The sequence below is a fragment of the Myotis myotis genome, unplaced genomic scaffold, assembly GCF_014108235.1.
Source record: "Myotis myotis isolate mMyoMyo1 unplaced genomic scaffold, mMyoMyo1.p scaffold_m19_p_7, whole genome shotgun sequence".
Classification (NCBI taxonomy): domain Eukaryota; kingdom Metazoa; phylum Chordata; class Mammalia; order Chiroptera; family Vespertilionidae; genus Myotis; species Myotis myotis.
The window spans coordinates 50,439,190-50,511,278 of record NW_023416379.1 but is presented as its reverse complement, the minus strand read 5'-3'; the positions used below and the strand labels follow the sequence as shown (position 1 = coordinate 50,511,278).

Here is a 72,089-nt window from a genome sequence, read left to right as displayed (position 1 = left end):
GCACTTAATTGAAATGAAGTCAGAGGTACGCAGCAGAGGCTACATTTACAGTAAGCCATATTCACAATTCCAGAGCCTCCATGGTTTTACGTCAGCTTTTCATTCTTTTTCTTAGTTTTAACTGTATAAATATCACATAAGATTGAATTTCCATATTTTTATTTCTAGAGGATTCTATAATAATTATAATCCTTCCAAAAATTATTTTAAAAAGTAAAATATCCAAAGTGTGAAATGATGTTAAACTATACAGAACAGACACTTAGATAGATTGCTTATGAGGAAGTGGAATGTTCTGATTAATTGGTTTTCTGATGGATTGAATGATTATTAATCATATCTTTAGAGGAAAGTCACTGTGCCTAGCATTATTAAGCATAAAGCAGGAGCTCAATGTGCATAATATTTATTAGGAAAAATTAAAAATCAATTTTGTTTCCATTCTCAATGTCAAACATTTCCCCCCCAAATGCTTGAGAATGATTTCTTGCCTAAGTGGAAACATTTATTTCTGCACCATTATTTAAACTTTTAAAGTGTCTCTTGGTGACCATTTTGAGGACCAATCCACATTTGAGCTGCTGAAATTCAGTTCAGTGACCACGTTGAGCCCTTCCAAGTCAGGCGGGATACCCAGCATTGAAGCTTCAAAGATGATAAGACTGTCTGTCTTACAGGAGTCCATAGGCTGGTGAGCCACAAAGTCTCCTTAAAGAAACTTTTACACGGAACCCTTACCTGCATGGGTCTGATTTGCCTCATTACCTCGGGCATTCTCCAGCTCAGAATTCTTCCCAGTAAAAAACAAATACTTTAGAGTAATATTCAAGACATTTCATATCTGTTGTGAAGTTTAAAAAAGAAAAAAAATTTTGGGGTGACAACAGAAAGTTAACATCAACAACAGTCAGGTATGTGAAATAGTTCTCAGAATAGGTCCAAAGAATGTATTGTTAGATATACCCCTAGAGAAATAGGGGACAGTGTTGGGAATAGAAGAAGATTCATAGAGTTAGTTCTTTTATCATGATAAATACATGTCCCAAATATCATCACTCTATACAAAATAATGCAACAAACATCACAGATGCTAATGCTTTAAAAACTCTGTCAATGGCACCTTATAAATTAATAAAAAGTCGCACACTTTTATACATATTAACTACTTTTGAAATACACAAATACTATAATATATGTTGAATTTTACTTTTAAAAATCAGACTTTGCTTGTGAAAGTGACCAACAAAAGAATAATATCTTGTAAATTATTGTTAGATTGTAGTGTGAGGGTTCTCAGCAATGGGTCAAAATTTGTAAAACCAGATGTAGATGAAGTTGGCTTATAGTACACATGGTAAACTGAGGTAGCTGGCAGTTATTTGAGGTGTGTGTGTGTGTGTGTGTGTGTGTGTGTGTGTGTTAATTTTGTGTCTCCCTATGTAGCTCATTCACTGGGATCAGTTTTCTGCGTTCCCCTGGTGGCTCTGGAAAAGGAAATTGCACATCAACAAATGTGAAATTTGCATTATGTTGAAACTGTTCCCTAATATACCAATCACATTGAAAAAAATTCTGTCCTTAAATCAAGTATTGCAGCAGAACTGACTGTATTTTGTAATTTTAACAACTCTGCGAGCCACCTGCTCATGAATTTATAACATTTATTTTACAATTAGGGATAAAAGGCTCAAGATTCTAAGGCTGGATTAGGAGCACACTTGAAATCCTTTCATGTAAAGGGCAATAAGTTGATCAATTCAAAAGTGTCCTAACAGGCATTAAATCTGTGAACTGAAAGTAGGAAATGGGAGGGGGGGCACTACATTCTTAAAGCAGAAGATGGCAGAATGCAGCCATTAAGAAGCTGTGGCAGCAAAAGTGGGATCTAGCTAAAGAGCATAGCATGTTCTGCCATCTTAATTGTGCCTAGACTTATTGTCAACTAAGCAGAAATAGATGCAAGCTGTTCTCAGAGGTATTTTTGTCATCAACAGCTGCAAATAAATGCAGCTGTTTTGCAGAATATAAAAGTGTTATTTCTGTGTTTTAACATCAACCTAATTACAAAAGTGGTGTTGACCCCTCAAACCAAGAGGATATATTAATTGAAGTGTACAGGACGGGGTCTGCAAAACTGCTTGAAAACAGTCTTCATAGTTGCAGCCAGAAAATCGTGACCTTGGTTGTCAGGAAAGAGCAAAAATTCCAGGATCTGTGACAATGTATTTTAAACTACTTAATCCCTTCACATATAGCTAATATCTGGCTCACTGTGATCATATGTGTGCTTTAAATGCTTGTAATAATTATATTTTCTAAAATATCTTTAAAATATGAATAGAAACCAAGAAAATTAATATTAATTAATATTATCAGAGATAGGATTCAGTTGTACAAATTAAAAAAAAAAAAAAAAGGTAAGAATACAGGTAAATGCCCTAATATCAAGTAAACTAGGTTTTACTCTAGTAGCAATGAGATTTCCACATTATGTAAAGATGAATATAACATACATAAAAATGTCATCAAATGAGAGTCTTAACAATTTAGTCTTAATATATAAAATTAGTTTGGCACACTTACAAATTCATATTACAAGGCTGACATTACCCTGATATCAACCACAGCAAACACACTACAAAAAAAAAAAAAAGAAATTAAAATATCCCTAATGAACATAGATGCAAACATCTTCAACACAATATTGGCAAACTGAATTCAGTAGCACATTAAAAGGATCATTCTCTATGATCGAGTGAGATTTGACCAGGGATACAAGGATGGTTCAATATCCTCATATAAATTAATGTGATAATCATATTAACAATACAAAAGATAAAAATCATGATTAGCTCCATACATGTAAAGAAAGCATTTGACAAAACTATTATCAATTATTGATAGCACTCTTAACAAACTGAGCATAGAAAAAAATTGCCTCAACATAATAAAGGGCACATATGAGAAACCCACAGTTAACATCATACTCAATGGTGAAAGCAAAAAGCTTTTCCTCTAAGATCAGGAACAGGACAAGGATTCCCTCTCTATACATTTTTGTTCAGGGAAAGCCCTATACATAACAATTTGGCAAGAAAAAATAAAAGGCATCCAAATTTGAAAGAAATAAGTATCACTCAATATTTGCAGATTAAATGATCTTACAGGGTGGGGCAAAAGTAGTTTTACAGTTGTGAGTACACAAAACACATTTTATTCTTGTATTATTATTCACTAATTATTGTATAATTTTCCATATGATCAACTATAAACCTAGTTTTGCCTTCCTTGTATATATAGAAAACACCAATGACTCAACCATAAAACCATTAGACTAACAAATAAATTTAGTAAAGAATATAAAATTAATAAACAGAAGTCTGTTTCACTTCAAAGAGCAATAATGAATTATCAGAAAGATAAATAATGAAAACAATCTAATTTACAACTGCACCAAAAAGAACAAAATACCTAAAAATAAATTTAACCAAGGAGATGATAGACCTGTACTCTTAAATCAGAAGACATTGATGAAATAAATTAAAAATGACACAAATAAATTGAAAGATACACTATGCTCATGGATGGGAAGAAGGAATATTACTAAAATATCCATACAACCAAAACAATCTATAAATTCAATGCATTTCATATTAGAATTCAAAGGCATTTTTTCATAGAACTAGAACAAATAACCCTATAATTTATATGGAACCATGAAAGACTCTGAACAACCAAACCAATCTCAAAAAAGAACAAAGCAGGAGATATCATGCTCTATGATTTCAACCTATATTATAAGGTTACTAGAGGCCCAATGCATGAAAATTCATGCAAGGGTAGGCCTTCCTTTCCCCCAGATGTGGGCACTGGCTTCCCTCTGGCACCCAGGACCCAGGCTTCCCACTGGCCCTGGTTTTGTCTGGAAGGACATCTGGAATGATGCCTGGAAGGATGTCCAGTCTAATTAGCATATTACCTTTTACTATTATAGACTAGAGGCCTGGTGCACAAAAATTGGTGCACTGGGGGGGCGGGGTCCCTCAGCCCGGCCTGCCCCCTCTTACATCCCCTCGGGGTTGTCCTACTGATGGCTTAGGCCCACTCCCTCTGAGGGAAGCAGGCCTAAGCTGCAGTCTGGCCTCCTTCTGCGGGAAGCGACTGGGCTGATCAGGGGAAGGCAGCTGTGAGCCCCATCACCCCACTGCTGCTGCCACTGCCAGCCACGGTGAAAGCGAGGCCTGCGCCCCAGGCTGTGCAGCTGCCTGAGCCCATGGCTGCCTGAGCCCACAGATGCCGCGAGCCCCTGGCTGCTGTGAGCCCATGGCTGCTGTGAACCCTGGGCCTCACAGCCACCAGGGCTCAAGGCTGCCTGAGCCCATGGCTGCCTGAGCCCTGGGCCTTGCAGCTGCTGTGGCTTTGTCCAGATGGATGCCTGGATGGACATCTGGAAGACATCCACCCTAATTAGCATATTACCCTTTTATTAGTATAGATAGTACTAGCCCCAAAACAGATATATGAATTAATGGAACATAACAGAGAGCCCAGAAATAAGCCAACACCTATATATATGACTAAGGAGGCAAAAATATAGAATATAGAAAAACAGTCTTTTTAATATATGGTGTTGGGAAAATGGACAGCTACATGCAAAGAATGAAACTGGACCACTTTCTTACACCATAAAAGGAAAACTCAAAATGTATTAAACACTTAAATGTAAATTGTGAAACCATAAAATGCCTAGAAGAAAGCAAAAGCAGTAAGCTTTTTGACATCAGTCTTAGCAAATATCTTTTTGAATATATCTCCTTGGGTAAGGGCAAAAAAAAAACAAAAATAAACACAGGGGACTACATCAAACTAAAAAACTTTTTCACAGCAAAGAATACCATCAATAAAATAAAAAATCAACCTACTGGGGATAAAGTATTTTAAAACAATATATCTGATTAGTAGTTGATATATCCGAAATATATAAAGAACTCATTCAACACATAGAAATACATCTCAAATTATTCTAAACCTTAAATGTAGCTAAATATCTACGTGGGAAGTGAATGCATTATGGGAGTGTTGCAAGAGGATATTTTCTCTCTTGTAATCTAAGCCATCATGTAGGCTTTCTGAGATCAAAATGGGATCCAGAAGCACAAGATTCCTTCCATCAAGCAAATAAAAGGGTTTTTAGTTAGTAAAACCTATCATTGCCTATCATTTCAGGGAGAGAAAAAAATGGGGTGTCGTGCACATGGATTTTTAAAAACATTTTCAAAGATCTATACAAGCAACTAAGTGGATGGGAGAGAGAGAGAAAGTTGAGAGAGAGAGAGAGAGAGAGAGAGAGAGAGAGAGAGAGAGATCAATTGGCTGCCCTCCACATGAGCCCCAACTGGGGATGGAACCTGCAATCTTTTGGTGTACTGGATGATGCTCCAAACAACTGAGCCACACCAGCCAGGGCCAGCCTCTCACTTAAGTCATACTCAGAACAGTTATGGTGAAAAAACAAAGCCTACATTGATTGATTGCAATCGCTAGTTGATTGAAATAATCCCAGCCTGAGAGATTTAGGAAGATAAATACAACAGACCCATATACACAGACATAAACACATGTACCAACACAAACGCCATTAACTCTTATGTAAAATAGTAATTATTTTGAATTCAGCATTCTGACTGTGATGGGATGGTTGCTGAGTAACAGACACAGAGATCAGAAGGCATAAGAAGGATTCACACATCTGAAAAGTCAATGTGTTAAATAAACGGACAAAAATAAAAACTCAAAAAACTGCTGGTGGTGATTGTAAATGATTTCCAATTGCATTTGAAGCCTTTTTTTTTTTGGTTTTTGTTTTTGTTTTCTAGAATAAGGGAATTCTGAATCTCAAGTCCAAGCTCCTTGGTGAGTAGATGTGGACACTAAGTTTAAATGCCTTGTTTTAAAATACACAATGATTAATTATAGAACTGGGATTAGAACACAGAAACCATACAATTCCCTAGTTTATTGAGTATGCTAAACTCAATTTACCAGTGTAGTCAGAGCAGTTGTGAAGGTTAACATTACATTGAATATCAACCAAGAGATGTCTAAAAACCTCACAGGGAGTCGTGATCAGCTTACGAAAACACACTCGCTCTCTCTGCATTTATGCCTCATATACTCACAAAAAAGGGGCAAAAATATTAATGTTGTGAAATATTTGGGATTACAATAATAGGAAGAAAACGCACTGAAATATATGTGTCACCTCTTACATATAGAGTTCAAACTGTTCTCATCTGTCTTTTGCTGGCAGAGGAAGCTGGGATTCGGTCAAATAGAAGTAGCTCACAGCAGGGTCTAGCAGCATATACAACTGAGCTGCTAAACTAAACACAAACAAAATACTGTTCCTACTTCACTGGCCTCCTTCTTACTGGACTGTGGAACATTTAACTAAAGGGAGATTGGGTCTTTCTCAAAAGTAGAAGTCTCCTTTGATTTGCTTCTTGGATGTCAGAGAATCCAGTGTATCTGTAGCAGTCTGTAGAGGTTTGGCTTCTGAGCAGTGAAGTAGGGAGCCAGGAATACACAGCTTTAAGGAAGGCTGCATGTCATCTCTTCCAGAGGCATGATTCTACCATGTGTTTGCACATGCTGTGTTCACCAACTGAAATATTGATCTCCCTACATACTACCTGCCACCACCATACTCCCCACCATCACCAAACTTCCCAAACTGCCTGGCTTGTGTCCTAGTCTCTGTGAAACCTCCCTTAACTGCTTTGGGAAAAAGTAATTGATCGTCCATTTGTGATACCTTAGGAGTTTATTATCACTTCTAGTATAGAATCTATCTTTACACATTGTTGTCAACCCTTCCAAGCCAGATGTTTGGGGCCATGTCTTCTACATATTTCAAATTCCAGTGCCTAGAATTGCACTTGGCTTACACCAGGTATTAACATAGCTGTGCTGATGATATGATTGAAGTACTGAAGGTTCACACCAGTTTCTATATGCTTAGCTCTTATGTACGTGGTCATATTCCCTTCATTTTAGAATCTTTTTAAATCCCATAAAATATTTTTGCTGAGTCATAATGCAATTATTCTATCAACCAACATATGCTAATAAGGCACTTAGTATATGCCAGGAACTCTCCTAGAAACTGGGAGTACCAGCAATTCAAAACAAACAACCAGACAAACAACAACCATGCTCTCTTGAAACACATAAAAATGTACAAATAGTCACATAAATATATTGTATTTCAACCAATGATAGGTGCTGTCAAAAATAAAGGAATAAAGGAATAAAGCACTGTACAGGAGTAGAGGAGTAAAGTGTTATCTCATGTAAAAGGTCAGAGCAGAACTCATTACAAAGATGACAGCTGAGCAGAAACTGAAAGTGAGAGCCAGAGTTAGATGGGTATATTGAGAAAGAACATACTGAAAAGTGGAAACAAGTGTAAATGCCCCAAAATAGGAAGTGATTGATGCATTGGAAGTAAAGCAAGGAGAACAGTCTGACTGGAGAAAGCTGGTTTTGGAGGATAGTGGTAGCAGATGACATCAGAGTAGAAATAATGGAGAGAATGTTATTCTAGAACAGGAGCATGTGAGGAGCTACGGGAGGGTATTTAATAACAGAGCGATATGATTGCACTGATATTTTAGAAAAGACTTGTTTCTAGCTGCCACATGGGAGAATAGACCATAGCAGAGGCTGGAAAGCAGGAAGACCATTAAATATATGCATTAGTTTGCTAGGGCTGTTGTAACAAGTACCCCACTATGAGTGGCTTAAAACGGAAATTTATTATCTCCAAGTTCTGGAGGCTAGAAGTTTGTGATCAAGGTTTTTGCAGGGTAGTTTTCTTCCACTGGTTATAGAGGAGAAATGACCACCCCCCCCACCCTAGCTTATGGTTATTTTTTTTGTTTTTGCAATATTTTGGTGTTCTCTGGCTGGTAGATACAACCCCAAGATCTTTACCTCCATATTCATGTGGCCTTCTCCCTCTGAGCGTGTCTGACTCTGTATCTAAATTTCTCCTTTTATAGGGATACTAGTCATATTAGATTAGGGCCCACCTTCATGACCTCATCTAAATTCAACATTTACAAAGACTCACTTTCCAAATAAGGTCACATTCTGAGGTTCTGGGGTTGAGATGTCAACATCTGCTTTTAGGGAAACAATGCAACTCATACCAGTGGAAATAGTTCAGGCTAGAGATGATAGTGGTTCAAAGCAGCACATAAACACCAGAGAGAAGTGGTCAACTTAAAAATTATTTTGAAGATAGGACCAACAGATTTTTCTGGTTAATTGGGTGTGGGGTATGAAGAATAGAAGGCAGAAAGGAAGACTAAGATTTTTGACCTAACAAATTTCTACATTCTGACATTTAATAGTAGAAGTCTGAGTGAGAAGCAGATGTGTGGAGGCAATTTAAAAGTTTGTTTTTTGACATGTTAACATGTTACCTTTGAGATCTGATTAGATTTCTAAGCCAATATATTGACAAAGCACTTGGATATGAGGGTTTGGCTTATGAAAATTTATAGCTGCAAAGTATTTAATCATCTTAGTCCAATCAATACTTATTACAGATGAGAAAGTCAGTATTTTTTAGAAGCTTTGTTTAAAATATAAAATAAAATGCTTTGCTTTTAAGAACACTGAAATAAGCAATGGCAGCAACAACATAAACAAAAACCAAAAAATACCAAACTCAGTTCTTTTGACTCCTAATTCAATACTTTTTCATTATAATACTAGACTTTCTTCAGGTTTTTGTTTGTTTGTTTGTTTTGTTTTCTCCACAAGCAGTTAGTAAAACAGCAATAGGTAGCCTAATGCAACAAAAATGTAAATAACTACACTTCTGGGTCTAGAAGTGGGTGACAAAGATTTCAGCTTGAGGTCTTTGTTTGTTCATTATTTTATCACAGAATTTATAAACATGACGAGCTGGTCAAAAATATCGCTCTCTATAGAATAATTTGGGAAGTTGTATTGGTCCCCCGCCCAACACTGTTTGAGAGCTCTAATAAAAGGTCTAATGTTGAGACTTTGCTACCTTGAAGCACAGACACTGAATCTGGCTCTCACCTCCTCCTGCTCACCTATCACCTGACAGCTGACTCAATCCTTGCTGAGTCCAAAAGAATGTTTTGTCCATTTGAAGATTGGTTGAGATCAGCTACCTATACTTAGCACTGTGACTAAATTTACACTTCAAGTGGTGTTGAAGAACATGATCGGTGTGCTGGTCTTCCACTAGCTTTGAACATGTTTTGATTTTTTAAAGTTAAAGGTCCTTGTACTTTTCCTCACATTAGTTTCATTTTTCAATAGAATATTTGTCAAAAATGACCACAGAGAATAAAGTAAAGCATGTATATATTTACATATGATAACACACATATGACTACAGAAATATGGAGTCATTTTGCTAGCCTCTTTAAAACTATTTTTAAATACTGTGGATGGATAATTTATTGTGACTCCTATGGCATTTTATTAGTCACCATTGTAGCAGTTGATTAGCTGCAACCTATAAGAAGTAATAGAGTAACTTCAGAAAACTGAAGATGTTCCATCTTGCAGGAAGCTTATGCTCCTAGGGAATTGCAATTATAAGCTCACTGGATGGTTGTTGGGGGCAATGGTGATTTCATTCTTCGACCATAGTCAGGAGAAAACCAAGCAGCCACAACAAATTTATGTCATAGAAGAGACAGAATATATTTGTCATGTAAAGGTATATTTTAAAAATTCAAGGGGGTAGAGATCAACCAGGGAACTTATATGCATACTAGAGGCCCAGTGCACGAATTCATGTACCAGTGGGGTCCCTCGGCTTGGCCTGGGGGATCGGGTCGAAACCAGCTCTCCAACATCCCCCAAGAAGTCCCAGTTATGAGAGGGTGCAGGCCAGGCCGAGGGACCTCACCAGTTCACTATCAGGACTAGGGAGGGACGCGGGAGGTTGGCCAGTCCGGGAGGGACTGCAGGAGGGCTCCAGGGCATGTCTGGCCTGTCTTGCTCAGTCCGATAGGCCAGACCCCAGCAGCAAGCTAACCTACCAGTTGGAGCGTCTGCCCGTGGTCAGTGCACATCATAGCAACTGATTGACCAGTTGACTGTCTGCCCCCTGGTGGTCAGAGTGTGTCATAGTGAGCAGTTGTGCGGCCTTAGCATATCATTAACATATTACACTTTGACTGGTTGAGCAGATGACCAGACAACCGAACACTTAGCATATTAGGCTTTTATTATGTAGGAATATGCATAATCCATGGACACAGACAATAGTGTGGTAAAGGCCTGGGAAGGGTGGTTACGGGGTGGAGAGGGGTCAATGGAAAAAAAAAAAGGGGGGGGGGGACATCTGTAATACTTTAAACAATAAAGATAAATTTTTAAAAATTCATAGGCATTTAATATCCAGGGTGTCAAAGCTCAATCAAAAGCAGCACTTAAATGTACCAACTTTCATTCCTTTTAATGCTTCCAATTAACTTCTACTGCTAACCAACAAGGAAAGGAAGAGCAGGGAGAGCACATAGCTTCCCTTGAGACGGAATATTTTACTCACTTGGAGATCAGTCGCACACAACAAAACATCAAAAGGTTGCATTATAGACAAATGCTAAATATTGATAGATACTAAATTCTGGTATAATAATAAATAATAACATATCCCTCACATTAAAATGTAACAGAAAGAATTCCATTAGAAGGCAACATGATCTCTTTACTTGTGAGAGTATTCTCTTCCAGGTATTTTCTAGAAAAGAACATTTAAGAAACAGAAACAATATGTCATCTCCATTGTGCATATGCACCCATTTCTATGGCCAGAAAAGAAACGATGAAGATAAATACACTTGTATTTTTTATGTGGCCCTGATAAATTCCACCGGGCTGAGGGAACGTCCCATCTTTTGTCTTTAAGAGATAAAGATAGTGTTACGGATTACTGTACCCTGAAGGCCCTTGTGACAGGTGCAGTGATTTAAGTCACCTAAACGTTTACTAAGGCAACCGAGGTATGAGGTAAAAAGACCAAGCAAGAGTAGTTTTTAGCCATTTTGCTTTTCTAACAGTCTTGAAAAACAGAAAAAGATTTTCATCTCTCAGGTGACTTGGATATGACCCCAGGAGAAAGCAGGGATGGAATTTTCAAATTTCTTCCCTTTTAGTTTATGAATCAGAAATAAAATCAGGCTACTGTGAAGTGCAGAGATACATATTCATCAGCTTTAGTCTCCAGTAGAGGGTACTGGGAAGGCAGGACTGCTATTCTCAATTATGAAAAACAAAACAAAACAAAACAAAACAAAACAAAACAAAAAACAAAACACATGGAGAAATACTTTCTTCAAAGTTCAAAATATTCTTCAAAGTTTGACATTTTTTTCTTCAAATGCAATGTGAACTTGGCATCACTGTTGTGTTCAAATATTAACTTAAAATTAAGATTGCTAGTCACAATGTCTCTTCACAATAGCCGGTACAGACAGTCAAGTTCCTGTAACATAATTGTAATCTCTAGTTTACCTTGTTTCCCATTCAGAGGGGAGCAAAGATCATATGATTTCTGTTCTTCAATGTTATCTTCTATATTTAAACACTAAAACCAGAAATCCAAGTCTAGGGGGCTTTATTCTCTAAGAGTGATAATATTTATGAGTATTCTCAAGTTCAGAGCATTATTCAAATACCCCTGCTAAGAGCCTGTTTATGTTTCAAGGTAACATAATTTCTATGTTATAAGTAAATATAACCCAAATATTGTCACAAATGGAAAATTTCTTTGTCCTTTAAGTTTATAAACTTTATAAGGATATATGGAAAAAACTATGGTGGCACAGTTGAGAAAATGTTCTGGATGCCACTGAAATTCAGAACCTTACGAAAGAAATTTAAAAGATGGCCATACTTGTGGCAGGGTAATTTACATAAATGAAGACATATATAATCCAAAAAAGGGGGACACATTTTATGATATTTAATGCTACTAACATCTTTCTTGGGACAAAGTTTCTAAGCTAATGACAACTAGCATTTATCTGGTACTGAAATTTCCCTTTCGGTGAATAAGAGTACCACACACAATGCTCTTCAAACCCTTTGTACAGCCACTTGGTCTTGGACTTACATCAAAGTGTACCCTAAGGACAACAAATAGCCCTGGCTGGGGTAGCTCAGTTGGTTGGGTGTCCTCTGTGCACCTGAAAGGTTGCTGGTTTGACTCCCTGAATGCTTCACTCACACATCAATCTTTTTCTCTCCCTCTCTCTCCTCTCTTTCTAAAAATCAATTTTAAAAAAAACTAACAGAAAAGGCAAAAAATAAAAAACCAAATAAGTATATATATTGTGAATTATATTAGTAAAAATGATGCTGGAAATTCTGAATTTCAACATTCCTGCAGTTTTGCATTAAAGGCCATTTTGGCTTGGGCTTTGGTGGACATTAACATTTCTTAACATTTTGTGGCATTCACATCTGCTACTCCTTGGAAAGGTAGAAAACAAAGACCAGGAAGGCTTTTTGGCTTCTACGCACATCTCATGGAAGAGCTCAATCTTTTTTTGTTTGTTTGTTTGCTATTTCATCCACATCCACACCCTCATGGAATGCTCCTAGTAGAGGAGCTGCATGTGTTAACCAGCTGCCGTGGTAATCTGTCCCCTCTGCGTGGCGGTGCCACGTGGTCAGAAGGAAAAGCCGGAGCCACAGAGCCGTACCGTGTACCTTTCTCTCCCTCGCACTGTTCTGCAACATGATTAGTCACCACCACCGGGGCTGCTTGGTTTCGCTCAGCCTTGTTTGGAAGCTGCCAAGATGTAGTCAGATGCAAACACCGCGATTCAGGAGCATTTAAACTCTGCAGACAGACATCATGGCAGCAGCCACCGAGCCTTTTTATCTCGAGCCCTAGATAGCAAGGCAGCAGAACAGAGCAGCTTAACGCAGGGGGATGGCAATGAAAAGTGTGGCAGCACATGAGAGCACATGCTGTAACAGGCTGACAGACAACATTTGGCTTGTATCAGGACACGGACTCAAAAGCAATGGAAAGACAGAAAATCAGCTTTTAATTTCCTTCCTAGAAAATAGGTCCAGCTTCTGACTACTGTTCTGTGTTGGTTGGGGTTTTCAATACATAAAAACAGACAGGCTTTAATTCATATCTGATAATGGATTTTTTCTTTCTTTCTTTCTTTCTTTCTTTCTCTCTCTCTCTCTCTCTCTCTCTCTCTCTCTCTCTCTCTCTTCTTCTTCTTCTTCTTTCTTTCTTTCTTTCTTTCTTTCTTTCTTTCTACTTCTTCAATGTGAATTTATCAGTCTTGTGTGAAAAAAAAATGTATTTTTCAAATGACCAGTGTCATGACTCATATATACTCCTTCATTCATTCACTGATATGTTCATTTTTTCAAAAGTACCTTTGATAGATCAAGGACATGTCAGTGAGAAAAGCAGACAGAATTTCCTGCCATCCTGGAGCTGACACACCAAAATGTGGTGACTGAAAATAAGTGTTCACCAAATAGCTCATGGGCCAGATGGCGGGCAGGTCATGTAACACAGTAAAGCCTGAGATAAAACAGGAAACGCCAATATGGGTCTTGGGGAAAGTTGTACTTTTAACTAAAATGATAAAGGAAAATAAACTTGTAGTAGGTGAGGAAACAAGACCAAGTATGTGCAAAGGGGGGCGTGTATCAGATAAAAGGAAGGGCAATGTCAAGGACGCTAAGCTGATCCATCTGGCCCAGATCTCTCCCAAATAGGATGGGCGTGAAGGAAGGAGACACAATGGCAAGGGGCCATGAAGCTGGCTACTGATGTGGGAGCTGCTCAGAGGGGCTCTTCTGCATCACACTCCCGGTAAGCATCGTGAGGCAGTGTGTATCCATAGAGTCCTGATGGCAGTAGCAAAGCAGAGATGCCGGTGCTTTTTTCTCCATTTGGCAATGAATATCAAGTGGACCTCTATTTTTTTTAAGTCTTAGTTCTGTGAATTTTTAAAAATAATTTGTAGTATAGGGAAAAGCCCTTAGAGAGTGATGACGAACTCCCTAAGAATGTGACTGGTGGAAAAATAACCAGTTTAATTACTTTTAGGGAAGTAAAGGAATTTTATGCTAATTATACCCCATAATATGTGAAAACGTTTGTACCTGACTCTGATAATACATTCCAAAGTAGATGACTCCAGCTTCAACTATGTTATCAACAAAGAACAGTCAGCATCACCTTTTGTGTGTAGAGATCATAAGCTGATAGCCCTGTAGGCTGTATTAGGCTATAGAGGTTGTTTTGGTTTTGGTGTGGCAATCTAATTGGAGAATTTATAAAATTAATTTTCAATATTTGATAATATTGACATTGTATATTAAATGAATATTTAAAAGAGAAGGGTATCTTTCTAGTCTGAGCCTCGCTAACGGCAATCAGCAGGGCATTTCCTTCGAATCATGCCTGGACTGCTGAGTTTGCAGACTGCACCTTCACCTTAAAGGACCAAGTGAGGTTTAGGGAGGTAGAGAGATTTCAGAAGTCAATATTTTGCCGCATACATCTTCCCAGGTGTGGACCATATTATAAAAGGGTGTTCAGATGGAATGCATGTACCAGTAAGTGGAGAAAAACCCCAGAAGTATTGTACGCTTCATAAAAGATGGAGTAGATAGGGAAGAAATACTGAGAGTTTGTCCTATTCTTCTATGAATCGAGCCACTATATATCTGAATCAAGGTGAGGGGTGGAACTCATCAGTAGTGATGGGTGAGGAGGAACTTAAAGCATGAAGGTAGGACCCTAATAAGGAAACTTCAAAACGGTGTAATGCATTCAGCTAGACCGAGAAGCATCTTTTCAGACCTATCAAGTCAGTCTATTCAGCTTATTCATCCCACTCTACTTTTTTCTCTATGGCTAATGTCCCAGCTCAACATCATGGCTGTCACATCACAGCCAATTATTGGAGGTGAAAAGGGCATGTCCCACTATCTGGTCATCGAGACGAAAAAAATACACAGTTCCACTGCCAGGGCAAATAGTGCCCTGGCTTCCTTGGAGAATTGAAGACTCTGAATTAATTTTTACACAGACATGTTAACAAACATGGCGATTAGGTTCTCGGCAGCATTGATAAAATATTCAACTTGAGGACACTGTGAGCTTAACAGTTTTATGGGAACAACGTGGTGATCTAACACTTTTTTGCAGGTTGTTTCTATGGAAAAATTTGCTCTGGTTTTGGAACAATTTACCGAGTTACAGACTTTCTAGTGGGTTTTAAGAAAAGATCAAAATAGCACCCGTATTTCTGTATATGATCTCAGGGGCTTAAAGGTAATTCAATATTTCACTGATATTTATAGTTGATGATAGGTTGACTTGTTTTAAGTGCATATAAGAATTAAGATAAGTGAAAAAAAATATTTTTTTATTTCATTATCTCATAACTTTATGAATCCTTTATATAAGTAGTCCCAGAGTGTGGATTGGTGAACGGTATAAAGGACAAAATGACATTATCTTTATGTTCCAGTCCTAATAATATCACTCAGATTTAATGCAATTTAAGATTATTTACCTTTCTGAAAAAAAAGATATTAAGTGGTTTTGTTTTTAGAAATAGATTGTGCTCTCACTTCACTCTTTCATAAAAGATCAGAGTTTTCTAGGAGATATATGATAATTCCAGATAGGTGGGGAATTGACATGAAGAAAAAAATATATGGAGCAGCGATCTCTCTGTAAGGGATATCATTTGTTTTTAATATCCTCAAAAATATCCTATACAATAGATATGAAACTCCACTTAAAGTTTTTCACTAGCAAAGCAAAAAGACTGGAAATTTAGCATGAGCTAATTGATCAAAACCTAATTTAAAGTCCTATATATTGCATAATGTATTGTTAGTACCTAAAAAGAAATAACCCACTAAGGTACAGCAGACATGCTATCGGATTCTATCTCTCAATAAGGCATAAAACTTGGTTAGGGTTGTCAATCACACAAATAAAGTAAAGGTTTAAATAGTATATTGAACATTTGACCTCACTGCCACTATTCAATTGTTAATAAAATAAGCATAAATGGTATAATAATATCGTTAAGACTAACTTTAAATTTCTCTACATTTTAAGATATAGAATTTTCCAGGTATCTCTATATGTTATCAACTCCTGTAATCTACAGAGGAGTTTTTGCTACAGGCAGATTCAGTAAATTAATGTTTTATTTAGCCTATGGAATCATAGGCTACAGGAGTTGAGTTCCAGAGATTGACAATATGGTGGTATGTACTGGAATTATATCCATTGCTGGCCAAGAATAAGGCTGATGCTTTTGGAGAGGGACCTGTGGGGTGGTACATACAGGTAAGAGTTCTCCTCAGAACAGAGGTGGGCCTTGAAGTTAGGAGGTTATGCAAGAAGAAGGAAGCTTGAAGAGAGACCTCTCTATCCTAGGAATATGTAGTATCAAAAGATGTATTATAGTTTAGTAGGCTTCACATTTTCTGGTCTTCATACAGAATGCTATTAATAAATGTTCATATTGTTTTGATCTATCTCAAGGAAGGTAGTGTCATACATCTGAATAGTAGTCCATTGTTAAATTGTCTATATATCCCATTTTCAAAAAAGTAAGAACTGAGCCTTCTGTTAGAAGACTTAAGTGCATATGTTTAAAAACAAGGAATGAGAAGTAACAGAAATATAAATCAACTTCCTTAGTTTGAATTCAAGTTAAATACAAAATTTTCTCCCATGGGGAAAAAAGTAGATATTGTTTACTGTGTTTGCCCTGATCTTAGAAAACAGAGTCACAGTGGCAATTAATGACAAAAAACTAGGCTTTGTATAATATAAGTTACTTACAGATATATTTGCAACTTGGAGGCAATGTAAAGACTATTGCAGAGTTGTATATTTCTCTCCAAAGTCAGGAAGCTCTAAATTTTCCTAAAGTTCCATTATATCGACTAGAATTAGCCCCCATATTTTCTGGACTCTGTGAACCTGCTGGCTTCAGAACTAAGACCTTGATCCAGGGATCTGAAATCCATCATGAGAAACTATAACCTGATTATTATAAAATGTCCAGGTTAGTTTTAAAAGTGTGAAGGATCTGAGGCTACCCCACTAAAAATCCAACAAGTTTGCTTCTTATACACATGTGTTGACAGAAGAACACAAGAGCCTACCCCTGAGACTCAGATGGTTTGTTACTCCCAATGAAAGCAGTAGCCAGAGCAATAGTGGATCTCAACCTCCCAAGCCCTAGAGGGCAACATGTTGAAGGAAAAATGTTTTCTTCAACATGCAATGTGTTCACATCATAGCCAAGGAACCCCCAAATTAGAAGACTTTAATCTTTTATGGCTATTGGCACATCTGCTTACCCTTCTGTCCAGACAGAGATTGGTTACTCACCCTGGAAAGCCAGGAAATGTCTCCAGCAAAGATAAGGAGACTTCAGTTGACATATAAAGTTAACAATCACACTTCACTGTCCTAAAATGTCTCTGAGTGAATCTATTTTTAGGAAGATACTCTCTTTAGTTCCCAAGAAATGTTTGATGCTCAAACATACCCATTGCTCAGCAGATCTCACTGGACAGGAACACAAATATCCATGAATCATCATTTCATTGCATTCTATTGAGAAAGTTAGGGTCAGGTGCTGACACAAGCCACTATATATCTGATCACATGAGGAAAGTTAACTGACAAGATATCATTATTGCAGAGGGAGTTCTTCACAACTTAACTCTTCAAGTAACTGTGATTGATTCTTTATAGTCCAGGTTGTCGATCTTCTGTCTACAATTGGCTGAGTTTACTCAGACTTAAAGACATTTTGCACACTTAACCGAGTGGACAGCAGCTTTATTTGACTTTTTATTCTCACCATTCCTCTCTATATGCAAGCAAAATGACTTTTGTTTTTCTAACTTATAAGTTTCTATTTTTGATGTGTAATCTATATGCAGTGAAATGAACAGATCTTAAGTGTACATACAGTTTCGCTAGTTTTGACAAATGCATACAGCTATATGTACCAACTTATAGAGCATTTCCATTACCAGAGGAACTTCCCTTGCATCTTTTCTAGTCAAACAAATCTTGCCCCCACCAGAGGCAATGAATAGTCTGTGATTAGTAACTTCCCTGAATCTTCACTCTCATCTCTGAAGGTTACCTTCACCTCCCTGAGTACATCATTCTCAAACGGAAACTTTTTTTTTTCTTCCTTACTCCACACATCTCAAAGCCTGGAGCAGGATGAATGCCCCATTTCATTAAATAGCCAGTCTAGCTACTTAGTTTCTTAGGTCTACAACAGAGGACTTACCCTTGATTTTTCTCATATTCTGTTCATTTCAGGTCTAATCCTCATTGTGTCCACTGTAACAACTTTGGACCTAATCACCATCTCATTTCTTACCTGGGTTTGTTTAGCAATATCCTAAGAGGTCTTCTTGCCTCTTCTCTTGTCTTTAGAGTCCACATTTTCAGCAACATAGATCATGCCCTCCCCCAACAAGAAACTCTTTATTGTTTACCATTTTAATCAGAAGGCAATCCAAATTCCTTAGTATGATCTCTAAGATCATACCTATTTGAGTCCTGTTAACTTTTCTCATTTTATGCCCATTACTCTCTAACCTGTGTACTACATTTCACTCAAGCTCAGCATTCTGTGCCTCTGTGATAACTTCTTTTTTTCTCTCAGTATAAAGAAACACCACCATCATCTGATGTCAGTTTAACACATTTGAATATAGGTTTACATTGACAATGCAGAAATTTGAAATAAGACATAATATGCCAAATCAACTCCACCACCTTATTCACCCTCAGACTTGAAAAAGCCCCTGAAGCTTGAATTAAAAAGAGACCAAATGAGGGAAAGGAACAGTGAGAAGTGGTAAGAAATTCCCACTCCCCCAGGAGAATGTGAGGAGGAAGAGCCAGCAGGGACTGACCTGTGTTCCCTTGGACATTCTGCACTGGGTGTGACGAAATGACAGTGTACTTCTTTTCTGTCATTTAGATGTCCAAGAGTTGGCAGCTAGGTTGAAATAACAGCATAGCACTTCTACATTTGCAGGGGAGCAGGATGACGAGACATACAGAAATATGAGGAAGAAAACGTTTATATTAGTAAAAGAGAGGAGAGAAAAAACAAGCTATAAAAATTCAAGAGTGTGCTTCCCAGGTTCTATTATATTTTGAGTGGGCAGTATTGATTAGAAAAGTAGATCAGAGAATAAATTAGAAAGGCAGCAGAATATAGGAAAAAGAGAATACTATAAGTTGAAAATTCAGAAGAAATTGTATCAGTCAGAAAAACCTTATGGAAAAAAATAAAACAGAATAAAAATGGAGAAACTGCAAAACTAGTGTGGTTCTGTGGCCAACAACACATAGCAGCTAAGCCAAGTAGACTATTGCTTTTAGAGAAAGGACTGCAATGAACAAACAGCTCCAGTGTGGCCTGCAAAGAGGACCCTTCCTCCTTCTGATTCTATTGAAATAAGAAATTCATAGGAAAAATTAAGTAAAAGTATTCAGGAGCATAATTTCTGGGGGTCTGATTTGCATCTTCTACTGCAGAAAGATGCTTAGAAGAGCTACATGCCCGAGTTGTGGGCTCAACCCCCAGTGGGGGGTGTGCAGAAGGCAGACAATCAATGCTTCTCTCTCATTATTGATGTTTCTCTCTCCCTCTCTCTTTCTCTCTAAAATTAATAAAAAATATATATTTTAAAAAAGGAAGTAAGAGAATTATTAATAAAAATTCTAACTCGAGCCCATGTACTTAAAAAAAAAAAAAACTTGTACACTTGGCACATTTGTCCTTTTTTCCCCCTTTGCTTTGTTTAGTTTTAATAAGGATAATAACCTGGTCATTGCATTTACATTTTGTCTCTCCTGTTTAGTTCATTGACATGACTGCTTGGGATGTTCTTTTGACTGTGTTATGACTGACATTGGTTACTGGGTTTTGAATTGAAGCAATTGGAATAGTGATTTCTCTACTCCTTGATCAGGTGTAGGAAGAATGGGCCTGCTCAGATTGAGTAGTGTAATTGTAACAAGTAGTCAACATTATCTATAATGCAATCCTTTAAATGAATTACTGAACATGCATTTTCCAATGAATAAGTCACTTTTAGTGCATGATATTTCAGATCTCTGTGACAGAGTCTGAAGATGGCAGGAAGAATAGGAAAACCAACTTCGTTTGTTTGCTTTTTTGTTTGTGGGTTAAACATGTAGCAAAAAAAATTTGCATAAATTAAGGTAAGTGTGTAGTTGAGGATACTCATTCTGGCCCCAATGCTGAGGAATGCATTGTCATCATCACAGCTGGAATTTATTGAATCAGGCGATAGCCACTGCTCTATACATACCCTATATCTTAACTCATGCAATTCTTACAATAAACTGAAATGTAGGTTGCTATTGTTACAGAAATTTACATTACCACAAGGAATTCCTTCATGTCTTTCTCTAGTCAAACAAATCTTACCAGTAAAAGATTTGAGGCCAAATAGTTAAAGAGCATGCCTCAGTTCACACAGTTAACAAGTGGCACAGCCTGATTTAAACTTAGACAGTCTGGCTCTTTTTTAAAAATATATATATATTTTATTGATTTTTTTACAGAGAGGAAGGGAGAGGGATAGAGAGTTAGAAACATCGATCAGCTGCCTCCTGCACATTCCCTACTGGGGATGTGCCCCCAACCAAGGTACATGCCCTTGACCGGAATCGAACCTGGAACCCTTCAGACCGCAGGCCGACGCTCTCCACTGAGCCAAACCAGTTATGGTGACAGTCTGGCTCTTGAATCCAAGGTCTGTAAAGTTGCCAGAGGTACACTTAACCCCAAAATTGCTAGGACATGAGGAATCTACTTCAGGGTGACTGTAGTTGAATTCTCGTATTGTACCAGGATTGTCCCAAACAGAGAGGCCTCCTCAGCTCAGTTCCTCTACTTCTCTGGGCTTGAAAATTTGGAAGAGACTCCTCCGGAACATATTCTAACCTTTATGGAGATTGCACTAACCTGCTTCAACTGTCTTAATTATTACTTATTCTGATCTCTGAAATTCTTTGGCTGACTCTTTTATAAGCACTAATTTAGTTCAATCTAAGAATATAGAAGTATAAAAAAATTGAATTTTTAAAAACATCATGATGAAAGATATTTTAGCTAAGGGTTTAGAATTTCCTACCTGCTAGTTTTAACATATAACAATGATAAATTTCATGTATTTTTATTTTTATTCCTGACATACTTTTACATCTGTTACCTCATTCCTATCACCATTCTGAGATGAGGCAGGTCAGGTATAGTTAATCTTATTTTTGTGATGGGTAAATAGCCTAGAAAATAAAATATTAGGAAGACATGAGAGCTATTTTTAGCTATGTCAAAAGTTGTCATAGACAAGAAGGATTAGATAATTTTGTGTAGATCCAGAGGGCAGATTTGGAACTAGTGGAGAGAAACTGTAGGGAAACAAATTAAGCTTAATAAATAAAATAGTTGGAGCAATTTCCAATATAGAATGAGATGCCTTAGTAGGTAGTGCATTTCTCATAACTACATACTTTCCAGCAGAAACCTATGTCTTGGGAGGTCATACAGTCAGGTGCAACAAACATTATGTGAGGTGCCCCCAAATGTATGTCTACAATCTATGAATTGGGAACATAAATATACTTAGTGATAGTTTTCTACTAGTCTGATAGAGAGCCTACATATTAGTTGATACTCTCTAATGTAGCCTAGTACTAGTTCCATTGGTAACCTGTAATCTTTCAGACCCAAGTCTTCTTTTAATAATAATAGAAAGGTGAGAAACCAAGATGGTGACATAGGTTAACGCCGGAGATTGCTGCCTTGAACAACCACTTCAAAAAACAACTAAAAGACGAAATGGACATCATCCAGAACCACAGGAAGGCTGGCTGAGTGGAAATTCTACAACTAGGAGGAAAGAGAATATCATACCCAGACTCAGAGGAGGCGCAGTGCTGAAGTGAAATACTCAGGTGCGGAGTGCGCGCGGACCAGGCTGGAGGCGGAGGGCGCGGTTGTTGTTTTCAATCGGGAGGGAGTTTCAGACTCTGAGCTCCAGATCCGGGCGAGTCTCTAGGGACCCAGACTCAAATGGGAGAAGAGGGACTGTCTGGCTTCGGTCGGAACTCGAAGGCAGCTTTCTCTCAGAGGTCTGCAGCGGTTGCTGTGACTCTGTGAGGCAGAGCCCCTAGGGACGGAACTGAGAGCAGCCATAACTGCCCGCTCCGCCCACCCGCCCTGTAGCCCTGTAGATCCCCAGGGACCCGCCCCGCCCAAGCCCTGCACAGAGCCATTTGCCAGATAGCCTCAGGCAAACGCTAGATTAGAGATCCAGCACAGAAGCTCTCCCACTGCAGACACAGCTGACTCTCATAGCCAGTTAGCCTGGAGGTCAAATAACCCCCGGTATTGCCGACAACAATCAAGGCTTAACTACAACAAGACTCCGCACAAAGACCACTAGGGGGTGCACCAAGAAAGCATAAAAAATGCGGAGACAAAGAAACAGGACAAAACTGTCAATGGAGGATATTGAGTTCAGAACCACACTTTTAAGGTCTCTTAAGAACTGTCTAGAAACTGCCAATAAATGTAGTGAGATCCTCAAGAAATCTAATGAGACCCTCAATGTTATGATAAAGAACCAACTAGAAATTAAGCATACATGGACTGAAATAACGAATACTATACAGACTCCCAACAGCAGACCAGAGGAGCGCAAGAATCAAGTCAAAGATTTGAAATGCGAAGAAGCAAAAAACACCCAACTGGAAAAGCAAAATGAAAAAAGAATCCGAAAATATGAAGATAGTGTAAGGAGCCTCTGGGACAGCTTCAAGCGTACCAACATCAGAATTATAGGGGTGCCAGAAGATGAGAGACAACAAGATATTGAAAACCTATTTGAAGAAATAATGACAGAAAACTTCCCCCACCTGGTGAAAGAAATAGACTTACAGGTCCAGGAAGTGCAGAGAACCCCAAACAAAAGGAATCCAAAGAGGACCACACCAAGACACATCATAATTAAAATGCCAAGAGCAAAAGACAAAGAGAGAATCTTAAAAGCAGCAAGAGAAAGAAACTCAGTTACCTACAAGGGAATACCCATACAACTGTCAGCTGATTTCTCAACAGAAACTTTGCAGGCCAGAAGGGAGTGGCAAGAAATATTCAAAGTGATGAATACCAAGAACCTACAACCAAGATTACTTTATCCAGCAAAGCTATCATTCAGAACTGAAGGTCAGATAAAGAGCTTCACAGATAAGGAAAAGCTGAAGGAGTTCATCACCACCAAACCAGTATTATATGAAATGCTGAAAGGTATCTTTTAAGAAGAGGAAGAAGAAGAAAAAGGTAAAGATACAAATTATGAACAACAAACATGCATCTATCAACAAGTGAATCTAAGAATCAAGTGAATAAATAATCTGGTGATCATAATAGAATCAGGGACATAGAAAGGGAATGGACTGACTATTCGTGGTGGGGGGAAAGGGGTGTGGGAGATGCGGGAAGAGACTGGACAAAAATCGTGCACCTATGGATGAGGACAGTGGGTGGGGAGTGAGGGCGGAGGGTGGGGTGGGAACTGGGAGGAGGGGAGTTATGGGGGGAAAAAAGAGGAACAAATGTAATAATCTGAACAATAAAGATTTAATTTTTTTAAAAAAAAGAAAAAAATAATAGAAAGGTAAGACTGTGTCCAGATGCTGATATTATCCTCCCATTGAGAAATATCTGAATCATGGAACATAAATTTTTTCTTCATTTTCATCACTAGTAAGCCAGAAAATTTAGTTGCCCATTATTTCCTGTAAATTGCATTATGAAACAATGACCCTCATGTTATATTGCTATATGCATAGAAATATTATCATTTGAATGTGCCTTTTCAAAGTTCACAGAGTGTCCCAGGCCCTGCTTCATCTTCTTCGCTTTTTCACTTGTCTTTCTCTCTCATTGGCTGAAAAGTTAGTTTCATAGGATGCATTGCTTCCCAAAATATAAGTCTAAATTAAGTTTGGTTCACAGTATGGGTTTAGTACTGAAAACCTTACACTGTCCAGTTCAATGGCAAAACTAACTGGTGTCATAATGACATAAAAGAAATGAGATTTATGCAGCTCCATAGGCCAGAATGCAATAAGTGCCCTGTTAGCATAATCAGGAGTTGAGATTTAATCAAAGTGATAACATATGAGACCTCATCTATGTTCTTAAAGATCCCTGGAGTTTACTTCAGTTATTAAAGCAAAATAAATGTTACAAACCATAAAGGTTATGTTTACAGTAGGAATGTTAAGAATACATGCATATGCAGAGCCAGTAACTCCTATGAGAGATTATAGAAACAAATAAAAAAAATGGCCATCAGTGCTAAATCCTGCTCTCTATAATATTATAATGTATAAAGAAGTTATCTCACATGGCAATAATTTTGAAATTAGACGTAAAATTACTACTAATTATAAATTACTACTAATTATTTTTTTTTAAAAAAATACAAGTTTACAAAGTTCATGTATTAGGTTCTTTCATGAATTCACAAAAAGTGAAGTGCTTAGAGAAGTAAATACAATCTGATTGTTATCTCCAAAGCTTGAGAGTCTCTTGGGTCCCTATTTACTAGACTAGCTATGTTTTAATGTTGGAGATTTTTATTCCCTATTGACTAGAAGGCAAAATAATTTCTTTGCAAAAGCATATGCCAAAATACATAAAGGATACCAGCATTTCAAACAAAAATTCAGAGAAACACATACACAACCTTACATACACACGGATTGTAAATGTCCATTTCTATCGGGTCTACCTAGACATCTAAAAGTTTGCATTCCAACTAAAAAGAGATCAAGTTACTGGTAAGTTTTACTAGATATTAACTCTGGAGCTATGGATATTAACAATGGAAAGTATCTTTCTCCATACTTTATTTTGAAACTTGAAAAAAACCTGAACTCCACTATATTATTTTAATCTGATCATTTTCAGTTCAGTGAGAATTTCTTGTTAAATTTATTATTTTATTTACAGTATAAATTTTCAAGTATCAGTTCCTTTTTCTCTCTGCAGCACTTAGTACTAGGTTAGTTTCCATACATTATTCTACATATGATTCCTGCTTACTAGAAGTGTACATGATTATATTAATCATAGCAAAATTATAATATCAAAAGAGTGACACTTGAGAAATTATTTGCAATTGAATTTGTAATTAAGTGGGTCATTTTAAATTTAAAGTGGCAAGTTATCTTTTGCTTTCTAAGAGAAATATTTAAAATCTCATTTAAATAAGCTTTTGATTTGCTTCATTGTAAACTGATTATTCTTTTTGCACTCTATATTAAGGTTAAGCTGGATAAGTGGATGTTTATTGTGTAAGATTCAGTTGAAGTTCAGTTCTGGAGATAATGACCTTTTCTTTGACTCTAGGAGGTGAAGTTATTCAATGTTTATAATTTCATTTTAGATTCTTGTAGAAATGTATTACACAGAAGAAAATTGTAATTACTCTTAGTTGCCCTTTATCTGACATCTAGCTAAAGTATGTTCTTATAACTTGTTTAGTTCATTTGTCAATATCTAGCATATTGTCATATGAGACACCTTGAGAAAGATGTTTTCTCACTGTAAAATTGAGATGCAAGTAGGCCTATTAAATATGTAGTGTAAAAACAAAGAGTGAAAATAGTCTTAGGGTCTTTTATTCACCATCACTGTCACATAAATATTCTTAGTGCGGTCATCATCATCATCACCATCGTCATCATCATTAAGAAGTACTTATTAAATACCCGTTTACTCAATCCAATCTGTTGTAATTGCTGGATCCCATGGATTCCATCTGATATAATTGCTGGTGGACACCTTCCCAATTAGATGGATACACATATTTCCTGCAAGGCAGCTGCGGGAAATAAACAAAGGGAACATCAAGCTGTAATGTATTAGTTGTTTTTTTACCATCACAGCTAAATATTTTCCAGCTTGTTCTCTCCAGGATAACTGGAAGATGAGATATTATTTCCTCAATGAACTCAATATGAACTTGATGAAATCATATTTTTACTTTGCCAATTAAGAATTGGCGACAGCCCTAACTGGTTTGGCTCAGTGGATTGAGCGTCAGCCTGCGGACTGAAAGGTCCCAGGTTTGATTCTGGTCAAGGGCACGTACCTTGGTTGCGGGCACATCCCCAGTGGGGAGTGTGCAGGAGGCAGCTGATCAATATTTCTCCCTCATCGATGTTTCTAACTCTCTATCCCTCTCCCTTCCTCTCTGTAAAAAACCAATAAAATATTTAAAAAAAAGAATTGGCGACATACCTAAAATAGATATGCAAAAAATTGCCTTATTTTTCAGTAGCAGGTGACCACAATTTATTCTCCCCAGAAAAGAATTTATGCTTGCAATATGTTTAGCACAGTGACTGGCAGAGAATAGGCAGTCCAAAAAAATGGTAACCATTATATTACATTTGATTTGAAATGAAATAACTTCATAAGTACGTAAACAGCTCCCAGATAGAGCCCCATATTTTGTAATCTAGGCCTTCTTGGAATTCTCTTAACTTTATGTAATTATTAATGATGTCTTTAAAAAGATACTTCACGCCCTAACTGGTTTGGCTCAGTGGATAGAGCATTGGCCTATGGACTGAAGGGTCTCAGGTTCGATTCCGGTCAAGAGCATGTACCTTTGTTGCGCGCACATCCCTAGTAGGGTGTGTGCAGGAGGCAGCTGATCGATATTTCTCTCTCACCGATGTTTCTAATTCTCTATCCCTCTCCCTTCCTCTCTGTAAAAAAATCGATAAAATATATTTTTTTAAAAAAGATATTTCACATTTATTTTTGAAAATCTTCTCTTTTGATAATGGTCTCTGACAAATTATGGAAAATTAATATTTTCCTGATACACATTTATATTAATGTGATTATATGATGATTTTATACTTTTGGTATTTTGAATAATGCTTTAAAATTATAATGTTTGACATTCAACTATGCTAACTGCTACATGCTCTTGTATGATCACAAAAGGTACACTCAACTATTTAAAGGATTAAAATACATCATGCTATTTTTATTTTCTTTCTATTTGAATATCCTAGTGTCATCAGTAAAACAAATTCATTTTTGTTGGCTGACAAAAGTCTTAAAAATGTATCCTATCTATAATACTCTAATGACACATCAATCTATAATAGAAAATATTAATATACTTCCAACACTATTTTGAAAAGTAAAATATATATATACATACACACACACACACACACACACACACACACACACACACACACACTTTACCCTAAATAGCCTTCTCACAGGACCTATTGGTTCTATACAGATTATTCTTTACACAGTAGCCAGAGGGATCCTTTTAAGGTTAGAATACAATCTCAGTTCGTTAAGGCCTGTGATTTTTTTTTTTATCATCTGGCTTCCAGTTTCCACTCCAAATTCATCTTCCACAATTCAGTCTCCTCTTCATTCAACTCTTAGTTGTTCAGGCATCCTTGCACTTAGGTGAACATGACAAGTAGGCTCATATTTCCAAGTGTTATCGCCTGATATATACTGTACCCAATCCACTCTTCCCACATCTGTATAGCTCTTTCTCTCTCTTCATTCAAGTATAAGGAGGTTGCCTTTGACCAAGTGACAGCCTCTCTAAGCAGCAGATACTAGTATTCCCCTACCATTAACTCCTCATTCTAGCACTTATCATTGCCTACCCTCTCTCTTTCACACACACATTTAGGGATCTATTTGTTCACTGATAGCTTTCTCTGATAAAATGCAAGCTCTGAAAAAAATGGGATTTGTTTTGTTCTCCTCTCAGTGGCTCTGAAAAAGGGGTGCCTAGCCCAATATCTAGTGGGCATTTGGTACAATTTTATAGAGGAAAGATGGAGGAAAAGAACAAACAAAAGAAAAAATCTGTTATTAGTACTCCATAGTGATATTTCAAATGTTCTCCAACCTTTCCATTACATTGGCATGATGATACATATTCAACAATCAAAATTCACCTCAAAAGAAATCTCTATACCAGAATTTCATAAATGCTCATTCTATTACTCTATTTTGTGTTCATCATTTAACCTGTTACTTATTGATGAATTGATAACTCTTTATCTCAAATCTGTTCTCATACTGCAGTCATATTTTTTAAAAATCCCAACTCAATTTTTAACTGATTCAGCAGGTCCATTTTCTATGCATATTTTATAAAATATTTTAGGTAGTAGTATTTGTATAACACTTTAAATTAATATTTCAACTTCATATACATTATAATTTTAAAATATATTTTAATTCATTTCAGAGAGGAAGGGAGAGGTAGCAAGAGGTAGAAAAATCAATGATGAGAGAGAATCACTGATCAGCTGCCTCCTGCATGTCCCACACTGGGGATCGAGCCCGCAACACACGCATGTGCCCTGACAGGGAATCGAACCATGACCTCCTGGTTCATAGGTTGATGCTCAACCACTGAGCAACACTGGCTGGGCCATATACATTACTTCAGCTAATAATGTATGTTATTGCACTAGATAGTGTCTTTATTTCACAAATAACAGAAACAAATTATACTAAAATAAGATTTATGAGGCAGAAAAGGGACTTACATGCTTTCTTCCTTACTGGGAATGTCACACAGAATAAGCCAGTTAGGTCCTTGATCTGAGGAGAGTTGTACACTAACAGAAAAAGCAAGACCATAAGCATGTTTAAAACAACAACATTCAAAAATAAGGGCTCCCAAACACCATGTTAGTATATCATGACCCATCTGCGGTCACAACTGGTTGAACCTGGAACAGAACTTTTCATGTGTTGCCAAACCAGATTCTCCTTCCCAAATGTTTGCAAATGAGACTCAGAGAACCACTTTAGATTCAGTGTGGCTCTTTGAGCAGAAAAAAGCAGATACGAGAGGTTGTTTAATCTAAGAGCAATAAAAGAGTAGCTTCCTGTGAGTCATTCTATATTCCCAGTGGCAATACTGTAACTTGACATTAAGAGAAAAAAATACCTTTACTTGGGCTAGAAAGGATTATATCCCTTGCAACAAAACGATCCTTAGCTAAGGAGTACATAATTCCACCAGAGATAACTAAAATTTAAAAATTTATTAATTAACATTTTATAATTCACATTTGTCCCCTAAAATATAATATCTTTTTATGACAATAATAATTTTTAAATCATTTTGGGGGTTCAAATGTGCTCCAGTCTATGGAAATAATCATAATGTATTTAAACCTATAATGGTAGATATCTTTTTTCTATTAAAAATAACTTTAGAATTTCTGCTTCTACTGAAGATGAAGAAAGTAACAACGTAATGTCATTCCCATTTTAGCAACAAAGACATGAATAATTTATAAAAGTAAAGTGTTTTGTTTTGTTTTTTAATTCATCAGACAGGAGAGAACACAAAGAAATAAAAATGATTACAAAATGGAAAGTGACAAGATACATCTTGGAGTAAAGCGATCTATAGTGGCCTTCATTTCTTATTGAAAAGCAGGGCAAGGAAGCAACCATTGGTGAGCAAGAAGAAATTGGCTAAACATATTTTATGAATTTTATAGGCGAAGCCTTAACTGGTAAAGTGGTTTTTAAAACTGAGGATCCACAGCCACCAAGAGATTCTGCACCCACCTACTACTCTTTCGCATAGATTCTCAGTGAATATTCACATGATGAACTTGGAGTAGAGAGAAGATCCCTGAGGTAAAGGTATATAAGACATGTTAAAGACAGACCACAAACAGGAAAAATTTAAGAGACACCCCTCTGAACCACCTCAGGATTCACTGCTGTTGCTTATTAAGAGAGGGGTAGGGGACCTGAGGTAAAACCTCTATAGAGGATCTGGACCTTTACTGTACACATTGCCAAAGCCTTGCACCTCTGCTTGCAGGAAAGCAGGAGAGAGAGACAGCCCCTGGGTAACAGAGAACTAGGAACAATAGTGAGAGCAAAGATAAATCGCTAGTGAACCACCCAAACAAACCTGGAAGCTCTTCTGTAAATAAGAAATGAGGTTCCAAACAGTTTGAAAAGCTGATGGCTGGACTATAAAGCACCAAGAGGTCACTGAACTCTCCCCTGTGCTCCCATACCAGGCCAAGAGAAGTCCATGTAAACTGAATGTAGCCTATAATATAACAACAGAATCATCTTAATTACATGTTAGATGGCTAGAAGTTCACAGATGAAACACTGAGTTTCTGAGCAAATGTAATTTATTCAAAATTTTTCTCATGCAATATCTAGCATAGAATCAAAATAAATAAATATATGAAGCAGCCCTGGCTGGTATGGCTCAGTTGGCTGAGTGTTGTCCTATGCACCAAAGGGTCACCAGTTGGATTTTGGTCAGGGCACATGCTAGGGTTGTGGGTTCGATCCCCATTAGGGGGCATGTAGGAGGCAGCTGATTGATGTTTCTCAGATCAATTTGCAAACAAGAAATCTTTTATCAATATATTTTAGCCTCATTACTAACAAAAGTAGCAGTATAAATCCTAGTCTTTTTAGTAGAATAAGATATAAGTATTTTACTCAACAGGTCAATTATTACTTTTATAATGACTGCCCCATTATTTACATTTTAGTAATTACTGGAAATGAAAAAATAATTTCAACTGATTTTCTCAAGATTTTTAATATCTTTATTCACTTCTTTTTTTTCAATATATTTTATTGATTTTTTACAGAGAGGAAGGGAGAGGGATAGAGAGTTAGAAACATCGATGAGAGAGAAACATTGATCAGCTACCTCCTGCACACTCCCCACTGGGGATGTGCCCGCAACCAAGGCACATGCCCTTGACTGGAATCGAACCCGGGACTCTTGAGTCCGCAGGCCGACGCTCTCTGCGCCAAACCAGTCAGGCTTCACTTCTTTTTTTATATAAAGCTAGACAATATACTCAGATCAGATAAATATCTATCCAAAGATCATATTTAATTTATTAGATTAAATTGTTCACAGACAACTGTTTACTTCAAGCAATCCATTCTTCTGTTCTCCTCCACACGGGCCTGAGACTTAGAATATCTCAAGTTTTGTATACACATATGCACACAAACACACATATATAACTTATGTATTACTTCCCCATGTGGACAAAGAAACATAGAATGTTTCCTGCTGCTCTACCTAATTAGTAAAACTGTTTAAACTTTATAAAAGGCAAAGTTTAACCACTTTTTAAACTTTAAATAATTCAACAAGTAAAATGCCTAAATTTTTTCCATAGTGTACTCTAAATTGAAATTATGCTTATTAGCAAGAACAATTTGCAATTTGTGCTCTACTAATCAGAGTCCCTACCAATATATTATTTCCCTCAGTATTATTTTTGCCTCATGGGATTAAATGAATTAGTACATTTTCAACACTCAATTATCTTTATTGTGCAAAAATATCATGCCGCTAAATGAAAACATTTAACTGGTTTTGTTACATAATCAAATCATCATGTTCTGCATTACATTTTTCAGCACATTTTGCATAATGAGGGTTAGAATCAACTAGGGAGCACACACTCTAATGCCATTTTAGAAAATGTTTGATTATGTGTTGTGCTAAAGTGTTTTCCCTGACCCAATAGGCTAATTTCCAGATTCATTTAACTGTAGCACCTACAGAAAGCTTCCTTGCAGGCATGCCATTGAATATCAAAAGCAGGGTCATTCTTGCCTTGTGCACATGAATTCTTCTTGACAAGAAAAAAAATTGAGAATGTCATGTCCTCCATTCCATATTTCCAGTGAAGTGCTTTCAGATGTTAAAGCTTTGTCTCCCACAACTTTGATCTGAGCTGATGATCTTGGTGTTTATGTTTTTATAACCCAATTAATTACTAATTACCAATTTCTTGGGTTTTAATCTGTCCTTTAAATATTCAGTAAAATAGCTCCAGGTAGTAAAATTAAAAGTGTTTCTTACTGATTTCAATGAGAATAGCTTACTCTGGAGATTTCTTCCTGTTACCAGATTTGTAACCAATCAATCTAAAAGAAAAGCTTTCCAAGAAGATGATTAAAGAGTTTCAGTTGCTTTTTGTGCAAAGCAATTTATAGGATAATTAACAGTTTTTAATCATTAAAGTATTATACTACTAACATCCTACTTAGAATAATATCCAAAGTGTCTAAATGACCCTTCCCCTTAAGGTGACCTTCCAGGCAGGCCTAGTATGACCTTAACCCTCATATCCTTAACCTTACTTCCAACAACTCATCCTATCATTCTCTCAAAGCCACACTAATGGCCTAGCTGTTCTTAGAACAAAGGGGAACTTTTCCCATTCATGGACTTTACACATGCTATTCCCCTTCTTTGAAATGTCCTTGCCCAGATTTCCTAATATTAAGTCATTCATTTCCCTCAGGCTGCTACTCAAATATCACTTAATATAAAATAATCCTATCTAATAAAAGAGAAACATGTAAATTGACCATAACCCCAAAACCCTTCCCATTGGCTAATCAGCAGCATATGCAAATTAACTGCCAACCAAGATGGTGGCCGGCAGCCACACAGCTGAAGTGAACAGGAGGCTTGCTTGCTCCAGTGACAGAGGAAGCCAACGTTCCCTGCCTGCCAATGCTGGGCTCTGAGCTTGCACTCTAAGCAACTATGTTGCAAGTATAGAAGCTAAAACAAGCTTCAGATAGCTGCTTTCAGCCGACAGCAGGCTCAGAGCTTAGAGCGGCAGTAATGGCAACAGTGTTTCAATTATAGAAGCTAAACAAAGCCCAGATATCTGCTTTCAGCAGCCGAGGCCTCAAACTGGAGCCGGCCTCAGAGCTAAAGCTGGCTCTCAGCTCCAGTGACAGCCATGGAAAGTAAATAAATCCCAGAATAAAAAAAAAAAAGAAAGAAAGAAAGGAGAGGCTGGGAGCTTCAGTCACCCACCAGCCTGAAAACGGCCCTCAGCCCCTCATCCAGAATGGCCAGGCACCCCAGTGGGGACCCCCACCCTAAAGGGGATACAGGCAGCCTAAAAACAGCCATCAGCCCAACATCCAGGCTGGCCAGGCACCCAAGCGAGACCCCCACCCTGATCCGGGACACCCTTTAGGGCAAACCAGCCGACCCCCACCCATGCACCAGGCCTCTATCCTATACTACAGGCAGGGCGGGACAGCGCGAGCTGCCATATAGGCCCCATGTGCAGCCCTGGGTAGCGGGGCATAAGCCCCACCCCCAGCTGGAACCCCTATGTGCTACCTGAGCCCCCAGCCGGAACCTCCGTGCTTCCTAAGCCCCGCACTGCTAAGCCCCGCCCTCAGCCGGGACCCTATGACTATTAAGTGCTGCTGGGCCCTGGGTCACTGTGGTGATCCAGCCATCGGTAAGTAGAAAAGTGCGGCCTGTAGGCAGTCCCAAGCTGCACCTGATCCGGGAGCAGGCAAGCCCGGCCTGTGGGCAGCCCCAAGCTGGGCCAGCTCCCCGGTCGCCATGGGGATCTGGGAGCAGGAGAGCAAGCCCAGCCTGCGGGCAGCCCCCAGCTGGGCCTGCTCCCCCGTCGCCATGGCGATCCTAGAGCAGGAATGCCCGGCTTGCAAGCAGCACCCCCATCCTGGCCATAGCTCAAGGGAGAGTACAACATGCAGTGCAGGCCAGGAGCCTGAGAGATCAACACAGAGGGGCTCCTGCTCCAAGCCTCCACAGGGGCTGGGGGCAGACCCCCAGTGGGGACACACACACACACACACACACACACACACACAGGACGCCTGCTCTGAGCCTCTGCTGCAAGACTGTGGCCATCAGTAGGACATCCACTGAGGGCTCCCGGACTGTGAGAGGGGTAGTCTGGGCTGAGGGAACCCCAAACCCCAGTGCACAAATTTCGTGCACCGGGCCTCTAGTATTATATAAAATAAAATAACTTCCCACATAATCATCAGTACTTACACTATGCTCTTTTCTGCTATAGTTTTCTTCATAGAAGTAATCATTATGTTTTATCACACCATACATAAATATATTCAATTTTTGGTTACTAGAATGTAGTTCCACGAAGGGAAGCTTAAGGGATGAACGAGTTTTGTTGCTGTTGTTGTTGTTTACTGATCTATTATCAATCCCTATGATAACATGTTTGCATAAACTAGGAATTAAATATTTAAGTGAATAAAAAATTACTCAGTCAAAATCAAGTACCCAAAGGTCCTGTATATTTCTCTCCAATTATTTTTATCACCAGATGGAGGGTTCACATGAATAATGTAAGTAGGTAATAATGGAATAAATGAAAGTTCTGTTCATAAATGTTTTTGATGCTTTTCACTCTAAACCTTGAGTTTATACAATTGAGGACACATCAGACAGGTCTTGATTATGTTCCCTCTCAGTTCCACTAAAGCCCAACACCTCAATCAAAGTAAGTTCTTCCTAGCATCAGGCTTCAATTGTAATTTTTCAAACCTCCTAGCACATAATAATGTTATCCTATAATTATATTTGTCCTTAACTCTCTCATCATTCAATAAACTCATTAGGAAAGATTAGCGATTTATCTATCTCTATCTAGACCCTAGCCCAGCCGTGGGCAAACTACAGCCCGCGGGCCGGATCCAGCCCGTTTGAAATGAATAAAACTAAAAAAAAAAAAAAAAAAAAAAGACCGTACCCTTTTATGTAATGATGTTTACTTTGAATTTATATTAGTTCACACAAACACTCCATCCATGGTTGTGTTCCAGCCCTCCGGTCCAGTTTAAGAACCCACTGTGGAAAACAAAACAAAACAAAACAAAACAAACAAACAAAGAAAAAACAAACAAACAAAAAAACCCATTGTGGCCCTCGAGTCAAAAAGTTTGCCCACCCCTGCCCTAGCCCCAACATATGGAAAGAATGGACAAATTCATGTGTCCCTATTCTATTGGTGCAAATTGTCCAGAAGTTATATTAAATAGAATAACAAAAATTTCCAAAGTATGGTTAATGCCATATCCTGATAAAGGAGCTTACTGAATTTTCTAAATAGTTCTTTCCTTTGGTTATTCTCTACACTGAGATTTAAACTCAGTTGAAAACTAATGACTACCCCATACATGGAAATCTCAGCATTCCTATGTTTTTGTTTGTTTGTTTGTTTTTGTTGTTGTTTTATTTTGTTTTAAATCAAGTTTCTCCTAGGAACATACTTGTGGAGGTAAAGGAAAGAAGGAGTTTCCAAGTGCAATTTTCTGAATCTCCATTCAAGAGAAAGAAGTGTTTTCCTCCATTGTACCCTTCCAGCTTCAAAGGGCATCAAGAATCAAGAAATAATGCCAACCACCACTGGAAATGTTAGCTGCGAAACAGCACCAGAATGTTACTGGACTTCAGCAGCCTTGATCCTTGAATTCTGGCTAAGAAAGAACTCAGAGTCAAAACTCAAATACAAGCCAAAGTTTACTTAGAAAGTCACAGAGGTAAAAGAAATGAGCCATGAAAAAAGTGAGCTAGCTGGGCTGTGTGGGCTCAGGAGACAAGTTACAGAAGTAGAAGATGAACCCTTGAAGCTTGGGAAAAAGAAAGGCAGAGGGGAAAGGAGAGGGGGGCAGTTGGCAGGGGCATGCTCCAGAGAGAGAACAGTGCTCACCCTGGGAGAAGGAGATGGGGAAACATAGGGGAGTGCTCGAGAGAAAGAATTGGAGGCGAACTCCATCCTGAGAGATTTTATCCCTTCTCTAAGGTGGAGATCTTAGGGGAGGTCCCAGGAGGATCTCAGTAGAATATTCATCAGCTTTTTCAGGTGTGTCCTTACAGGAACCTGATCTATACTGATGGGTCAGCACTAGGAGAGGGGATCATTAATCATTGCATCTGTCCTGATGATGTCAGCCATGGGAACATGGGCTTATCCCACCTGGCCTTGCTACTTTTCTTGGAGCTGAAACCCAACTGAAGCCTGGATATTATCTCTAGTTTGATCAAAAAACTGTCTCTGGTCAATGCTTTGCTCCTAAGATTTTTTTCCTTTATTTTTATTGTTGACACTATTACATATCCCTCCCCCACTCTTTACCCACCTCCACCCAGTTCCCACCCGCCCCTTCCCTCTGGCCAGCATCACACTGTTATTTGTGTCAATGGGTTATACACATATGTTCATTGACTAATTCTTTCATCTTCTTTTACTAGTATCCAGTCCCTCCCTCCCTGCTCCACTCTGACAATTGACAGTCTGTTCAATGTATCCATATCTCTGTTTCTATTTTGTCCATCAGTTTATTTTGTTCATTAGATTCCACATGTGAGATCATATGGTATTTGTCTTTCTCTGATTGGCTCATTTCACTTAGCATAATAAACTCCAGGTTCATCCATGTTGCCACAAAAAGTACGATTTCCTTCTTTTTTTATAGATTTATAGTATTCCATTGTATAAATATACCACGGCTCTTTTATCCACTCATCTACTGATGGGTATTTGGGCTGTTTCCATATCTTAGTTATTGTAAATAACACAGCTATGATCAGAGAGGTGCATATATTCTTTTCTACTGGTGTTTCAGGATTAAGATTATTTAATGTAGGCAAGAACCTCATTATCCTGATGGCTTAATGCTTAAGGGAGTGGTCACGCAAGGGCTTGTACAGGAATCCTATGGGCTATCCTATGGCTCCTTTGTTCCTTCTCTAAGGTGGTTTACAGCATGACTAGCTACATGCTTGGGGAGAAAAGGTCAGGGCAGTTCCAAAATGCATGACCAGCAACATGCTAGGGCAGTGGTTGGCAAACTGCGGCCCCTTGAGTGTGGCTCTTCCACAAAATACCACGTGCGGGTGCACATGTACAGTGCGATTGAAACTTCATGGCCACACTCAAGGGGCCAAAGAGCCGCATGTGGCTCGCGAGCCGCAGTTTGCCGACCACTGTGCTAGGGGATAAAAGATCACCCTGAGGATGAGGTTTCACTGTGCCTATTGTCTATTGTTAGGCATCCAGGCCTCTCCGCCATAGGTGACCCTCTATACTTGGTCTATTGTTGCTACTCTTCTCATGTCTATATTTTATGTCTTATATCCTACTACTCTGACATTTAAGCTGAAGACTCACTTTCTCAGCTTTCCTTGAAGTTAGGTTTTATCAAGAATGTACACTCTTAAAAAAACAAACAGACAACAATAAAAATTGCTTCAGAATGGAGTGATATGAAGAAACAGGTCTTAGAATCTGTTTCTGGTTATAGTAGGAACCATAGATTTTGGCTGTCTAGGGGAAATATGTTAGATTATGGCATCTATTAGGTCATGGATACAGTCATTATGTACTGAGTGCCAACTCTTTTTCAAGCCTGTTTTAGGAAAATGAAAAGGAGGTGTCTGTGAGGTCTCTGCAGGGGTAGTCTTGTGACATTGTTTGGGCATTTTTCTTGGCTGTATGTCCTCCAAACCAAACTCTTTGGCCCTAAAAGATATACTTAAAATATTTATTTTCCCCTTAAGGAAATTACAGTGTTTCTATTAGAGCTCTGAATGATGCAGAGAGCTTTTCTATTTCATTATTCTGCTATTAGATTTTGATTAGACTGGCATAAGTTATATGTACACCCAGAGCCAAAATGGGTGGTCAGGATAATAAGTAGTATGATTGGCTAGATTTGGTCACTTCCTTGCTCTTGTGGTTGGGGAGATTGAATATTATGATTGGAAGCTACACAAGAATCACATATAATGAAGAGAGGCAATTATACAAATGAGAGAGGGATGCTTTCTAGAAGAATGGGAAAAGGAATGCTGGACAACACACACACAGCATAGTGCCTAATGATGAAAATGGCCAATTAATCATTTAACATTTTCCCTTACTCTTGAGGATCAAATGGGGAATCTGGGGAGAGGGGCAGTGGAGCATAAGAGGCTGGCTGACTTGGTGCTTATTCCTGGATATCTCAGAGCTTGATTATTCTGTGACTATGCTTCTTTCAACACTGTTCTATGGAAGTACAATGGCAAATAAAATAGGCATTAAAGTTTTTAGGGCATCACTGTTCTGAATTTGGAGTCAGGCAAGAACTAGGTTAAAATTCCTGTTCAGCCCTAACAGGTTTGGCTCAGTGGATAGAGCGTCAGCCTGCGGACTCAAGGGTCCCAGGTTCGATTCCAGTCAAGGGCATGTACCTTGGTTGCAGGCACATATCCAGTAGGGAGTGTGCAGGAGGCAGCTGATCAATGTTTCTCTCTCACCGATGTTTCTAACTCTCTATACCTCTCCCTTCCTCTCTGTAAAAAATCAATAAAATATATTTTAAAAAATTCCTGTTCAAATACTAGCCAGGTATACTTAGACATAAAATAATAGCTCTCTCATAGTTGTCCTGATAAAATGATATAAGAGATGTAGAGTCCACAGCCTGGTACAGTGGACACATACTAAACTTTTTTCGGTAATTGCTTTTCTTTAAATTTTCTGAGTGAATATTAAGGGGCAAATCATGCTTAAGTGAAAGGAATTCACAGGGAGATTTCCAAAGATCATATGTTATCTTCCAGGAACTAAATGAGTGAGCTGTAGAGAAGGCTGAAGAAGTATGAAGCCTAGTTAAAAATCTGGGCTTTAATCTAAAATCCAGAAAAATAATAGAATAACTTTAAGGTGGTAAATGACTTTACCAAGTTTGTGTTTAGATAGATCACTTTGGTTGCATGTTCTCACTGGGTCAGAGGAAGATGTAGTGATCATGATGATTCACCAACTTGGATAAGAGGTGCTTTGCTGATCAGCTCAATTAGGATAGTGGAATAAACAAAAGAGCTGACAAATATGAGAAGATATCTGGGAGGTTAAATTTGCAGAGTTTAGTGATTTAGTTGGATACTAGAGGCCCAGTGCATGAAATGTGTGCAAGGGGCTCAGCCCTCACAGCCCTGGCTTCATCCAGGACAGTCATCTAGAGGGTCATTCTGCTGTTCGGCCTAATTAGCATATTAATTCTTTATTATATAGGAGGGGAGAGTATTGTGGTGAAAAGATAGTCAGGTCTTCTGGATTGAGAAAGTAATTGGAATGTGGAGGCGTTCACTAAGATAGAAAAACTTGGAGGGTGTCTATAAACAAAGTAAAGAGTTGAATATATTGAATATGAAGATGCCTATATGCTCAGTAGGTTTTGGATGACCCTGATGCTCTGGAGACACATCTCATCTGGCCAGATGGAGTTTATCAGTCTTGGATAGTAATTAGTGAGAATTCATGAAGCAATCTGGGAAGCACTTGAAGAATTAAGAGGAAACAGTGCTTGGGATAGGATCCTGAAAAGCAACAACATTTAGGTGGTGGGACAACAATAAGGACTCCGAAAGCACAATTGACAAAGATAAAAAATTAAAAGAGAAAACTGATTAGGAGAGGATGCCAACATGGAAGATAAGCCAGAGTGCGATCAAGAATGTTTAATGTTGCTGAGGAATACCAAACGTTATGTATTTAAAATAATCTGAGAGTGCCCTAGCCAATCTGGCTCAGAGGATAGCGCGTCAGCCTGGAGGGTCCTGGTTCGATTCCAGTCAAGGGTACATGCCTGGGTTGTGGGCTTGATCCCTAATAGGGAGTGTGCAGAAGGCAGCCAATCAATGATTCTCTTTCATTATTGATGTCTCTCTCTCTCTCTTTCTCTCTCTCCCCCCTCTTCCTTCCTCTCTGAAATCAATAAAAATATGTAAAAAAAAAAACAATTAAAATAATCTGAGAGATGGTTTTCTTGGAGAAAGGAATTTCAACATATTGAGGAGTAGACCGAAGAATGAATGGGAAGGACGGATATGAAAACAGGAACTATATATTTTTTTTCCTCCAAAAGGTTCATTTGTGATTTGGAAAGATGGAGTAGAAGTTTTTTTTTGTTTAACATGAAACATTTAAATATAATTAAGAGCTGATCTGAGAGCAAGTAGATATACTCATGTTGAAAATTCAGGAGAATGAAGGGTTTTAGAGAAAGATTCCCCCCAAAATGTTGATTTGATGAGAATTGGAGAACTGAAGTATGAATAATGCAGCCCTTTCTCCTATAACAGGATAGAAGAAGGAAGGGATCTATTGGATGTAGGAATTCATTTCCAATACATAAAAGATGCTGTTGTACTTTGAAAGCCAAGAAATATCTATGATTTAAATGTGAGTCAGGGGTAAAGTGATTTTTTTTAAAGAAATTGTATTTTATTGACATGTTTTGATAACACCTCTATTTTTATTATGTGAGATATTAGATTTTTTTAGATTTCCCAAATCAATTATATCTTTGCTGCCACAGCTCCTTTCAAATGATTTTAACTTGAGCCTTGAGGCATTTCAAGATAATCACCATCAGTTTTCAAATATTTTACTAAAGTACTGATCACAGGTGTCTCTTTGTGCCTATGTTTAGGGAGTTGTAGAGTGATGGAAGGAGGAGGCCATTCATATGCCGGTATAATAATTTCAAATAATGAACCCTTAATATTAGCTGAATACAACAATTAAAAAAGAACAACAGCTTTCTGTTAAACTTGGAAATAAAATATGAAAAGCTTACCTTTATTTAAAATTAATTGTCTTATGTTTATGATGATAGTATTGGCATCAGTGTTATGTTAATATTACATGAAAGAAACTAAATTTTTAGCCACAAGCTATTGGGGGGAAAGAGATGATTTTCACATTTGAGTGTACAGTATCTTATTCTAAATGAGAACAGAAACTTAGATTTGAATTGAAATGACATTGACATGAATATACCCTTATCAACTTGGGGTATATCTGCACTCCCATACTCTTTTACAATTTGCAAAGGGACTGTTATTGCAAATGTTATTTTTTCTGATAAAGAGACAGCTCATTAGATCTCATTACTAGTCAGCAGCTGTCACAGAATATAGATTTCCAACTTGAAGCAATAGATCTTTTCACAAATGCTTTCACTGAAAATGTGGGAAAGATCTATTTCATCGTTAACCTACAGTGACATTATACATGGCTGCACTTACACCTTTGGCTTTTCTGCAGAGCATTTCATAGTTTAGTAACTTTAAGTTAAATAATTCAAGTTTCTTCTAAATGTAATACCTGATGCTTGTAAATTTTTAAAGAGACATTAAAAATAATTTTTGCACCCCAACTTATGTTATTCTGAAATCTGGATAAAGTCAATAAATTAATAGGTGATTAGTACATTCTTTGTACAAGGACATTGATAATATAAAAAAAAAGAAGTATAATCTAATTTTAGTTTGTACAAAAAGATTCTGTTCATATGAGAATTAAGGATTTCAGTTGGAAAGATAGTGTGAGGTCAGGCCACCATAATTTTAAATGCCAGGTCGGGATGTGAGATGTTTTCATGAAGAACAGAGTTGGCTTACTCAAAGGAAACAATGATTTCAGAGAAGAGGGGCTTGGAAAATGTAATTTTCAGCAATGGTTGTGGGAACAGAAAAAAAATCAACTTTGAAAATGGAAGACAATGGATATGTGAAAGTCACAATTATATAGTTCAATAGGGATACAACATTTTACATATTGTGGATGCTAACCTGATAAGCTCAGGGAAGGCCTGTATGGCAATCTTGCAAACTCTAAGATCTAAAGTTACCACAAAGGATGGTCTGAAATTAAACTTTAACTAGAGCAGTTATGATGGGTAGTCACTAGGCTGGTATCTTCCCTGGCAAGGTCAAGCTTTACCTTAACTGAGTCTATCTGGGTTTTTTTTGCATCTACAATAACATATCCTTGAAATGTCAGGGTAACTTGTAACTTCCCTTTTTCCAGACTCCTCAGGCCACAATCAAATGCCATGGACGCTAGGACAGGAGTCCATAAATTCCTTCATTGTTATCGTTCTCATGTTAATTACTGACTATTTATGCTGTACCCACCTAAGTAAAAGAAGTATGTGTCTATCATTTTACTCTTTATCCAATCCCAGAGGTTTCCCCACTTTGCTTTTTCCTGCCTTTCTTATCTGTCACCACTGGATTTCATGTAACTCACCTACGTCTCCTATTTTGATTGCAATGTAGAAAAATAGATGAAAAACCGCCATTCTCTAAAGTACTATCCCTATCCATTGAGATTCTGCTTCCTGGCAATTGTGGGCAGTTTGGCACAAATAAACTCACAAACATTCTTTACAGAATGAAATGCTTTTATGTTAACAATATAAAGCAAGAGTATGATAAAATTTTAACATACTAGTAAATTATTCCAAATAAACTTTCCAATACTAATAAGAATTTGTCAATAAAATATCATATGATGCAACCAACACTCTTCATCAAACATTCTCATCTAAATGCCAAGCTATTATATTTTTTATTACAAAATTTGGTATACAAATCCAAGATATTTCATGACATCTTTCATTTGAGTGGGTTTTTTGTTTTTTTTGTTTTTTCTTTATTGATTAAGGTAATACATATGGGTCCTTATACCCCAATGTCCCCACACCCCTCCAACTCATGCCCTCACCCTCCTGGTGTCTGTGTCCATTGGTTAGGTTTATGTGCATGCATACAAATCCTTTGGTTGATCTCTCCCCATTACCATCGCCCTCCCCTACCTTCCCTCTGAGGTTTGATGTTCTGATCAACGCTTCTCTGTCTCTGGATCTGTTTTTGTTCATCAGCTTATGTTGTTCATTATATTCCACAAATGAGTGAGATCATGTGAAATTTATCTTTCTCTGACTGGCTTATTTCGCTTAGCATAATGCTCTCCAATTCTATCCATGCTGTTGCATATGGTAAGAATTCTTTCTTTTTTAACCACAGCATAGTATTCCATTGTGTAGATGTACCACAGTTTTTTAATCCACTCATCTGCTGATGGGCACTTAGGCTGTTTCTAAATCTTAGCTATGTTAAATTGTGCTGCTATGAACATAGAGGTGCATATATCCTTTCTGATTGGTGTTTCTTGTTTCTTGGGATATATTCCTAGAAGTGGGATCACTAGGTCAAATGGGTGTTCCAGTTTTAGTCTTTTGAGGAAACTCCATACCGTTCTCCACAGTGGCTGTACCAGTCTGCATTCCCACCAGCAGTGCACGAGGGTTCCTTTTTTTCTGCATACTCGCCAGCATTTGTCATTTGTTGATTTGTTGATGATAGCCATTCTGACAGGTGTAAGGTGGTACCTCATTGTTGTTTTGATTTGCATCTCTCAGATGATTAGTGACTTTGAGCATGTTTTCATAGTCTCTCAGCCTTATGTATGTCCTCTTTCTAAAAGTATCTATTTAGGACCGCTGCCCACTTTTTGATTGGATTGTTTAATCTTTCTTTTGTTAAGTTGTATGAGTTCCCTGTAAATGTTGGAGATTAAACCCTTATCGGTGATAACATTGGCAAATATGTTCTCCCATGCAGTGGGCTTTCTTATTATTTGTTGATGGTTTCTTTTGCTGTGCAGAAGCTTTTTATTTTGATGTAGTCCCATTTATTTATTTTCCCTTTAGTTTCTATTGTCCTAGGAGCTGTATCAGTGAAGATATTGCTTTGGCATATGTTTAAGATTTTGCTGTCTGTGGATTCCTCTAATATTTTTATGGTTTCCCATCTTATGTTAAAGTCCTTTATCCATTTTGAATTTATTTTTGTATGGTGTAAGCTGGTGGTCTAGTTTCATTTTCTTGCATATATCTGTCCAATTTTCCCAGCACCATTTATTGAAGAGACTGTCTTGACTCCATTGTATGTTCTTGCCTCCTTTGTCAAATATTAATTGAACATAGTGGTTTGGGTTGATTTCTGGGTTCTCTATTATATTCCATTGGTCTATATGTCTGTTCTCGTGCCAGTACCAGGCATTTTTGAGAATAGTAACTTTGTAATACAGCTTGATATCTGGTATTGAGATCCCTCCTACTTTGTTCTTCTTTCTCAGGATTGCTGCAGCTATTTGGAGGAGTATTTTTATTTCAGATGAATTTTTGGAGAGTTCATTCTAGGCCTGTGAAATATGCCATTGATAATTTAATGGGGAGTGCATTGAATCTATAGATTGCTTTGGGTAGTATGGACATTTTAATGATGTTGAGTCTACCAATCCATGAACATGGTATGTTCTTCCATCTGTTTATGTCTTCCTCTATATCTTTTTTCAGTGTCCTGTAGTTTTTTGAGTACAGGTCTTTTACCTCCTTAGTTAAGTTTATTCCTAGGTATCTTAGTTTTTTTTGGTGTGATGGTAAATGGGATTTTTTTTTAATATATCTTTCTGTAAGTTCACTATTGGTGTATAAAAATGCCATAGATTACTTGGCATTAATTTTGTATCCTGCTACATTGCCGAATTCATTTATCAAGTCTAATAATTTTTTTTATGGAGTCTTTACGGTTTTCTATGTACAGTATCATGTCATCTGTGAATAATGACAGTTTTATATCTTCTTTTCCAATTTTGATACCTTTTATTTCTTCTTCTTGTCTAATTGCTATGGCTAGCACTTCCAGTACTATGTCAAACAGGAGTGGTGAAAGGGAGCATCCCTGTCTCATTCCTGTTCTTAGGTGAAATGATTTTAGTTTTTTCCCATTGAGTATGATGTTGGCTGTAGGTATGTCATATAGGGCTTTTATTATGTTGAGGTTATTTGGGTTGGTTTTGATCTGAGAGTTTTAAAAATAAAATTGTGCTACTTTTACATTATTGTAATTTTACAAATAAATTAGATTCCTAGGGTTATATTTTATCCATATGTAGGGTAAAATTCAATAAATAAAAATGATTATATTCACTGAAATTAAAATGGGAAATAAAATAAGAATATTAAAATGTTAATATCAATATTTAAACTTTATCTAAGTCAAGGAAATTATTTAAGAACTAATGAAAATAGCATTTTAAAAGTAGCAATTGAATTTACAAAGAAAAGAGGTCAACATGTTCATCAATTGGGTTTCTCTTTACTTTTGGAAAGGTCTATTTGCTTACTTAGTGTCCTTATATTTTTCTACCATTTTCCTTATAAATGAAGTCAATTAGATAAGTATGAGTGCATTTGTTATAATCTTTGAGTTTAAGCTTATCATTTGGCTTACTAAATCATCTGCACCTTTAATTAGAAGCAGGTATAGCAACATGGTATATACCAACCTGCACTTTTGACATTTGCTACCTAGAAACAAAGTTAGTTGTTTATTTTCATGTGAAGGATTTTGTTGGGTTTTCACCAATGATTAATGGTATTTTATTTCTGAGGCAAAGTTTTTTACCTGTTGGAGTAACATAAATAGCCATCCATTCTTATTCACAGACTGATGAGAAATTATTTAATACATTTTTACCAGTGGTTAGCCAAACTGAGAAAATTATTTCTAATGTCTTATTCCCTGTTGTTTTAGATGTTATGTATAACAGGAAAATTCTGCTAATAAGATAAACAACATGTTTAAGTATTCATGATTTCCACTATCTATTTCATACCAAGCTACTGAACTATTTTTTAAAAGATGGCTCTAGTCTTGTTTCACCTTTCTCTCCTTTCCCTTTCCTGTCCTGCCCTGTCATTTTCTTTCCTCTCCTTTTCTTTTCTCAAAAATTTAGGGCATATTAGCATTTAGTGAATGAGCACTTCTGTCAGAGTTAAGGAGACTAATTTTAGAGCCAAATATTAATCTTAATGCCATGTCCATATCTATATTCAGAAGTACTTGTAATTGTACTGTCCATATGTCTAAAAGTTTCTTCTTATTTGTTAAGCTATTGTAATATGTAGTTAGTTCACTAAGGCCATAGATTCTAAAAAAGCACATTCAAGGTTGTATCAAGTATATTATTGATCAATTGATGAACTCCAGTGTGTTCTAGCCTTCATATTTGCAATGTAGCTACTAATATCCTAAATAAGTCCTTAGAGCTCTAGTTTTAAAAGTCAGTTTCCTTCTTCCCAAGACATTAGAGAAATAGAGTTGAAATAAAGAATATAGAGCCTCAAGTGCTGTTTAGATCACATTTATCCAATACATAGTTGAAGAGTTGACAACCCTAATTCTCTTTAGCTCATTTTTTTTTTTTTCAAAACATCTTCCTGGACCAGTTTTATTCATTATTGCATATAGTTCACACTGTCAGTAACAGTCAATTAAGAGTCCCTTGGCTTTTTATGGACAACATCCTAATCAGGAACGGCCAAAATAATGCTGGCCATGAGCTTTGCCAAATAGACTATTAGCCACTGATAATTTGTTTCATTTAAAACCTCTACTTACAATAAATGACTGGTTCCAACAAGACACAGTAATAACATGTTATTTAGGTGCTTTGGTACCTGTGCTCATGCAGACTAATTCTTCTACTTCGCCTATTTCTGTTCCTACAGATATTGACTAAATTTCAAGGTTAAATAACAAGAAACCGTGTAATAAACAATAACCTCATTACTCAAAGTCGGAAATCCTTGGTAGTAAGTACACATTAAGAGAATGATTCATAAGGGAAAATACTAAAAGCCACAAATAGTCATTTTATCATTTACTATAAAGGAATACAATCACACAAAAAAAATGTCTCCTGTCAGATACAGCCTGAAGAAAGCCTCTCTCACATAAACTAAATACAAGCATAGAATAAAATGCAATAAATTATGTTGCCAAATATAAGGCAGAACTTTGTGAGTTAAAACCATGCACGCATGAGTTACATAGAACCTGAGACTACCAAGATCTTTAGTTAAAAAACAATGTTACTGCAATGCAGCATGCCAATTTCTCTCATTAGACTGTGAAGGTGTAGAGGGCAGGAAGGACTCCACAATAGGTTTTACAGCATTCATTGTTGAAAGGTAGCATGATATGCAACTACATTCTGAGAGCAGAATCCACCATGTTTCCTACATCCTATGTACAATTTGGGAAGAACTAGTGAAATAGGTCCATGATGAGCTCCTTGGAGCTCATTTTCTGTGATCTTTAACTTGTTTTCCAAAATCATTTTTGAGAAAATTTGGATTTTACTTACCTTAAGATTAAAGATATTTCAACGATTACAATTGACATAATTACAAATAAATATTCTGAATTGAATCTTAAATTTTATTTGTAAATATTAAATTGGCCATTTTTTCCCCAAGTGAAACAATGCTGCTGTTTTGTTTAGAAGTATTTAAAATGTAATAGTTATAATAACAATAACTCAATATATGTTTATATGTTATGCTTTTAAAACCTTCCCTTGTACATAATTTTCTCTTTTAAAAAGAAATTCAGCCCTAGCTTGTTTGGCTCAGTGGATAGAGCATCGGCCTGTGGACTGAAAGGTCCCAGGTTCGATTCCAGTCAAGGGCACATGCCCGCCTTATGGTTTCTATCCCTGGTGGGGGGCATGCAGCAGGCAGCCAATCAATGCTTCTCTCTCATCATTGATGTTCCTATCTCCCTCTCCCTCTCCCTCTCCCTTCCTCTCTGAAATCAATAAAAAAATATTTAAAATAAATAAATAAATAGAAATTCAGTGTTCATCATTTGAAATATACACTCAACCACATTAGCAAATCATTAAATAATATCTTTAAGCAATCAACTGCCATTGCTGAGAGCTTCACTTTGTACTTTCTCTTATGGTCAAATATCCATTAACATTTCACCTTCAATGCCTCATGTTTGCTTCAACTTCAACATCTTAATTTCATTATTTTCTCAACAAATAAAATGTATTATATATACATCTATCAATAGCATTATTATTCTTTTAGACATCCAAGGTCTAAATCTTAAGCTTTCCTTTATCTTCTCTAATCCCTTATTCAGGCACTTGACAAACTCTCCTATGCTTTGCATTTTCTCTATTTACTCCTACTTAAAAACTGATCAAATGCTATCTACGGTGTCACCTTTTTTCATACTCACAATTAAGATGGCTTTATTTTCTAATTGTAATTTTTGAGAATTCTAAAAACTGTGCCAAAAAAAATGGCTAAAAGTCATTTTAGGTTTTCCTCTAAAAAGAAATGAAAAAAATTAGATAATAAAGGGGCAGGGAATTAAATAATTAAAAACTGTTTGGAGTTTGTATTAATATTTAAGTTAGAGAATAAAAGATATCCTACATTGTAAATATATATCTTTAAAATTAATTTTAAACATTAGTATTTTTAAAAATTTTAAGATGTAGAAAGAAGTGTCTCAATAACATTTGCATCTCTTCTATCTTTAAGGACTTGTGCTTCCCAGAATATGCTACAGTTTCATGATCTCACTACATTTATACGATTTTAAAGAATTGGCACTGTTATTAGTGGTGCTTGACTTAAATTACCCCAAACAATCTTTCTTGAGGAAATTTTTATTTCTTTCTCCCTTTCTCAAGATCTATTAAAAAAAATAAAAAATAAATTTTAAATATATATATATATATATATATATATATATATATATAGTTTGTATGATTACAAGTGAATAATTTAGAATTTGGAATTATTTAAAAAATAATAATTTTTAAATTTCTTAGTAACAACGCCCCAAAGTCTGAACTAACTTTGATAATTTTATGACCAAAGGGCATTTACATGACTCTTTCCTCCTGAATATAATAAAGTAACTTTAGGTGTCATTTAAAAAGTTAGAAAAATCTGAACTTACTAAAATTGAAGTACTAAAACTGAAGTACTAAAATTGGAACACCTAAGTCTAAAGCTTGTAAATAATTATTAAAAACTTTCATTTATAGTATCAAATATAATACATGAGCTCTTATTTAGAAACTGAAGTAGTTTAGGATATTATTAAAATTCTTACAAATATTTTGTCATGTCATGGGCCACCCAGAGCCATCCGACTTGTATACTAATTATTTTTTCTTGGCTACATGCTGTTTTAATTACATTCATTATTTCTGTCATTCTGCAAAATCTTATGCAGGGAAGTGCTGGTGGCCTGGTGCATAACCATTGCTTTTTCCTGCTGTGCTAATGGCTTAAGTCCAAACTGAGGTGCAAATGAAATGAGTTTAGAAGGCTGAATTTGGCTCCCACTTAATTTACTTCACAAACTCCTACCTATTTTTTTTTTTTTTTGGTCATAAGTTGGCTCAATTACAAATCTATGTTCATAAAGAACTCAAAAGTTAGACTGACATTTGTAAACTTTATCCTTAGTGATTGTCAATGATGTTGTCAGTAGGAAACTCAAGGAGGAAAAATTTCTGCAAAAACAACAAAAAAAGATTTAAAATGTATCATAATTCTTATTGAAAATTAAATATGTTTTAGCAAAAAGAAATAAAGTAGGAGTAAAAAATTCAGTAAAGTTAAAGAAAGAAAAATTGTGTCAGAAATAATTTTGCAAACTTGTCATATGAGAAATTTTCAGTTATATGTGGTTAAAAGTATTCATCCTAACACTTTACTTTTTCAAATTTTAGAATGTTCTGTCTTTGCTATGCAACATGGTTCCTTCTTTTGCTTTCTATTTTCTAAATGGAATGGCAACATAACCTGAAAATTTTCCCAAATCATAATGATTCATAATCATAACCTGTCTCTCTGATATAAAACATCTCAATAAAAATTAATAAGTGTAATCACAACTAAATATTTTAAATGAATATTAAATATATTTTAAAAGTGTCCATCCATATATTTTGCATCACTTATAAACTGTGTAGTAATTCATTGTATAGATCTATATGTATCAAATTTTAAAATGTCAGCTCTTTTAGAAATCCAACAATAATTGGCATATACAAAAGATGCTCCATTCCTATGTTAAGTGATTAAAAACAAAGTCAGAAATCCCTTTTATTTTGCCTCTATAGCATATTTTATTCAATACATAATATCTGAAGGCTTTTTAATATTTGTTTCATTTGCTTTGCAAATAGAGTCTTCAGTGCTCATTGTTTATTTTAATAAAAGAAATATGTAAATTATAACCTCTGCTCTCTAGAAATTAACTTTCAAAGTTGCAGGAAATAAGCACACACATATTAATCATACAAGATTCTCGATTTTATGTTATGGTTATTTTTATTTTTTGTTTGTTGGTACTTATAGTGAACAAGAACTTCAAATAAGGCATTAAAACACAATTGGAGACATTTTACAGAAAAATGAAACAGGTTCTAAGAAACTATTTTAAATCAAATTCAGTAGTGTTAGTTGGTCTAATGAAATGGGAAATGACATTAAAAAAGAAAAGATAGATAAAAAATAAATATACCAAAAGTAAATGTCTAAAGAAGAATTCAAAATTCTATTATTAGAATTATAAAATAGTATATGTCCACTCTTTTTAAATCTCCATGTGATTACTCCTGTCTTGGTAAAGTTGTCCACTGCATCCACCTTCTGGGGCTTCCCTTTACATGATAAGAAAGACTAAAGCATTCCAGGCAGGCAGCCAACCACAGGCTTGATTCAACGAATGCTGCCTTAGAGTAAAAACTGAACTAATTCCTCTAAGTATGGTTAATCAAATAGCAAAGCATCATTGTCATATCTCCATGCCTATTTAATATAAGTTGAACTCCTTGCCTGGCCAGTGTAGCTCATGGGTTGAGTGTAAACCTATGAACCAGAAGGTCACAAGTAGGTTCCCCGTCAGGGCACATGCTCAGGTCGCTAGCTCGATCCCCAGTAAGGGGTGTGCAGGAAGCAGCCAATCAATGGTTCTCTCTCATCATTGCGATTTCTCTCTCTCTCTCCCTCTCCCTTCTTCTCTGAAATCAATCAATAAATTTTTTTTAAAAAAAAGTTGAACTCCTTAACAACTGAAAATTAATAATAAAGAACTTCATACTTAAAATTCTACAGAATTTGGCTTTACACTGTGTATACATACCTATATATAATTGTGTTTCCATTTCATTATCTTTAATTACTATCATTTATTGCTTAACTTAACCTTGATTTTCTCCCAGGCTACAGTGGATTTAACTCACCCTAATTTTCATTAAGTGAGCCTCTATAATGAATCCAGTATGCTTCAATGTAACCAGTGAACTTGGTCTTAAAAGTCCTTGCTATAGGCTTCAATTCAACCTTTGATCTTGATCTGAAAAAGAAGACCATTAAATGTTTACAGTCTCTTTGGTGAAGATCACATTTGTCCTTGGAATTACTCTGCTTTTTTCTACCTTCTCCTTTTCCAGTACGTTACAAAAGAAAAAAGAAACAAAAGCCATATGGTAGTGTGGCAGCATTGTTGTTAAAAAATCCGATGCTTCCCTCCTACCAATGAACATTTCCTGCGAATTGATCTTGGGAGTTGAGTTTTCTGTATTAGGAGCATTTTGTCAGATTTCTTTCTTTTTTTTCTTTCTCTATTATAGAGAACTAGAGGCCCAGTACATGAAATTCGTAAACCTGGTGGTGGGGGGGGGGTTTCCCTCAGCCTGGCCTGAACCTCCTCGCAGTCTGGGAGCCCTCAGGGGATGTCAGATTGACGGCTTAGGCCTGCTCCCCCTGGGCCTAAGCCATAAGTCAGACATCCTTAGTGCTGCCACAGAGGCGGGAGAGGCTCCCGCCACCGCCACTGTGCTCGCCAGCTGTGAGCCCAGCTTTTGGCTGAGCAGTGCTCCCCCTGTGGGAACACACTGACCACTAGGGGGTAGCTCCTGCATTGAGCATCTGCCCCCTGGTGGTTGGTGTGTGGTCATAGCAACTGGTCATTCCTCCATTCGGTTGATTTGCATATTAGCCTTTTATTATATAGGATGGCAACTTAATGGTTTTCTCTACCTAAAGTCTGTCCGTCTGTACTAGTAAGTCACATAAATTTCTAGTCTGGCCTATCAGTAAGATTCTTTTCTAATATATAAATATAAAGTTATAGAAATCTCACTTTAAACTATAACTTTTAAAAATCCATATCAACTAGGTATTAAACATTTTTACAATAGAAATAGAAAATGGTTTTTCCTTATACTCTCAAATTGATATTTTTAACCATTCTATAGCAAATTGATCCTTAAATGCAATTAGTCACACACAAAAAATCTGCTTTTAAATCTGCTTTTATATACTCATTTTTCTACTTGAGTTCCTCATAATAGATTATCATGCTTTATTATAACACTTTTACTTCCCATGTACTTTCAAGTCTATTATGCAATTTTATGTAAAGCACTTCGGATAGGTAGGTATAGAAAGGTCATTTAATCCCCATTTTATAACTGAAACAAGAAAAAGAGTATAGAGAAGCTAAATGACTTGCCCAAGGCCATGTACATCTTTGCTGTAATTCTGTACAAGAATGACTTTGGAAGAACCAGGCACCAGTTCAGACAATGCTTAATCTAATCCCCCAGCAGTTGAGACTGATGGAAAACTAAAAAAAAGCTAAAACTAAATATTTTATAGAAAATTAACCTTGTAAGTTCATAATTTAATAAAAATGACTAGAGAAGTGCCTTTCTAAGCATTGTCTCTCACTTATAAACAAATGATTTAAGGGGAAACAACAACAATCTGTGGTTATAGCAGATACTGAAACAGCACAAAAGATGACTAACAACGCAAAATGGTATTTGAACATCTTGGTCACATAAAACTGCTTAATTGTACTCTGCATATACTAGTATATCATTAAAGTTATGTGATGCTTTTTTAGTATTTAATTTTAACAAAACTGAGTTTGTTTTCAACTAATAATAAATCATTTATGTTAATTTAGATAGAATGCTAATAACCCTTTACTATTTCATCTGTATTTCACTCTAAAGTCAGAAAATAAAATAGCACCCATCTCTCTTTTTATACAGCATATTACCTGCATGCTTTATTTCAAAAACAAATCATAACAATTTTATTGCAGCTGAGAGATTAGATGTCAACTTTTTGTGTGTATCAAGATTCTGGTAAGAAATAGGTCCAGAGCTGGGTGGAGTTTACAAGGAGATGACTTCCCCAGGGCTGGTTTCACAGAATGAAGTGGCCTAAGTAAAGGTTCAATAAAGATGAGAAAAAGAATCAGTAGTTACATAATAGTTTTAACTGAAATGTTTTAGAATTCTTGTTTACCTTGAGTAAGCATGAAACATGAATCAAATTTGGAAAAGTAAAGGAAATACAGTATGTGATAAACATAGGATAAAGCTCATCATTATTTTTAGAATGTCAAAATACTTCTTGTTCCTCTTGCTACCTTTCAAAGCCCTATGGGAACTTTATATGTAACAAAATTCAAAAAGGTTTAGGTGGGAGGAAAATCTTGAAACTCATCAAAGCTATCACTAACTGCTGAACACTCTAGAGTTTAATAATACCACTAAGTTAAATAAGAATCCTAGAAGATTTAAATTTGTTCATTTAAATATTTTGGTGTCATTAACCATTAGATGTTAATATCTAGTTAGATATGGAGCTTGAAGTCTTTTTGGATTGACAGAATAAAAAAAATAATCATGTAGATAATTAAATATTAAAAATTGTGATTAGGCTATAGAGAAAAACTTCAAGTGCTAGAAAAACATAGGACATATAAACTAATCTTGGCTGAGGAAACAGTAATTTTAGAGGCAAAGAGGAGAGAGGGATGAGGAAAGGCAGAGTGATCAAGAAAACTTTGCAGTAAAGGGAAAGCATATATACAGGGCCTATATTTATAAGGGATCTGTGTTTGAATCATCTGAAGAATCATAAGAGATGAGTTTGGAAAGAGTTATAAGCAGGTTGAGTGGGAGAGTCAGATTTCATGTTTAAAAGTCACTCTGTTTTCAATGAGGGCACAAGTATAAGTGAGGAGACTAGCTAGGTGCCTCCGGTAATAGTATACATGAGAGAGGATGCTATTTTAAACTAGGAGAGGGGGTTAATCCAGAAGGATTGAAATAATTCTTTTTTTGTGGCATTTCGGAGGTGTTTGCCTGCTTCAGGATGAAGCTGAAGATCTCTTTCCCATTCACTGGCTGCCAGAAACTCATTGAAGTAAATGATGAACACAAACTTCATACCTTTTATGAGACGCGTATGGCCACAGAAGTTGCTGCTGACGCTCTGGGTGAAGATTGGAAGGGTTGTGTGTTTCCGATCAGTAGTGGGAACGACAAACAGGGGTTCCCCACAAATCCCAATGTCTTGACCTATGGCCATGTCACTCGCTGCTGAGTAAGGGGCACTCCTGTTATAGACCAAGAAGCACTGGAGAGAGAAAAAGTACAAAACTCTTCAGGGTTGCATTGTGGATGCCAATTTAAGTGTTCTCGAGTTGGTCATTGTACAATTAGGAGGAAAATATATTCCTGGCCTCACTGATATTACTGTGCCTTGTGGCATGAAGCCCAAAAGATCTAGCAGGATCTGCAAACTTTTCCATCTCTGTAGAGAAGATGTTGTCTGTCAATATGTTGTGAGAAAGCCCCTCAACAAAGAGGGTCATAAATCTAGGGCCAAAGCACCTGAGATCATCATCCTATCATTCCATGTGTCCTGCAACACAAACGTTGGCTTATTGCTCTGAAGAAACAACTTTACTACAAAAAATAAGGAAGAGGCCGCAGAATATGCTAAACTTTTGGCTAAGAGAATAAATGGAGGGCAAAGGAAAAAACCAGGAACAGATTGCCAAGAGATGTAGGCTGTCCTCTCTGAGAGCTTCAAATCAGAGTCCAGTCAAAAATGAGATTTGCTAACAATAACAAATAAGAACAAACATAAAAAAGGATTGAAAGAAATTTATTTTTAATCTATATTGTACTTTTTTTTGACAAAACTGGCTTCATAAAAAAATAAAAATTTTCTTCCTGGAATACATGCAAAAAACAAAACAAAACAAAAAAACAAAAACAAAACTTTACAAAAAAATCCCTAAAAATAAAAAGAAATTTTAATTCTATAAAATTAGGAAAATGTGACATATACTTACTATAAATTTTGAAGTACTTCCTTAAGATATTATGAATATGGAATGATATATTTTTAAAATCATGGGTGGCTTACTCCAAATTTTCATTTATAAGCAACTTTTCACTTCTATGTTCTTTTTTCTACCAGTTTTTATGTGGGATGGAGGCAAAAACTGATGTTAGAACTGTGGATGAAAAGGGGCCACCTGCTAACCTGACTAATCAGGGTAGGCCTGCATGGCGGCCTTGCAAACACACAGACCTTAAGTAACCACAAAGGATAGTGTGAAATTAAAACCTTTTAATTAAAGAGCTGTTTATAGTGGGTAGTCATGTCCTAGGCCAGTATCTTCCCTGACAGAGATCAACTTCCATATTTACTAAGCCTATTGTCTTTTTGCATCTAAGATAACTTCCCTTTTCCCTGACCTGTGGGGCACAACGAATGGTGCCAGTGTGCAGACCACAAAATCCCTCATTGTTATTGCTATTTGTTAATTGTTGACGGTTAACTATCTTACGCCCACTTGTGTAAAAGAAGCATTTTACTTTTTATCCAATCCCAGAGGTTTTCCTGCTTTGCTTTCTCCCACTCCCTAATGTATCACCAATGGATTTCATGTAACCCACTTACCTCTCCTCCTTTGATGGTAATTTATAAAAATAAATTCTTTGGAGCATTATCCCAATTTGTTGCGATTCTGCTTACTGGCAATTATCGACAGTTTGGCTCAAATAAACTCACAAAAATTCTGTACAGGTTTGAATATTTTCTTACGTTAACAGAGCCAATACATTTACAAATGCATTAGAGCTCCTTTGAAAAAAAAATAATATTAGTCACCAAGATTTGTCATTTCATCCAAAGCAGAAAGTCTAAAGTTACAAGAACTTTGTGTTGCTTCTTTCAAGGACAGCGGGTTCTCTGTCTACAAGTTGCCAGGCATCTTTCCTAAACATGAGGACTGTCTCCAAAGTAGGGAGAACCTTTCTTCTCACCTCTTTTCCCTGGCTCAGTGCATCAGGACTCTACATATAGGCGTTACACATAAGCGACCAGCTACAGCTCATCATGTGAATAGAGCTGTGGTAAGATTGAACAGAGATGGTGCCCAGTAAAGAAGGCTTTTTGCATGACAACTTAAACACAGGGAAGAGCTCTGTAGAAATGAATTTTCTTCTTGAGATTGTCTTTCAGACTAATAGATCACAGAGCTGATATATGCAAATCTATATCAACCAAACTTTCAGATTAATAACTGAAATAATAATTCAGATTTACTTGGCCGTGTTTGAAGTATCTTATCTGTTTTGCTCCTCATGAAAGTGCTATGAGGAAATCAGTATTATGATTCTTATTTGATAGAAGTGAAAACTGAGGCAGAGAACAATTAAGTAAACATATATAGCCACATCGATAGCTAATGGTGGAGTAAGACACTGAATCCAGTGGTCTGGCCTGAGCCCATACTCTCCACCAATATCAGAAAATGTCTTATTGGGGAAGGTTCAAAGGGCATCCCAGCAAAAGTAACAAAACAAAATGTGCATGTGGCGCGGAGGAGGGGAAGAGTGCAGGATAGACTGAAGTAGATTTCAAACAGTTTTCGGTAGTGGAGTGGGAGAGGAATCAATGAAAACATGAACTCAATGAAAGAAAAATCTCTTATTGGTTAGGGTTCTCCAGACAAACAGAACCAGGAAATTAATTATAGGAACTGACTTACATGATTATGGAGGCAAATTCCTACAATTTGTCTTCTGCAAGCAAGATAACCAGGGAAGCTTGTGGTATAATTTGATCCAAGGCTAAAGGCCTGAGAACCATGGGTTGGCTGATATAAATCTCTGAAAGCCTGAGACCCACTAATCCTGATGTTCTGAAGTTTGAAAAAGGGCAGAAGGTGACATCCTGGTTGAGAGAGAGTGAGAGAGAGAGAGAGAGAGAGAGAGAGAGAGAGAGAGAGAGAGAATGTTTGCCCTTCCCCAGCCTTTTTGTTCTATTCAGGCGTGCAACAGATTAGATGTGCCCACCACATTGGTAAGGACAGATCTCTTTACTCAGCCTACTTTAAAACAGAAATAATGTTTTACCAGCTATCTGGGTATCCATTTGCCCAATCAAGTTGATGTATAAAATTAACTATCACAGAACCAATTCAAAGATAAAAACACAAAGATTTTATTGAGAGCCAAAATTTAAGCTGACAGAGATAATTAACAGGTTTGAACACAAAGTTTAAAATATTAAAAGCCATACTTATCAAATCAGTGCTGAAGAGGTTTGTGAAAGGCTCTTGCAGAATATAGTGAAAAGATGAGAGCTTTAGAAGGATCAAATTGAGGTTTGATATTCTAATAATTCTTATTTTAGTGAGGTAACAGAACAGATGATATGCCATAGAAACAATATTCCGAGATACAACAGAAAGAGGGTTCGCTGAACTGAAGAAATATCTAAATATGTAGATCTTAAGGACTTATCATACATGAGGTAAACAATATTAATAAAGATCTGTCTTTATTAAGTTTACCTATGTTATATAAAATATATACACATATGTTGACAGTTTTAAAATTTCAGGAAATAAAATATCTTATAAGTACTCTGGGAGGAAGATAAGGAACAGATTACTTAACTAGGAAGAAAAATAAAATTGTAAAAATAAGTGTACATATTCAAGTTCTGCAGAGCCACTCTTTAAAGAACTATCTTAGACACCAGAATGATTGAGCCTTTATCCAAGGGATATCTCTTCAGAGAAATCCAAAGAATTTTGGGAAGGACAGTGTGTGACATCTCATAAATCAGGGAAGAAGAATTCTTCAAGTCTATTGCAAAAGATTTTTTGAGCCAACATTCTAGTTAGATTATCTTCTTATTTATGGGACATGCTATTCAGGCCAAATTCTAACATTCAATATTTACAGGAGGTTCCCAAGGGAGATAAGAAGGTGCTTTCTATTGTAACTAGAGCAGAGTGTGGCAGAACTGCTTTGTGTAATAAGTTTGTCAACAGGACATACAAGAAAGAAAGTAAAGAAGTGTACTCACAAAACATGGAGTTGCCTATTTCCATTCTATTAAAATCAGTAGCACCTAATAAAATTGCTTACTTTATAAAATGTTTACAAATGCTTACTACACAAGGACTGACTCAAAGAAAATACTTTAAGCAAATGTTAAGTGAATCAACGTGTGCTTAGATCTATGAAGAAAATAGGAAAAGGCACCAATGAAAGGAATTTATTTTCTGCTCCATCATCTTGGGCTGTGAATTTGATTCCATTGTTGACTTTCCTGATTTTTTTTCCATCCCAAACTCACGTGAGCATTCTTTAAGTTTCTATGGTTATTCTTCCTCTACTCTTTATATATTATCTTTGGTACATATTTTTACAGCTTCCACCATTACAATTATAGACACACACACACACACACACACACACACACACACAGATGAGTATGTGCTCCTTCTGATCTAAATAACCATTGGAGATTTCCATTTGAGTATTTTACTATTAAAATAATTTGTACATTTCCACAACTTCACTTTTTTGCTTTCCTTATCCCCCACCCTGTCCATCATCAACTATCTACCACACATATGCCATTAGAAACATTCCTGTTTCAATGTTTTTAAAATTATTATACATTTAAGAAAAAAATCTGCAACATTTTCTTGTCCTTCTTTCCTAAAAGCAACCAAGTAAAGCAATGATTTAACTGGATTTTTTTTTTTGTGTGTGTGTATGTATGTGTGTGTGTTTCTTCCCATCATCACTATTTTGCATTAACCTACCATGAGATCCCTTTGGTTAGAAAAACAACTTTATGGCTTTTAGTCTCTAGGCGTTCCAATGGATCTCAAAAGGACAGAGTAGCCCTCTAATCCACTGTGTATTTTCCTGAACAGAAAACGAACAGAGTCTATCCCATGCATCCGGACCACATCCCCACCAGGCCTTCACCCGCGGGCCCCATTTTCCTTCCCAGTCGGCCCCATCTCAGTACTCCTTAGAAAGAAGTCTCCTCTTTGTCCCTTAAGTTCTTGTGACATTCTGACTTTATGAGACTTCTACGGGACAAAGAAGCAGCCTGCTTAGCAATGAGCTTGTCACATAGAAAGCCTTTAATTAAGGCTAGCTTTTATTTTTCCTCAGAGTAGTGCTAAAAGGACTTTGATTGTTGTAGGCTTGTTTCCTCCACTGATTTGTTGCCTGAGGTCATGTCTTATATTTTACCACTATGGTTTCTTACTGAGCACATAATAGAAGTTTATTTGTTTTCAATTTCTTATTGTTATAAAAGGATCTAATTAGATGAATTTAAATGTGATTAATTTTTCGATCCTCTAGCATATAAAATTTAAAGACCTAACGGAGGTGACTTTTAATTTCCCAAATAAAATTAAGTATTTGTTATAAAAATATACATATATAAAACACATGCATATTATATATATAGTATATACATGTATATACATTATAGAATATATATCATATATGTCAATATTTAATTATACATTCCCATTTAAGATTTTTCCCTTTCAATCACTTTTTATTACTATTTTCACTTAAAAAATAAATATATCTCACCCCAAAATACTGAAATGTGGGTTTTGGGGTGCAGACTTCTTCTAGTGGGTTCTTGCCCTACAAAGTTTGAAGAATAAACTCACAGATTAAAGGCTTCTTTAATAACAATTTGGCAGCTTATTGGAAGCATATACAAACTCCATTTGGGCAGTGGAGGTCCCCAAATGGGAAAAACCTGCTCTTTCTCTCTCTCTCTAATGGGAAAAAATCTAAATCCAAAATATCTGTAATCTCTCTTGTCCCCCTTTGTCTCCAGTTTATATACACTGTAGTTCTTTGTTTGAGCCTGACCCTTTCTAATTGGTCCCTTCCTTAATTTAGGACCCCTGTGTTTCCCTCATTGGTCACTCTGCTACACAGTATCAGTTTTAAAGTCCAAAGCCCATGTGGTGGTTCCCTCTTTCTCTCTCCTTATCTTGCAATATTCCTCTATCCTCTGTGAAAATATGTTTCCCTCTCACTGATATCCTGTGACTTTTCCTTATCCTCTGTGAATGTATGTCTTCCTCCCCCTTATCCTGTGGCCTTTATCCTTTTGTACAAGTAAGATAAGCATTTTGGCATCTCCAAGCCCCCATCTATCAATTCCTCTCTCATGGACCCTCTTTATTCCCTAAACCTGCCTATATTGTCTCTAAAAGTCCTTTCAATACATGTTTTCAAACAAATAAAGTAAAAATGGGATTAATCTTTCTTAGAGATTATAAACTAAATTCATGTCCACACTAGAATATTTTGATTTATAACTGAATTCAAAAAAATAGATCATAAACATACATTAAGTAATGAGGAAGAGTCTAAACAGATATCATAAAACTCTAAACCCTTAAAAGTCTAATGACTATACAAGGCACTTCAGAGTAGATAGATATAATCATACAATTACATTGATGGGCCTTTAAAGTGCATCATAAACATTGAGAATAAAAGAAAAACAGCAAAAATATTGCATCAACAGTGATTAATGAGAACCAAAAGGCACTGGAGGACAGCATTCACAATATCATTAGTATGCAAGTCAGCTTCTGAAACTAAGAAATGTAATAAAATAAGAACCATAGGCAAAATCTTTGTGAATGCTACAAAATATAAATAAAATTTTCTATTTATTTTATTTGAGGTATGTTAAGTAATTTCATTTCTCTGACTACAGTTATAAAATAAAACCATCAGCAAGTTATAAGCAGTAACATATCAAGTTATATTTTCCATCACATTTTATGCATTGTGTTGGTATCATATTGTGAATTACTAAATTAAAGAGTACAATGAACAAGTTTTATAAGTTTATGAATTTGTATAGTTTTTAAAAATGATTTTATGCAATGATGGTTAGCTATAACTTAGGAAAATGGAAAACAAATGTGTTGTTAGTGACATGTTGCATCTTACATACCTAGTTTGATTTTAAGGCAGTCTAGTAGAGTGTAAGAAAAATGCAAGTGGATCCACAGGAGAATTATATCATAATTTAATCTTTCTTCTTTACTATGTGACCTTGGGATAGTAATTTTCCTTTTTTGGGACTCATTTTCTTCATCCACAAGATGAATCCATTAGAATGGATGATCTTAGGATTCAATTCTATACAGAATGCCTTATTCTGAAGTAGACAGTGTAGGATAGAAGTTTTGAGTTATAGAAGGTTCTTCATAAAGGATGATTATGAATTTTAAAATGTTGAGAGCTTAAGGCAGACTTAGAGAGCTTATTTATTTATTTATTTATTTATTTATTTATTTATTTATTTATTTATTTATGGTATGTGAGAAAATGCTCACCTGTCCAAATTCAAATGATGGATTCAGAGACAGAAGTATGGCGAAAATGAGACATTTAATACACTCTTGAGAGCGGGTGTCTGTCCCACTGTACAGGCACACCTGGGGCAGGGAACATAGCCTATTTATTTAGTCCCTCCTCCGGTTCCTCATTGGCTGAGTATTATGGGGTCACCTGTTTCCTCATATGTTGCCTAGGTCTTGCTGTCTCCAATTGGGCCATTTAAAAAATTGGGCTGAGGCTTTCACCTCCCCTGTCTAGCTGAGGCAGACACCTCAGAGGTTTCCACCATGATGCTGGCACACAGTGCACAGTTCTTTGTTCCTCTTCCCTCCTCTCTACATTCTGTTTGCCCTGGGGGAAATTCAGCAAATTCCATCAAAAGTGTCCACGCTGGCTATAGATCACAGAGGTCCATTTCCTACAGTATGCATGATTTTTAAAAATGAGCTACATGAAAACACTTTAAAACAGAATGTTTGAATAATTAGATCTGCAAATGTTGAGCACACAGTCCATCATCTGAGTTCTCAGCTTTAGATGATGGAAGAGAGTCTTTTCTTGTAAAGTGAATGTAATATTACCTACCTAGCAAGGTCACTGTGGAAAAAGAAGTAAGATTCTAAATCACTTAGCACAGTATTTAGCACTTATTAGTTCAACAAATAACATTATTATAATTTTTATGAATTAATAATAAGAAAAAGAAAAAATTCATTTGGAGTTCAAGTCTTCCATTTTTTTTTTTTTTTGTAACTACTAGAGTTTTGGTTATAGAATCAATGTTACAGAATACAAATGTGATTTGCTGTAGATTTGTGTTTTATTATGATTAATCTGTAATATTGAAGTAGAAACCTAATCATCAGGATAAAATTGATAACTGAACAAGGGGTACATAAGTCTTAAATCTGCATAAATATTAGAGGAAATTGTGATACTATGATAGATTTTATGAAAAGGATATAACTTTGTCAACTAAAGATCACAGGATAATATCTCTCTTAGGTAATTATTCTCCTGGGGAGTCTGTCCCAGTACCTTCAGGATTTTGTTTTAGTTTCTAATGTATAGTATTTTTTATATGATTCAATTATAAAATAAGAGAATTCTCTAGAATTTAAATATAGGAGAACAATTCATAGTTATTCAACTGTAACACCTTTTATACTTCATAAAGAGAAAATGTGAAATGGCGAAGGGTAATGGGTCAAAAGAACTTTTGAAGAGTTTCTGATGCCTGAGGACTTTTATTTCTGTGAATCATATATTGTTCTGGTTCTTGCTTTTCTGTGTCTAATTTGCATTGTGTTCTGTGCACCTAGTTTTTGCTCCTCATCCTTCATTATCTGAGTACCAGTGCATTTTGGCATACTTCTCTCCTGCAATGCCCTTCTTTCCCTTGGATCCCCTCTATTGTGCCAAATTATGATAAGTTGAAAGAATTTAGGTGCTCCTGTTACACTGGGCAAATGAATAGCTTAAAGGAAACCACACGCCACTAATTGCCATATGCCGTGTTTTAGTTCACTAAGTTATGGCCTAACAGTTCATACCATGAAACCTCTTGAGTCTCAATTGCCTGAGGTTGCTTGGCATGAACAAAAAGAACAGAGAAGCTTAAAATACCCCCTGAAAAACTCTCAAATCCACATTTTTCTAATAAGCCCATGCCCTTACACTTAGTCACACCATTAAACACTTATTTTCATCTATTCTAGCATTTAATTGTCAGCTGCTTCTTTTTACTCTTTTTCCCCCATTTGGTTTTCTGGAGACATGGAGATTTATAAGAAAACAAAGGAATAAATAAAGCAATCTCTCACACATGGAGCATTATGAGAAGCAGAGGTGCACAACAGTTTGATTAGTCTTTCAAAAGTCCTTTACAACTAAGAAAGGAGTCGCATGGCATCACTACATCAGCTTACAATAGATTTTCTTTTCTATGTATTAATGATACCTGTCAAAAGATTTTTAAAAAGAATATGACTTTATAATTCAAATGTGCTATTATGAAAATTTTCTATTTAGTGATATTCCCTTGAATAAAAATTCTACAAGATCAGGGGTTTTATATGTTTGATTCTCCCATGTCCTTTGAATAGTGAAAAAGGAATGGAGAAATAGTTGATGGTCCTCATGTTTGCAGTAGGCTAAAGAAAAGTGAATGCTAAATCAACACCGACACACATACCCACACATATGTACATACATGAACTAACACACAGCCATGATCTACAGAGCTTGAGTGTGAGCACCCAGATATCTGTTCATGCACAAAGCAAAAGACAGAAATTTAGAAAACAAGTAATTTGAATTCAAAGTTAATAATTTATACAACTTGATCAAATTGAAGGAAAAGTAGACAAACTCTCCATATTAGTAAACATTCTTACTGGTGATATATTTCTTATCTTAAAATCAAATAAGAACCCTTCTTTTCAAATGGCTTTGGAATATTGTAATGTTACCATATAGTAGGCCACAGGAAAACTACCAAGTCAAAGTCCAACAAAGAGACACATGTTTTCTGATAAAATTCAATGAAACAAAATCAATTATATATATATATATATATATATATATATATATATATATATATATCCCTAATATGCAAATAGACTGAACAACAGAACAACCAAACAACCGGTCGCTATGACGTGCACTGACCACCAGGGGCACGTGTGGAACATGGCAGGTGTGGGCAGCCGGTGTCAGATTGTGGAACATGGCGGGCATCAGCCGCGGTGGGATGGTGGAACAGGTGAGCCGGGGTGCCAGACCAAGGCAGGGCACCAGTTGCTGTCATCAGGGCTAGCCTCTGGAGGTTACTGAAAACTCTTTGCTTCCACATGCTGTGGTCCCGCTGGGCACTTGCACCTGCTGCTGGCACCAGAGCTACCACTTGCAGCCACTGCCAGTGCCGGCCCCACTTGCACCTGCAGCTGGTGCCGGTGCCTGAACTGCCGCCGCTCACACCTGCTGCTGGTCCCTATTGCTGCCATCAGTGGGTGGGAGCGGCTGCCAGCCCCTTTCCCCCAAGGGCATCTTCACCTCCCTCTGCTCCTGAGGGGCCACTGGGGCCGGCAGCTGCTGCTTGCACCCATTGTTGGCACCAGCCCCAATTGCTCTGCACTGTCAGAAGGTGCAAGTGGGGCCGGTGCTGTCAGCATGTGGGAGCAGTGGCAGTGGAAGCAGGGCTTCCAGCAGACAGGGGACCGGGAGCCACGGCAGGAGGGGCTGGGCAGGGACATGGAGGATGGGCCGAGACCCACCTTTGTGCCCACCGCAGCTGGCCCACAGTTCCTTTAAGGTGCACAAATTTGTGCACTGGGCCCCTAGTACAAAAATAAACAAACAAATAAAACACATAGTTTAGGATGAACGTAATCTCTATCATTTAAGCTATGTTTGGATTAAGAAGACTATCAAAACCTAACTTTTGATGTGTATAAAATTTATATTAAACACATTATAATTCAAAAGGTTCTTTTTGCCGTTGTTGTTTTAGAAAACCTTTTCCAAGTAAAAACCAAAATTCAGAAAATTTAGGTTAAAAAGAATTTTAGCTACATGGAAACCAAAAGTTTTTAAATTAAATATTTAAATACATACATACATAAAGTCAAAACATAAATGACATCCTGGCCAAATTGGTCAGTTGATTGCGACATCGTCTGGTACACCAAACAATTTCAAATTTGATTCCTCATCAGGGTACATACTTAGGTTGTGGGTTTAATCCCCATCAGGAGGCAACCAGTAAGTTTCTCACATTGATGTTTCCCTCACTCTCTCTCTAAAAAAATCAATAAAGTTGAGATAAAAACAAACACAAATGGCAAACTAGGAGATATTAATGTAATACATAAATGTATCATATAAGGTCTTTTAAGTAGTAAGAAAATCAACATACAAATTAAATAATGAGAAAATAATATGAGCAAGCAGTTCATGAGTAAGAAAATAGGAATGGCTTATAAACATACAAAAATAAACCTAATTTAGTCATAAGTTTAAAATGCAACTTAAAGTCACAAGACCAGTAAATTTTATTTGTCCATTTGACAAAGATTATAATACCTTTTAACTATTAATAATATGTGTATGCCCTAGGTGGTAATAAAAAAGGAATCTAAAGCCTCCGGTAAGTATATCTATAACAGTCAAGCTTTGGTGTAACAATTCATTATTATAATTTATCTTGAAACTATGCACGTGCAAATATACATTTGTACATTGATATACCGTATAAAAATTATTTTTAACTGTCATCAATGAGACTAGGTTTGGGGGAAAGAGGGAGATTCTAGTGTATTCTCGGTTACCAGTTTAAATGTTTTTTTATTTTTTATAAGTGACTGCTGTATTGTCAGGATATAAATACAAAATTAAATGAAGCATATACACAAGTCAGGAAAAAAAGAGTAAACAATAACTGCATTTTGTGTGTGTGACAAACATTGAAAGAGCATGTATGCAATGGATTTCAGGGTGAAGGTTAGGTCAATGTAAACTCTGACTTGACCAGGCAGTGGGAAATGGGCTCATCAATTGGAGTAGCTGAATGGAAATGGAATTTCACAAGCTATTTAAATAATGTGAGAAAAATTTGAACATTATTCTCCTCACCAAAGTACATGTACAAACACACACACTTATGATGTTTTAAGCACAGAAAAGACATTTAATCCAAATTAATGAACAAATATTTATAAAATCATATTTTGTGAGAAGCTATAAAGATGTCATTCAAATAAGAGAAGAATGTGATTAGATGCCTTCCTTTCCTCTGCCCATGTTTAAACAGGAAACAAGAATGACTGAAGTTGACTAATACTGGCCAAGAGGATTTCCCATGCTAAACAAGCCTCTGACAAATGGCATATCTCTCAAGGTAGATAAATCTAGATCCAACGTTAGCAGGCTCAAAAACCATCAGCCCATCTTTATCTTTAATGGTTCCTATATTCACCAGGAATGTGATTTTATTCAGTTGAATGCATTTAAAGGATAAACAAATAGGCATGAACTGAATCTTAAAAGAAAAGAGCAAAACAAAAAAAGAATCATTCTTGATTTTTTTATGTAACATATTATTTTCTTGACCTTCAAAAGAATATATGCCATATGCTTTATACAATGTAACTGCAGAGACCAAGTTCTTAGTAAATAAAAATAAAATAAAATAATGGAAATAAGATGACTTCTAATTTTTTAATTAGAGAAGCTCAGAGTTGAAATATATTTTATCTAATTGCCAGATGTTATAATTCTCTCATTAAGAGTTATTTAGTGATGACCTACAATCGGGGCCCTACATGTTATACTATAGAACTACATGTAGCTCATATTTCATAGACTATATTTATTCCTAGATTCCAACAAATACAGAAATTCATTTTTTAAAAAAATATATTTTATTGATTTTTTGCAAAGAGGAAGGGAGAGGGATACAGAGTTAGAAACATCAATGAGAGAGAAACATCAATTCAGCTGCCTCTTGCAAGCCCCCTACTGGGGATGTGCCCACAACCCAGGTACATGCCCTTGACTGGAATCGAACCTGGGACCCTTCAGTCCGTAGGCCGACGCTCTGTTCGCTGAGCGAAACCAGTTAGGGCCAAATACGGAAATTCTAAAAATATTAATAAGGTTTAACATGTGAAGTAATATAAAATTAAGGTATTAGAGTCTGTCATTTAGTGGTTCATTGATTTTCTTATTTACCTAGCCAATATCAATGTATTAATTTATACATTTAAATATTATGAGAGCTTATTACAATTTCAGTAAATAGAATCACTGTGGTTAATAACAGATCAATTCTGTCATTTGTATAACTATGCAGGCAGCCCAGGTGGAATTTCAAAAAGTGAGCATAGAGATGCATAAAAAAGAGAGAACACAAAAGATGACTAGTGGTATCGGGCAAGGAAATAAACGAAAGCAAGACTAACAGTGAAATAATTATGTAATTTTATCAACTACTAATTTTGGAGTTGATGGAATATCCTCCTCAATATCACTTCGTGGTGTATGTGGTCTCTGTTTCCTTAATTATAAAATGAGAATAATCAGTTTTTGTTATCGTTTTTGTTAATAATCAAATAACATATTCTCAAAAATTACTTTGTAAGTATCTTATAGATATTCAATACTTTATAATAAATTTATCATCATCATCACTACTGGGAATCTCTGAATCTTCTCCCTCACTTAAAAATATGTATACTGACGACCACTGAAAGCTTAATTTATTCAGTTCAGCTGTTCCCAACTATTTCTGAGATACTCAACATGGAACAAACTTCAAAGTAAACTAGTGGATTAATTTTTAAAACTTAAATAAAACCCCACAATTCCATTTTTTCCCAATTCCACTCTAAATCCTTCCTAGTCTCCAGCAAATCTTCTGAAGCCTGCTTTTCTACTTATTTGCTTCTTCATTTTTATTGATTCTGATCAAAATGAATGTCTGTTATGTTTATTTCAAGAATCTATTACAAAGCCCAGAACTTCCTAAGTTTGTGAAAGATATTAACTGATAGGAGGAATCGTACCTTTTAAATTTTTCCATATAATTGCAAAAGGAAAATGTTGATCCTTTCTACAGGCCAATTGGCCTGACCTCACTTGTTTCATAGGAAGTGTAAGAGCCTAGTGCCCTTCACTGATTCTTTCTCAGCATCCCAGGAAACAAGCAGTAATTACTGAAACCCTCTTCTGGTACATTTCACACATTAAACAAAACAAAATAAAAAGACCTGATTTATATTTTCAGCACCCTCCTCTAAGATATGTAAACATAAGCTCATAGCTTTTGGACAAAAGTTCAGTCTTTGCTTTAAAATCACAAAATGGTAGAGCTGGCCAAGCGTGTGTAGCATTTTGATTCCTCTTCTTCCAGGTCACCTCTGGTAACCTCTGCCTGAGGTCCTGGCTCAGAGTCCCAGGCAGGGCTTTCCATAGCAGAATGCACCAGTGCTGCTTTCCTGCTCCCCACCTTAACCTGTCAGGAACGATTAGGCAAGATATAAAATGTATTCTCATATGGAGTAGGCTGCCTGCCTCAGTCCCTCAGACCTGGTGTCTCCTCCATCAGAAGCATGTTCTAGGGAGCCTCAGGAGCAGACCGTTCTGCTGGTATTTTTCCAGGGGAATATTCCGGCAGTTTTCTCTGAATTCTCCTCTTTAAAAGCTCTTTCAAGGCTCTGGATTACTTAAGAGAGAAAATTCAAGTAGATAATAATGACCTTCAACACACACTAATCCAGATTTCTATCAAGGCATATATACCCAGGCTCAAGAGTCGACTTCATCGTGTCATTATTCAAGCACTGAAACCTCTTGAACCAGGGAATAAAGCAATGAATTTGTTGAAACATTGACTAGATTCAGACTTTCATTTTTTTTTTTTTATTTCCTAAGGAGCCTTCCTTGAATTATCCCATATCTGCCTGTCTCCCTTCATTTTCTGGGGGCTGATCTTTGACCTGATGTTTGAAATTAGAAAATGAAGAAGGAGAAGGAGTGTTCTTGGCTTCTTGACCCACCCCAAAGTCAGAATAGGCTCTTTCAAGCAGTTTATGTGAATTAGAGAGTTTTGACTTTATAACCACAGAATCTTTTCCCAGATTCTCTATAAATGGTCTGAAGCAACTTACAATTTCTTGGAAACACAAAAGCATCAAACAAAATTATTTAGTTTGTAAATGTTCTTTGTGTATATACTTCATGGACCACAGTGCTTCCATATAGTTATGCATTGATGAGAAAAACTCTACATATTTAGACATACAGTGAATGAGGCTGGAGCTGAACAGCATCAAATCATGCTTTGGTTGGAAAACTTAAATAACAATTTACTAAAAATTAAGAATAAAAAAAACCGAAATGAACTCAGAAAGCAGATAGATGTCGTGATTGCCATGTTTTTTAGTGCCTGTAAAGAAAATACTGCCACTGCTATTGTATATCTATCCTTCTTGGATGAATACTAAGCTTATTACATTTCATTCTAATATCATTGGGCCGCTGAATGATTAAGGCCGTATCTTAACATGCTGCGAATTATCACAGGAAAAGAATGTACTAGAAACTAGAAAACTTAAAGCCAGTGCTTAGATGAGCAGGAAAAAGAACTTCTAACTCTCTCCGGGCCCTGCTTTTAAGATAGGAAGGGAGGAAGACAGAGACAGAGACAGAGTCAGAGATGGAGACGAAAGAGAGGAGAGAGAGAGAAGTTATCCTGGACCCCTGCTACAGTACAGAATTGTGGTTCATGATATAATAACATCATATCTTATAAATGTAGAATTCCAGGCCCTAAGCCCTAATGATTCAGACTTTGAATATAACATCATCCACAAGTTATTCATATGTGAATTAAAATTTGAGGAGCATCATGAGATAAAGACAAGTTATATTTATTATGAAATTAACTAGTATGTTACTCTATAGATCCACTTTTTTTTTAAGTTCCTGAGACTTTAACAAAAATCTGATTGAAATTTCATAGCATCTCTCAAATCTTATACAGACAATGAAAGAAAAGGTCCCTGTTCAGCGAAAGCAGCTCCCTAAGGTACTGGCAGTGAAATTGTGGTAAATAATGGGGCCGGTTGAGAGCATATTGGGCCTCTAGGAACTAATAATGAAACTCTGAGGTTTGTCTGTTTCTCTTCATGTAGAAATTCTGTCAATATTAAAGAAGAATCCATCTAGGTTTGATTTTATTAAAGATCACCTTGTGGGAAATTGTTAATGTCCAGAGTGTTCAAGTTTTGAGTAATCAAAACACACATAATATGAAGACAGAAAACAGAATGTCAATTTATTTATTGTTTTACAATGAGAAATAAAGCCATCATCTGCTGGGGTCCAACCCCAGGAGGTCCAGGGGTCCCCAAAGGTGTGGATGGAGTCGGCGAAGAAGGAATGACACGGAGACAGCGTTCAGTTGATCAGCAGCCTAGCCAGGATCTCTAGCCAGGATCTCCAGCCAAGTTCTGGTCTGATCTCCAGCGAAGTTCTGCTTAGGATCTCCAGCCAGGTTCTGTGTCCATGTTCTCTTGCTAGGTTCTCCAGGTTCTCCAGCCAGGTTCTGTAGTCATGTTCCCTCGCTAGGTTCTCCAGCCAGGTTCTGTGTCCATGTTCTCTTGCTAGGTTCTCCAGGTTCTCCAGCCAGGTTCTGTAGCCATGTTCCCTCACTAGATTCTCCAGCCAGGTTCTGTCCAGGTTCTCCAGCCAGGTTCAGTCGCCAGGTTCTAGTCAGGTTCTCTTGCCATGCTCTATCCAGGTTCTGTAGCCAGGTTCTGTCTCTAGGTTCTTCAGCCAGGTTCTCTCGCTAGGTTCTGTCTCTAGGTTCTGTTGCCAGTTTCTGTCCAGGATCTTTTGCCATGTTCTCTCCAACGAAATTCTTCTGTCTGTGTAGGTTCTGTCTTCTAAGTTATGTGTGTAGGTTCTGTCTTCTAAGTTCTGACTTGTTACATCTGTATTTATACCAGTTGATTCCAATCCTATCAATCTCTATTCCAAAGGTTAGGGCGTTTCTTATCTCCATTCCAGGGAGTAAAGATTATGTAGCTTAAGCATGATTGTTCATAGTTAAAGTGATTAAGTACCCACCTGGCACTTAGTTAAGAGGTTTTATTCCCTCCCTAACTTCAGGGGAAAATCCCTACCTGGGGAAACAACCTTTCTCAGAGACCTTGGTTAAAACACATAGTGCCAAGAAGGTGAGCAAACATATTAAGAACAGTATGCCATATATGCCAGGTCCCTTGAAACAGCAAGCATGGACCGGCTCCCGGCAATCATCTTCATGTAGGCAAGGTCAGTCCAGTTGAATATAAAGCCAATTTATGTATTTTTAAAAGTGTTTGTAAATACCAGATCTTCCAAAAAGGAAAATAGATAACATGACAATTAGGTAGTTGAAGGAAAGTTCTTTCATTTGGATTGCTTTTGATAGTGGGGCCAGAGACACCAAAGATCAGTTTGGTCCAACTCCTTTGGACCCCTGTATCTCCGCAGAACAATTGTATGGGTACATAATACAATTTTCGTATCCTTTAACCATTTATCACTGGGTTGTGCTATCATTTGTTTACACATTAATTTAGTTCCTCCGTAGATATCCTATATACTTTTCAAAGTCACAGGTTTATCTCAATAAATACAACTTAAATTTGCTTAGATCAGTACCTGCATCAAAATCACGAGGGATTTTAAATAATTCGGCTTCCTGCTCCTGCCCCAGACCCACTAAAGCAGAACCACCTGAAAAGATGCCTGGGAATCTGCATTTTAAAGACTCCTCAAATGATATGTATTTACCCAACTAAAGTTTTAAATGTAGCGACTTGGATCTCTACTCTGATTTCTGAATTGCAAAAAAACTATACCTTCCAATTTATACCTTGTTGTTTGAGGCTGGAATTTTTAGTGTAGGCCAATTTTTCCAACTAAAATTAATAGTTTAGTTTAACTCTAAGAGAACTAATTTAATTGAGGTTCTTAGGTTTTTGGGGTTCTTAAGAAAATTCTTCATTCTTTGGACCTCAAGTAGTAAAAACAAGTATATGATCATTTTACATCATCAGAAAATTTCAAACCTGAATCTACTTCTACCTTTTTTTGTAAATGTCCACCTATTGTACATATATGATCAAATGTAATCTTTCTATACATTCCATTACCCACTGTCATAAGTAACTGCTGTACGTCAGACCCTTTCAGATGTAATATTTTAAGATTTTTACTA

The 72,089-nt window shown here is 36.7% G+C and overlaps 1 pseudogene; it reads left to right on the top strand.

Annotated features, from left to right (window-relative positions):
- Positions 1 to 53,969: 53,969 nt before the first annotated feature.
- On the top strand, positions 53,970 to 54,724 carry LOC118660223 (annotated as a pseudogene).
- The last annotated feature ends 17,365 nt before the right edge of the window (positions 54,725 to 72,089 follow it).